The 72,089-nt window shown below is 39.5% G+C and overlaps 2 non-coding genes across 2 annotated transcripts; both read left to right on the top strand.

Annotated features, from left to right (window-relative positions):
• Window positions 1-34,982: 34,982 nt before the first annotated feature.
• Window positions 34,983-35,053, top strand: TRNAG-GCC (transfer RNA glycine (anticodon GCC)). The gene has a single exon. It is a non-coding gene; the product is annotated as a tRNA-Gly (tRNA).
• Window positions 35,054-37,175: 2,122 nt separating this feature from the next.
• On the top strand, window positions 37,176-37,248 carry TRNAK-CUU (transfer RNA lysine (anticodon CUU)). Its single transcript has one exon. It is a non-coding gene; the product is annotated as a tRNA-Lys (tRNA).
• The last annotated feature ends 34,841 nt before the right edge of the window (window positions 37,249-72,089 follow it).

The raw sequence follows: 72,089 nt of genomic DNA, 5'->3' as shown, positions 1-72,089 counted from the left end.
CATACCTGAAGTAAAAATACTGGTGGAGAGTTAAGGCGGAAAGCCAAGGATGATGAATTACAGGTGTGAGAAGCAGGATATGAAAGACGACAGTGCAAGGCAAAGATTGTAGAGAGAATGAAGTGAGGGGTAAGCAAGGGGATACATAGGGAGATCCTTCAAACCATCCTTTGGATTGGTAACCTATAATATGACGACAATGTCCGAGCGCGTAGCTTAAGGTTTGAACCCGGAACCATCTCGTCAGCAGGCCACGCTATCACATCAAAATAACCCATTAATAAGGAAACTATCTACAATGTCAAAAAAATTCGGTTTGATATAAATGCTATAGGAATGGATGATATAATTGCTAAAACTAAGCCGCCACAGATTTGTAAGTAAACACGGCGCATGGGAACTGAAATTCCTAACCCCTCCGTCGAGGTGAAAGTCCTGAAAAATAACATTTTCTGCGGATGAAAGGAAAGGGATTTGGAAACGGCACGGAGACACCTTCTTCCCGAGAGATAAAAATCACAGCGCCCGGAGAGGGAGGGCGTGGGCGGTCCCCGATCGATCATTCTTTAAGGTAGTCCCGCCGCAGTCAGTCGTGTTCCCGAGGGAGGAAGGGAGAGCGGGGGCGGTTGGGGGGACCGAGGGAAAGCAACGCATCAGGGGCGCGTCGGGGGGCGGAGAGGAAGGAAGACGACAGGGGAGGAGGCATGGGGAGGGGGATGGGCGAGGGTGAAGCTAAAGAGTCCTATGGGAGGAGGCGGAAAGGGGCGTTTGAAAGAGTCCCCTCGGCGGAACCGGAGGCTCGAAAGGCGAGGGAGAGTGGACTGAACGAGAAGATGAGGCGGGCACTTATTCCCGCGAGGATTCCGTCGGGCGAGGATGGATATATGGTGGCGGCTATCATGCACGGTGACTGGTTAACATCTTGGGGTACAGCAATTTTAGGGTCTGTGGCGACACGAAGTACGACACATATGACACCGGAGGGAGCAAACATTAAAGAGAAGAGGACTGGAAAGGTATATGTATTGGAGCGAGGACATTCTTATTCGTACAGAAAATGAGTTGATATGTTTTCCAAATTTTAAACCATTTCATTATAATTGAATAAGAATAATTGTAAAAATGTAAAATTTTGTCCATTTCCCTTATATCTATATCCACGTAAATGATTATTTGTGCACCATATGGCGGGTTTTTCGTGTTTGACTCTATGTATAAATAAACCATAAACTCATTAATACGCGAACCAAGGTAACACAATGACTCGTGGAGTGAGGTTTCAACCGCCTTTAGCGAATGAAACCTTTGCGAAGGATTTATTTTTCCCTCCTTCACTGATTTGAATGAATTAATTCTGGATACGGGCTAAGAGGGTAAGAGCCACTTCACTCCGTTGCCTGGTTAAGCGTTTGCCGCCCAAGTTCAGTCAAAACATCCTAAATGTTAAATATTTTGATATTGATTATACATTTAGATTGAATTCAGCCATCAAAACAGAGCTCCACTCTTCAGGTGAATTGTGGTATTGAGGCGGGTATATTTAATGAGATGAGTAATGTTCAATGCACACGAATATATACTGCTCAAATATCTCTCATCTCCCTAGACTACTTCCTGCATTACCGTAAATATTACATATCTCCTAAAATGTACCATTATATTGGCCAATGCACCACGCCCCTCAATGTTAAAATCAGAAAATAGAGAGCATCCTGTGGCCCATCCTCCTCATCCACCTCCCTGCCAGTCCTCAGACACGCAGCTACCCACAGAGAAACTTTCGTCGATTGCCAAAAAGTATCCATTAGTGCCATCCTCCCGCCAACAGCCAATAAGGGAGGTAGACAGTCTTAGAATTAGCTCAAAGGATAAGTTTGTGTAATATTTAGAATGTGGTTAAAGGATATTTCCTGTAATGTAATTTAGGGATTTTTTTACATTACACCTTGCAAGTCACCGCTAGGGTGTGTGGTAGGGGGTGATTACACACCGGAATACTTTTGACCCAAAATACTAGAATTAGGAGTACAGCAGTTTCAAGTGGTCTATGGCCCATTGAAAACCTACTTATGTTAACGTTCTTCTTGATAGGGATCCACTCTCATAATTTAATATTGGGCGATCCCTCGTTATAGTGAAACAAAATGACTTCTTTGTGCCATTGAGGCGACTAGTATGCTGAAGTATAACTGTGGACCAATTATTGTGTTATGCATAAATATTTCTTATATTATATTTACGATTTTATAAAAAAATAGGGTTTAAATTAAAAAAATAGGAAAATATTATTTTCGCATTTTTGTTTCGGTGAAATTCTATAAAAGTCATCGCGAGAAATTTGTGCACATAAGCTTTATAGCACATAGCTCCATCTCTTTAAATACATAAATTATGCAGAGAGTAAGAAATCTTCACCATAAATTATGAAGAAAGGTTTCAAACGGAGGAAAATATTTACTTTTGAGGTGGAATTTGTAGTCGGAGACTTTAAGGGGTCATTGAATATTAATAAACCTCTTACGGGACTGAAAAAAGTCTGCAGGACGAAAAATAATCAGGATCTATTTTAAATTAATGTACCTGTATATTAACCTTATTGAAATGTTTACTTGAGTGACGTACGTTGAACTCCTTTATGACATATGGACTGTACTCAGCAAGAAGAATATTTATCACGAAGTCTAAAAAAAACAAGTCAATTTAGTCGGCGTTTGCGTCGCTTTTGTTTGCTGTACTTCACGATAGATACAAGTAATAAATCTCATCAGTATGTACAGATTTGATTAAAAGATCTGATGGTAGACGATAGTAAAATCGATTAATTTAACCATCGAGGGGCCAAGCGCATAGGAAAAATGCATGCAATACTTATGTGGAAAATTGCACCCAATTTTATAAAATTTGCCCGTTGTTTTCAAACCATGTCCGATTTAAATTTTCAAGAGGGAGGTGCCCCTTAGTTACTCTTAATCATTCGTATCAAAAGTTGGTGACTGCATATTAAGTACTCTAATGAATGAAGCTATTTAACGTTACAAAATCCGATTCCTTGAGGGTATTTAGATTTAAAAACATCTATAAAACGCTATCTGAGCGTGCGGTTTTGAACAAAGTCTGTAGGGACATCATCTAAAATTGTGAACATTTGCAAAAGTCAGGTATAGGATCATATGAAGCTAGCCGAGAAAAATTGACCCCTAAAACTTATTAAGCTACGGAAGGACGGCGACCTAACACCTCTGTCTGCCACATGTCTCTCGGGAATCTTGCAGAGTACGGCCAGGGGTATAAATGTACCTATCGGCGCACCTCAATAGGTCGGAGTTGGGACTAAGAGGACATAGGTATAATCACTTGTATGGTAATAAATTATGGCCTACTTGTAACCAATATATCCCATGATAGACCAGGAGTTGAACTAAATCTTCCGACCCTCTTAATTGCTTGGTGGGTGAAAGTTCTCAACAGCGGAGAAATATTTAAGCTTTTTAAACGTTAACCACATTTGCCCCGAAACACACTAAGCAGAGTTTCGATCTGCCCCCAATTTAATATTATGACACCTTTTTCGCAAGTTAAGGTAATAACCCAGCTAATTACCACCGAAAGGAGTTCTCCAAAAATGTAGAACCAACCACAGAGTATGAGATACACGAATTCGTCCTGCATATCTGGAAGTGATGCTTCATTGCAGATAATATGAAATTATAAATTATGAATATGAAGTGCGCTTATAAGAGCCTACTTTTACATTTTTTTTAAATCTACAGAGCAGCGATTTATTAATTTTTTAACCTTTACATAACCGTTTTAAGCCCCTTAAACCATTCGAAGTTTTATAATGGTCGTTTTTCCAGGGACATCCTATCAGCGCTCACCATCATCTACGCCATTATTTCCGTCCGATGACAAATTACTGGATTGCATGTGAAGCCAGTGGTATCAACAATTGCTTTCAGTTTTATATTTTGCAACTTCTCTAGTCCTAGGCCTTTTGGTAATGTTTATTGAAGTATGTGCTAAGAAGTATAATAACTATTAGAATTAAGTCTAGAGTATAAAATAACGAGATTAAATTAAACGCTCCATTCCTTCGACAAACGTTTAAATTATTTGAAAAAAAAGAGAAGAAAAATGGCTATCAGTAATTTATAACTCTCCAAGGCAATTCTTAACCAGAACGGTAAAAAAAACATTATTACAAGACGATATAATCGGCGATGTTATCTTTGCTTTTTGCTTGTCTTGCGGATCCAGTTTCCACTCAGAGGACCTCTTTAACGACGGCCTTAGCTTTAGTGCTTAAGCGTTATTGCATGTCACAGTGATATAAGAAATATGAGCTCAATAAAGGTGAGGATTGAACAGGAGGCAAAGCGTACGCCAGAATTATATTTAGTTTTTCCAGAATTCAAATACATATATTTGATGCTGCAACATTCCATTCAATCAAATATTTATCAAATACGATTTAAGAGACAGTTTATTCACTCGTATCGATTTAGGAAATAGTCCAATTGATTGATAACCCTTTCAACTTCCTGGGATCTCCTACTTATGAAACTTAAGATCCCTGAGACCTTTTTATAAAGGATAAAAAAATTGATCGTTGTTTGATGAGAAAACTGCCTTTTTCACGGGCAATAACCCGAAGTAAGGAGCAAAAAAGTCGCTATTCGGAAGGCCATGCGAAAACCATATAATTGATGATTCCCCTAATACCGTGCACAGAAGGGCACGAGAGAAATAATGAAAGGCAAAGATCAGGCGCTGGGAAAATGCTCATTTTTTCGCTTGTTATATTCTAAATTGCCCATAACGCAATTTCCCTCCTGAGCGCATTTTACGAGTACGCGCAAATACGACTCCACTCTAATAATTCGTTGTGGCGCTGGGATCGCCTTATTCCGCAGAGTAAAATTTGAACAATAGGAAGGATAACGCTTTCAATGGTAGAGCGGGATGTTAGCCATCCACCCCTCTAATCACCATTAAGATAATTGGCACGCTATGAAAATTCGCGATCGCTTCCCTAACCAAATGGTTTGAACTCCACTAAAGGCTCAAAAAAAGAAAAGGTTTTGGATATATTCCGTTGTGTGCATATTTAAAATGAATGTTTAGAATGGAAAATTATTGAATAAATACGTCTCTCCCTAAGAATTACATGAAAATATCAATAATTCTACTACCACTGAGCCAAAATGAACACCATTTGAAGAATCGGATTCAGCCCTATAGATCAATTAGTAAGACTATTGTAGGGCCTTGACAGGTTCTAAAGAGTGAAATTCATATTAAGTAATGACCAGTAAAGAAAGTAACGTGATCTACAGATCTATCATGAAAAACTAGTATTCAAATCCGCACTTCATAGGTTTTTTTCTTTAAGTCCTGGGGCAAATTTTCTAAAGTTTAAAGTCAAAATGAACGTACAATTATATTTCTTAAGCATATTCCATACAGCATATACATACTGTTTCATAGTTTCTTAAGCATATAAACACTGTATAATAATAACGACAATAAGCAAATCAAAATTTCACAGGTTCACACAAAATGAAGATGTAACTTTTGAAAGGGGAACATTTGGCTGCTTCAACGTTCTCAGGCCATTCAACGCTACGAAAGCTTTATATTGCATTAACGGACGTTTCATATGGACTTCTTTTCACTACAGTTTATAGATATGGGTCCCTGGTTTCAATAACCTTCAGTTTTACGAACATATCAAATTTATTAGAATAATTGGAAACAATTTATAAATTAAGAAAATACTGTTCTTAGAAAACTATAGCTTTGTTTTTTCTTCAATAAATGTCATCACGCAGTTCTTATCATATTGAAAAACTGCATTTATTTAAGAAATTAAACAAAAAAACATCACAAGATACTTCAAGATAAATTATTCCAGTTTCAAGCGCCATTTTTTTCCATCAATATCCTATTCGGCCGGTTTTAGGAATGGCATACGATTTTATTATTATTATTATTATTAAAAATACACATGTGCTGATAGACATTGTCAGGTGGCACACAAGTCCCAAATAATTGCAAAAGATAATACATAAAACTAGACTTCAAAACACAAATCTCTTTAACAAAACAAGTGAATCCCCATCCCATTTACAACCATTAATCAGCAAGAAAAAAAAAGATAAATTAAAAAAAATTAAGCTATTACATATAATACCATATACCACACATCAATCAAATTATTAAATATATGCCTTACATCTATTCTTAAAAGTATACACTCTGTTAGGAAAGGGCTCGAATATTTTTGCAGGTAAGGTGTTCCACTCAACAATTGTTCTATTTAGAAGAGAAAATGTTTTTAATTTTTTCTCTGTGCCCGGCATTTTATCTTAAATTTGTGATCATTTCTGCCTATAAAATTTGGGTTCCCCGCCTCTTTCCTAAGATCTGCCCAAGCTTTCTCCCCCTTCAAAATTCGGAACATTCCACAAAGTCTGCTTACTTTACTTCTAGATTCTAGAGGTTCCCAGCCCAGCGTTTCTAGCATGCCAGACACACTCTCCATCCTCCTATGCTTCCCCAGGACATATCGGGCAGCCTTTCTTTGCACCTTTTCCAGTTTTTTAATATGACCTTCTTCATGAGGGTCACATACAAGAGAAGCGTACTCTAAAATTGGTTTTACTAGGGTCTGATTAAGCCTTCTCCTTGGTTGCTCTAACGCTCCCCCCGAGGTTTCTCATTACCCAATGAAGAGTTTTGAAAGCTTTCTTATAGATGTACTCCACATTTAGCCCCCACCCTAAGTCCTTAGTTAAATATACACCTAAGTATTTGACAGTATCACTTCTAGGAATGACATTTTCTGATAATTTATATTCCCTATTGTTTCCATTTACCTTATTGCTAAAAGTGATGGATTTGCATTTGTTAACATTAATATCCATCACATTTTTTGTCACCCAATCTGCCATTTTATTAATGTCCCTTTGAAGTTTGTCATGGTCTCTGTCATTTTCGACTTTCCTTTCAATTACTATTTGTTACATCTACGTACAATGATAGATTGATTGAGGCTGCGAGAGACAGAAGAATTTTACTTTTTTGTAATAACTCTCAGTGATCATCAACTGCATTCTATTTTAATCGCCAACACTAAGGCCAAGTATCTGAGGTTTACAGAAGCGGTCCCTCTTACCGTTGACCTTCTGTCCTGCCTTCACACTTGCACTTTGACCTCTATGACTCCCAATGCCTCCATCCGTGGCCCTGCCTGAAGGGCCTTTCAAGCGCGGAGTACTTATAGGCTTGGACTTAAGTCTACACGGTACGATATCTGCTGTTCAACCTTTCAAGCGGTTATATTCCTTGATCCACTTTGTATCGCATTATAGCCAAAACTCATAGCGTAGCAGTAAATTAAATATTTTCCGCCAATAGAGAATGGCAAAACTTAGCTAAGGACAGCGACATTTTAAGCAACTCTGGGACTAAAGCGTATTGGCAAATGTGTACAAAAATATGATTTCAGATAGCGCAAGAAAAACTGGCGACGTTTCGATCAGCTAAGAGTGGTAAGTAGGCACCCTTAAAGACTGTTCCTGATCGGAAGAATTGGAATAAAATGGAGAAGTTTCGTTATGAAGCTCCCCATGGAATTTCCTGGAGATATTTTTTATCTCAGGTAAAATACATTGTTTCTAGGACGTATCAACTCTTGTAAACATAACATACAAGTTGATTGATAGATAACTCATAGGAATAATTTAAAATTCGCTGACACTAAGCCAAAATATACACCCTTTGGAGTCGCTTCTTTGGAAGTAATTAGATTGTACCATACTCATCCATTTGCCAGATCACAGCTTTTTTTAAATCTTTTGGGACCTAAAGCTAAAGCCGAGCGACTTAAAGCAAATCGCAGACCTGAAGAGAAACCGAAAAGAAAAAGCAGGTAGTGATGGCATTGCTATGCTAAGGAAGAACGATGAATATTCATTGGTTGAACTAAATAAACAACGAGGACGTCCCAGGGTGAATCTTTGATGGAGGGAAAAGTTTCTGCCAGGAATTAAGCTGAAAGTCAGGGTAAGAAAGTCAGGAGGCATACCCCAAGGCATAAAAGCCCGTTGAAGGCATAATAATGCACTGACGACTTTGAATTCAATGGTTTTTGGCTCAGTTTGGAGAAAATTCATCATCATTGAATCTGGGAACTATGCATATTTTCATAATAACATTTATTGGTACAATTATGTGTTCACAGGTTACTTGTCAAAGTAATACTTTATGTACTTATTGTTATCCAAATATCATATGAAGCTTCTTTAACACATCTTAAAATATAAATTACTTTACCCTGCCACCTGAAAAATATACTAAAAATATTCTACACTTTGAAATGTAGAATATTTAACTCAGCTAAGATTATTCTTTAATCCACCAGGCTCGTGCGCTTGAGGGGTGCCAGGACAACAGTCATTCCAAATTTCGCATAAAAAAGCGTAGTAGCACTACTCTGTACCTTTTATGTTATGTTTTCCCAGACCTTGTCAGACGAAATGAAGCTTCGTTAATGCTGACTCGTTTGTTTTACTGATGTGTGTGTTTGACTCCGCATGAAAGATTTGATGCCAGTGTAATACCCAAATGTTTATATTGTTCTGAGGATCCAACTTCGATTCAATTTATTTTATAAATGACGCATTACTATCCTTTCTTTCATATTAAAACTTTAACGTTTTACAGTTTCTGATATTTTATTTTCACCCACACTCCTTACATTACTCCAATATCTGGTCTACATTGCCAGAGAGTATTCCGAAACATGCCGGCGTCCTTATAACAATTTAACACTCTGTCGTCTGAAAATTATCAAAGGCTCTTTCGAATACGAGAAAATAGATCGTTAATAGTTATCAAGAAAAGTATGGGTCTTAATGCTTCTCCTATTCAATTACCCAAAACTTACAGAATATTAAAAAATGGTCTCCATCGTTAAAATCGGGGATCAATATAAATTATGTATTTCATAATGATCGTAATAATCGTTCTTGCTCTTTGCACCTGGGGACTTGCCTCTAAGTACAATAGTTCATGTAATTCTTATAAGTTACCTCTCTCGCCGGGTAGACTCCCTTTAAGGCATAAAAATCCCCCAAACATCTCCCATCATAACCTACCACACATGAACCGTCTTTCACTTTAACTCGCATTCCTCCTTCTCACTGCCTTCCTTCACACCCATCTTTCGGCACGTCACTCCTGCTCTTGTCGCTTCAGACGGCCGTAACTTCGCTTTGAGCGTGAGTTATATGTATACTCTCTACCTAGCACGTATAGTCCGAGCATTTAAATTTTCTATTTCCTGACTAATGTATAATAAAGACTGTATTTCATTTTTGAGTATTTTCAGTACAAATATTAGTCGCTCTGTTCATAATATGACTCATTTGTATCGTATAAGTTAACTAATTCACAAAAGAAAAACTAAATTCCCTTGCTCTTAGTATGTCTCGGTGATGTCACTTGAGAAACTATGTGAACTGTGCGCGCATTTATCGGATACATTTTACCCATAATTCCTTTTTATATATCTACTCCTAACTTCCTATACATTACCCAGAACATTACCACTAGGGTGTGTGGCAGAGGGTATTTCAACACCAAGCATGCAGCATAATGAAGTTTTCCTCAATTTTTATTAACCATACATAAATATGCATATATATATTTTATATATATAGTATATATATATATATATATATATATATATATATATATATATATATATATATCTTCGAAATGGAACGCTCTTCGGCGACGCACAAATATATAAAAGCACAGATGTAGATTTTTAGACTATAGAGACACAAAGAAGGGACACTCACAATATGTTATTTGAAACCGCCGAAATTATTGCCGTCGAAACGGCAAATAACATTTTGTGAGTGTCCTTTCTTTGTGTCTCTATAGTCTGAAAATCTACATCTGTGTGTGTGTGTATATATATATATATATATATATATATATATATATATATATATATATATATATATATATATATATATATATACACGAGGGTCATCCAGAAAGTAGTACCCGTTCGTGAAATAAAGACACAAAAGTAAATATTAACAAACATAAAAAATTTTATTTGAAAGAGGATACTTTAAACTACTTCTCAACATAATCTCCAAGCAAATTAAGGCATTTGTCATAACGTGTGACAAGTTTCTGTATTCCTGCTGCATAGTCCTTCGCCGCCAGCTCATTGAGATACGCGAGGGACCCATCTTGCACAAATTTTTGCATAATGCAGATGGTGTTTAACAATTTCATGAACAATTGTTCGAGAAACATTGGGAAAATGCTCACAGATGTCATCAATTGTGACGCGCCGATCGTTCCTCACGAATTCGTCAACTGAGCTCACCAGTTGGTCTGTAATGACAGACGGTCTCTCCGAACGCTCATCGTCGTGTGTGTTCCCCCTCCCCATGTTGAAGTTGCGACACCACCGCCGAACAGACGACTCGTCCATTACATTGTCTCCATACACCTCCTTTAATTGGCGATGAATATCACATGGGCGAACGTTTCTTGCATTGAGGAATTTAATCACTGCCCTCACTTCACAACTGGCGGCGTTCTCAATTTTTTTAAACATTGTAAACAATCACAGAAACAACACAGGCAATGCTAGCGTCACGCAACTTGGCTCAGAGAAGGCAGACAAGCCACTGAAGCTATCTGACCTCGTCCAGCGGCTACTCGCGTCGTCAGCACTTCATGCGGCACGAACGGGTACTACTTTCCGGATGACCCTCGTATGTATGTATATATATATATATATATATATGTGTGTGTGTGTATATATATATACACATATATATATAACGCGTTGTTGGATGGATTTCACGCTGAATCCTGGGGTGCAATTGTTTGCTGGTTTATGATACCTGTGTTTGCATGAGTGTTGGATGAAGAGATTTTTCCATGAGTGTGTACGCCGCTTTGGGCGTATTTTTGCATGTATGCGTTGATTTTTCATGTGGTATTGTTCCTTGTTTCGGGAGGTGACCTAACATCCCCCGCCACATTCCCTTGCGGCGGCTTGCGGGGTATTATCTATTTAATACTCCGCAAGCCGGCGCAAGGGCGTGTGGCGGGGGGTGTTAGGACACCACCCGTAATTAAGAATGAGAAAAAAACCGCATGCAAAAGCCACAATTTCATACCATCAACAAACAAAACATGGCATACACTCATGCAAGAACACATACAGCACACGCAAATGCAAACACTCAAACCACCAACTAGCATAAACATACACCTACAAGTACACCTAATATCCTATACACATGCACCTACAAATATACCTAATATCCTCGCACTGTACAATTTTTTTCCGACTTTTCTTTGTTTATTCTCATGAAATTAGTTCTTAATTTTACAAGAATAGCTTTATGGTCACTGATGCCGTCCATTATTTCAATGTTTGTAATGATTTTGGACGTAGAAGTCGCGAAGATATCAAGTATGATGTGGTCCCGTGTTGGTAACTTAACAATTTATTCTAAAGAATGTTTCAGAGACACATGGAGGAGTTTTTGGCATGAAATTCTGCTTTCGGCAGATTTTCCTAGGAATTAAGAGTCCTAATAAATTTATGTTAGATTAATATCACCAGGGTTTATAATTGTACTGTTGCTATGTTTTTCGCTGAGAGTGTATATTTGGTCGTCGAGCTTGCGTAGAATATCTGTATTGCAATCTGGGGTTCTGTAAATTGAGCACACAAATAGGCTTCCGTTGTTATATTCTTTTAAGTTGCACCAAAAGCCTCCTATGTCATTTTCGTCGCATTCACAGCGTTGACTACTGAGTTGATCGGTTCAGTCCATTAAAGCTTTTAAAATCGCTATATTTTGTAAAAGGGATCATTAGTGGGGGCACCGATATCTCAAATCCATCAGATTATGCGGCTCATTACATGGAGGAAGCATTTTTAGGGAGTTAGGAATGGAAAGAGAACTCTCCCTAAAATTTTGAGAACTCTTGTACCATGGTATCTACAATTAACCTCCCCGTCCGCGAAGAAGGAAGAAGCGGACAACAGAACCAAAGCACTCTCCACAAAATAGACAGGTATGAATTGCACTTCCACTGAAAAATATGCAACTAACTGCATTCAGAATTTAAGATGTCTATGATCTCAACATGGGAACTTACCTAGGATCTTCATATGTACGTTGGGTTCCATTTCAATCCGTGTTCACTCAGTTTTTAATTGAAATTTTTTAACTAATTAATAATATTTTACAAGTGTAATAATTACATCATGAATCATTAGCATTTTCAAATGTAAGTCACTAGATACATTTGCTATCAACAACGGATAGCAAGGCATCTAACCCTTTCTGTTTAACGGTTTAAAATTAATCGGAATTCTAACTTTGCCGTAGTGAGGGAACAGAGGCCGTGAAAGATGTTACGTGAGCGCATTGTCGTTATAGTTATAAACATAAGTCATAACGGATATATTGCCACTATTATTCAAGCAGGCTTGTTCCACAGAACCCAACATGATGTGGTTCTTCATGCTACCAAGAGCCATTGGAACTGGTGCCTAAATCCCTGAACACAAACGGTGTTACAGAGGAAAATGGATAACGGTATTGAGAATGCGATATAAAAAATCAGTTTTTTTTACCTCCAAGTACACTCATTACCAGTCCAATACATTTCCTTACGGATATCTCACCCTTGCATACGTTAAGTTCATTAAGAGTATATGGTAGGCGTTAACAGAATAAAGGAAGGTGGGTGAAATTTCCATTAGGTATTTGAAGTATGTCACCGTACCTACGGGGCTATTGATGCTCTCTATATATTAATTCCTAGACAATAAAATCTAAAAAAAATGATTTTTGTGGAAAAAATGGGAACAAAATTTTGGAGTTCCCAAACGAGCGGAGAGTATGTATTCAATTTTTTTCCACTTGAAACTAAAACACTTGGTCCTTGCGCAGTTGGTTTCATGTCCATGATTCGAATGACGAACTCTGCGTATCGCTCATCCCTTTCGTAGGTGTTTGGTTTCTAAAGGCGCATTGAGTGTGTGCTTGCGTGTGTGTGAGTAGGGGTCATTCATCATCCTTTTCAATTGATATTTTTTACGACCCAAGGGGATATAAAATGCGTTTTAGTCCGTATTGGGCCACGGTCCATCGCTTCCATTCGGTCGGAGCAATTTTCGAATGAAATCAATATCGCTTTACGAGACTGGCAGGATGGATTGCGCGCTCTAGAATTTTAGGCGTCTGCATAGAATGGGCGAGTTTCAATAACATGGCGATATGATGGATCATATTTAGTGTGATACTCTTCATACATTAATTTTGCAATAACTTTTAAAAAAATCGCTTTCTAATCATCAAATGAATGATGGAATTAGACGCGATCATTTTTAAAGACTGGAATTCTTTAATATCCAAAATTACATGCCTCATCAACTGGCAATACACAGAGGAAAAAACGTAAAGGGTGCCTTCACTAAATTAAACAAATGAAAATTTAAATGAAGTTGTTGTCCTTATGAATTATACTGCAGGGGCATTCTAGGAATTCTGCCAATTAAAGGTAGGTTTTCGACGATTCCTAACGAATATTGTCTTTATATTGAGATGAGATCCTTTAGTCTGCCTTTATTTTATTTCTTTCTTCATTTCTTGGTAACTTCTGTCTAAGAAAACACTCTCCTCTTTCCTCCATCACGCTTACCCAATCTTATTCCTTCTATCATGGGCTTCAACGTACAAAAAAGCTCAATTTTTCCTGAACACACTATTTCTACCTTCTTCAGATTTCACCTATTAACATACCCTCTTTGTCCACGGAATATTTAAATGTAATTTAATAAATTGCAGCATTTAAGTTTGTTCACTATTATGGAGAGCATTCTTATGAAAGGTGGAAGAAGTTAAATATAGGTGGAAGAGCTAAGCACATATTTTCATCTTCAGTTCTTGTCGATAGGAAACACGGCAGGAGACGTACAGTTCGTGCGCAGATCCGTCTGCGTATCATCTCTACTCCTACATGGCCAAGTGCGCTTAAATATATCGTAGACCGTCTTCAGAAGATGAAGTTTCACATTTTCCCAGGACGTGGAATCATTGCAGCATCTTCTCACGTTATGGATGGCCATTTTTTCAATGGTGCTGAGGTCACCGATGGATGGTGTGCGAGGTGAGCATTTAATATAAAATGACATCTACTCCTAGGAGGTACTCTGAAAGCCGCCACTGGGATCTGCACCATTGAAATTGCAAAATATTTCATGTAATGGATGCAGTTTCAACTACGGCTTGTAAAATTAGTGATGAGTGAAAACGACAATGTGGAACGTAGCCTATTTTACCTTCGAAACTTGGTAGCTGAGACTTAGAGCGTAGACTGCGAGCCTTCGAAATGTGGCCGCGGAGAAGAAAGAATGAAAAAAAAAATTGACGGAAGGGAAAACAAACGATGAATTTGTAGTACTGGTGGAGTAAGAGAGAAGGCTGCCGGGATAAATTCGAAGAAGCCAGGTCTACTGAATTTAGGAGACATAGAGAGGCAATCGGATGATGAAGACTATAATAGAGGCAAGCTGGAAATGCGAGATCAAGGGAGGAAAAAAAAGGTACTGTTAGAAAAATAGGCCTGGTTTTTAAGTGTTGCAGTGCTCGGTCAATGAACAACTTGGCACGATCCGTTACTGGTTGAGACTACTGTTAATAATGAAACAGATAAGGAAGAGGGAGGAGTCACCAATTGCTGGTATAAGCCTGTTAGATAGGTGATGGGGTTTGTGTCTAACTAACTCCACCGGGTCCAGGAGATTGTTCTTCATAGCAGAAAGGGGAAGTGACATGGGGGATAATAGGTACGCGAGCAACGGGAGAGCGAGAGAAAAGGAATGCGTGTTGATGGTGGTGCTTAAAGAAATTGGATGAAGAAACGGTGAGGATGATGTGGCTACAAATGCAAGAGGAGAGATGCAACTTTCCAGCGAGACGAATGAGTAATCCACCGCGAAATATTTCCCGCATTTGCAGTGATTAACTGTCTTACGCTTACATCTGACGGTAAAAAAAAGTATGTTTTTTTCTGCTAGCATCTTTTCGCCAAAAAAAGATCTTTATTTCTCGAGTAACCGAAGGGGTATATTTGTACTATAATTTAAAAAATAACAAAAATAACAATAACATACACGGTGGGAAATACAATATAACTTAAATAGCCATCACAGAAATGCAATATCGTAGCTTCCGAGGCGCTCAACGAGGGAGGAGAATAATATGCATTATGACCCCATTGGCGATGGATTCTTTGAAACATCAGCGGCCAACGAAAAATAGCAACAGTTGAAATCGCCAAACGGTAACTCTTTATTCCGTTCTATACATTCATTCCGTAAATTGACAAGGAAACATTTATGAAACTGAGGCAAGGCACAAAATACGGGACAATGGAAAGGCAGAGTAAAAGAACGGTGGATACTGAATTGGTTTCCAACCCTAGTAACTACCAAGATCAATGGATTTTCATAGTTTTGAAAACTGCAAATATTCGACTGAATGTAACACCGCTAAATAATGATAAGAATTATTATAACTAATATCAGCGAATGTTTCGCCGAACCTTATGTGGCATCAAACATCACGTACTCCGCAGAAATTATTCACCTCACATAAATGGCTACTTCCTTCTAATTAACAATCAGACATTTCAAGCCGTATGACAAAAAAAACGGGAAATCTCCACATAAACCTGCTCGTTTCAAATACGAATGCGGACATCATACATGAACAAAAAAATAATTTGTGTGCCCACTAGGACGATGGGCATTGCTTTACTTACCATTCAGAGTCGAGATGATAATTTTATCTCAAATATTTGAAGACTAAAAGAGAACTCCATCATATTTCCGTAAAATACCAATTAATAGAATATCAATCCCGTTCAATTGCTAAAGTATTTCCACGGTAGATCGCAGGATGCTCTCTAGTGATTTAGGCAAAATATCGGAATGGGGATTAGACTTGAACATATACAATTGCACAGTTGTGAAAATTTGGAGCAAAAGTAGAGACAAGCAGGGCATAAATTATAAAATAGAGGGTTTAGTGTTTACTACTGCAGATCAAATTATATATTTGGGATTAATACCAACATCACACCTTTCTCGGGGCGCACACAACAGGAAAATATACGAATCCACCTGAAAAAACACGGCTTCATTAAACGGGTGGCGGGAAAATTCAATGTGAAAGTTTAAGATAGGTGCTTTTTCGCTTTAGATAAGCTTCATTTGGAGAGCACCGCAAGTATTTGGGATCATTGGGAGACATTATCGATAAAAGAATTAGATAAGTTAAGAGGAAAGTAATGCGATAGTTAGAACTTTTAGAGGAATTGCACTGGAAGCCGCTTCGCGCGAAGAGAACAAGCAAGACTTAGCCTTTAAGCCAGTTTAGGATCATACGAGGTTAACTACGATACAAAAGGAATAATTATGGTCCCAAATAATGTGTCGTAATTGAGATAACAAAAATAAGATAAGAGAGATAGAATCCAGTACAGATAGACATAAATAGTGATTGGCCTTTCCTCAGGCAATCAGGAATCATAATTGTAACGAAGTCAATGTTGGTCCACGCGAGAAACTGCTAAATGCTGAGAAGACATATAGAGCTTTCGTAAGGGAATGTGCTTGTGCGTATTAGCAGGTTGCATAAAAAGTTTATGTTAAAAGTTAAACTGAAAATAATGTTTGCATAAATATAAATATATATATATATATATTATACATATGCACATTATATTATATATATATATATATATATATATATATATATATACAAAGATGTTTGTATTTTTGTCTTTGTTCGTTGGTGCTAACTTCATATACATTATTATTCACAACCGTAATTCTTTCTGAAGGACATTACTTCTATATCTTCAGATGAAGACGGATTGTTTCCGTCGGAATATCAAGAAATAACGTGTGAGTATTCTTCTTTTTTTGTGTTTCTATATTGTGTGTTACTATGTATTGTACTTTGTACTATATATATATATATATATATATATATATATATATATATATATATATATATATAACTTTTTGTCAAATGTGTCTCCTTTGACGCTGGTCACTTCCCGCATCGTGAGTATATTAATACGAAAGGACTACATCTTGGCAAGGTAAGTACCCCTGAAGCATAAGTAAGCAAGGCTTAAAACTAAAATAACTTCACCGCGCTACAGGTTGAGGCATCTATTTTAAGTCACAAACCCATGTGCTCGTTCCCTCGAGTGTTTCGCGAATATCGTAAAGTCTATGAATACTTTGTTGCACAGCTGAAAGTTGGTTCGTTTGGGGAGTATCCCAACCTTTCGCGGTTTTCCCCTCAGTAATTTAGGCAGTGCTGGCTATCTGCTTTTCCGTTAGCACCAAACAGAGGCAAGCACAGGATCCAAAGCATACAGCGGATAAAAACTGTCCAAGAAGTGATGAAAATTTTTTATGTTTAAATTATAAATATTAAAATTTCCTAAAATTAAATATATAAATAAATCGGTCGATGATAGATTTAATGATGAAACCTGTAGTTCGGATAAACTTGTGGAAATTTTGCACCAAAAATCATTTGCTTGAACTCAATCCAGGCAGGTCAAACTATTTTTTCACAGCGAGTTTCCACGCGTTAGTGAATAATAATGTATCTCGTTAGTACATATAAACGTTTATATTATCGTTAGATCGGCAAAATTTAATCGCATTATTAAAATAATGTGACCTCCAATATTCTTGCTCGAATTTTCCCGAATAATGTTTAGAAAATCTTGAATTTAAAGAATGACTGCCAGAATACATCAAAAACAAGAGAAATATTGATAAAATGTTCGAAAGATTAGCGATAACTATTATTTTGGACTTTTAAGTAAAACTGAATTTTTTTAAATGATCGGAAATGAGCATAAACGTCCACCATATTTCTTTGCAAGGCAAAAAACATTAAGGACGCCGCGCATCAGCGAAAAAGTAAATTTTAAAACCCGAGGAGGCACTTCCAGTCACTTATAAGTCTTCTCCCTTGCCTCGGCAGTAATGGAGGCTTTTTTATTTGAATTCACTACCAGACCTGTTATCGGATATCCCTCACCGACCGGCCACGGACCGACCTCTCATTTCAATTGAAATTCTCCGCAGGCAAGGTTCCTGGCGAGCATTTCCTGTCTTTTATCATGATCCTTTGTCCTTTCGGACGTCGGAAGCAGGGAATAAGATGAGTTGGGAGACAGGGGTGGCAGAGTAGAACAGGAAAAAGTCACCCTGGATAAGGAAACGACTCAAAATGCCCTAATTCATATAAGACGCATGAGCTTAGTGGTCCAGTGCAAATGGCGAAACTTGAGTTTCTCACACATAAAACACATTTTCTAATACAATACACGAATAAAAAATACTTATACAATATTTCTAATATGAAAATAGTTTCTAAGAAATTTCTCATTCATAAAATACTATCTATTAAATTTCTAACAGATTAATTCTTTTTTTCTCATAAATTTCTAATATATAAGAACAGCGAGTAAAAAAAGGGAAAAGGCCAAGAGAAAATCCTCTAGAAATTTTAAAAATTTAAACAAAAAGAGAGTAAGCGTGACGGCCATGTTAGAGAAATCAGGCTGGGAGCTACTTGGTTCACCAAGGACAGCAGATTCTTCTTGTGAAACCAAGGAAATCACGACGACACCCATTTATACTCGTAGATTCGACCACCAATATAAAATATGTGAGACAGGCGCCGTAACAGACTTTCAGATACTCATGCTCACGTAGCACGATATGCAATCATAACAAAAATCGAGGCCAAACGCCCGCATATATTAGCTTATAGACCAAAATTTAAGGATTCATCTAACATAAATTTAAGCATGAAGGCATTTATGAGTATATGTGCATGAGTATTTTTTATATTAGCTAGTATACAATACGTGTATTTTATTATATGGGATCGTACTGAGTCCGTACAACAAGTATCGTGACTGGTTCGCTGTAGTCTCAGCGGAGCAGTGCATGGGGGTCCGACCGGTCGGCTCGGTAGAGGGGTCACCCACCACTCAGGCACACTTTAGTTCAGTCGCCTCCGGGCATGCGTTGAGACAGGAGGTAAATTTTTGTGATGGGTGATTGTTTGTGGTGTCGTCATGCCAGCATGGACGGCACCGTCGAGCAACGCTACGATGTGAAGTTTTGCGTTAAACTCGGGAAATCCGCGTCGGAGACCCTTGAACTCATTACACAAGCTTATGGGGATGATGTCTTAAGCCGCACAAGAGTTTTTGAATGGCACAAATTGTTTAAGGAAGGCTGGGACTCTGAAAGGCGAAGTTTTGGACTCTGACAGGCGTTTAACCATCGCTCTTATCAGTGAGGAGACCGGCTTCTCAGTCGGAACTGTCCACACCATTGTAACAGAGGATCTTGCGATGAGGGAAGTGTGCGCGAAGCTGGTGCCGAAAGTCTTGAGCGAGGATCAACAACTGTCGCGGGTGGACATTTTGCAAGAAATTTTGGACTGCGTCCAGGAAGACGAAGATTTTCTCGACAATGTCATTACCTCAAAGGATAGCTCAAAGGATAGCTCAAAGGAGCTCAATGGATATCGGTTCGACTCAATCGAGGCGGTTCAAGCGGCGACCACAAAGGATCTCAACAGTATTTCGGAAACCGACTTCCAGCGGGCTTTTGACGAGTGGCAGACGCGTCGAACTAAGTGTATCGATGCAGGATGAATGTATTTTGAGGATTATTAAGTAATTGTAATGATAACTGCAATAAATTTTGATTTTCGGAACCAGTCCTGATACTTATTGTACGGACCCTGGTATTATCAAATGGATGTATAGTTGGTGCCCTAACACACCCTGCCACACGCCCTTGTGTTGGCTTGTGGGGTATTATGTATATGCAAAAGTTAAAGTAGGGAAACATTCGGTAAGCAATGGTTGGCTTGCATTATACTAATTTTAATGCAATGCGATATCGTACTTCTCCACATTTAAATATCCTGCGCGTCAACGACATACAATGATGACTAGGTTAAATTTTTAGGTGAACACGACTGATTCACCACATTGCACTCACTGGAATAATTAGTATTTACGGCGCTGGTTGACATTATGGAAACAAAAGAGTTGGCCAGAGGTGTAAGAGTGGATGACAAACATTATCTTATGCCGTAAAAATAGAAGAGGGGAAAATATGTTGTTAACTTTCTAAATGTTGAGTGCACATTTTGGCGACATTATTTAGCTGGCCATTTTGCTAGTGGAAATGGTATTATTTTTCTCTAGTACCAGTGCAAAAGGTGCAGCAAGAGAAATCTTATCGGGTGATTAATTGAAAAGAAACTCATTACCAGAGCCAACCATAAACGTACGAAATCATATCAAAGCGTGCGGTTCCTCACAGTGATATGACGCAGAGACATTTCCACCGACTTTTGTTACAAATAAACACAATGACTGGTACTTTTGACACAAAATACTTTTCCCCTCTAGCGCGGTCGGACAGCGCTTTTCTAATCCCTTATCTTACATGATCATTTACTGTATTCTACACTTAATCTCTCTAATTTTATTTACATGATCTCTCCTACTGTAGTACGATGGGGCCATTATATACATTTTCAACACCATCGCTAAGGTGACATCCTTTCAATTTATGCCAGAGATCTGTAATTTAGCCTTCGCTCTTCGCTCTGAGTTATTCTCAACTAAGCTTCTCTCATAATTTTGTTACGCTAATAAGTTTATCATAATAAAGTTTTACTAATCTAACTCCTCTACGCTGCATGTGATCTAATTCGGAAATCAACCCTACTTCATGTGTAGTATACTCTAAATGAAACCTAATCAGTGAAGGCTAACATTACTCTCTAACCTTTTCGTCGCATTTCCCCAGTACTCTTATCATAAATCATAATTTTATTTTGGCTTGTCTGCATATTCCCCGGATGTTTTTCACCAAGGAGAGGTCGTGTGGAAGTGTTTAACGCCGCGTTAGGCGAGGATTGTAAGTTCATCAATGCCTAATACCTAAGCCCATAGAAACCCAAATTGACCGGTATACTTTAATAACAACAATCAACTGATTATTACATTATCCTTGGAGGAGCGAGGGATAGTCTATGGAAAAAAATACGAAAAACGAAAGGGTTGGACACCCCGGGAAAGAGTTTCCAGGGTGCGCGACCAAGGATGAGGAGAGTTCGGAGAGTTAATTAGCTGTTGGCAGGTTGATGTGTGAGGGGGCGAAAAAACATATTAGGGGCGGCATTTCCTAAGGGGAAGATGCGAGCACCACTCCCCTTCGACCCTCCCATGGTTGAAGAAGGGGAGGGATACTCGCATTAGGAGGAGGGAGAGAATATCTGGGATTGAAGGAGTGGAAAGCAAGGGGTGAGAGCGAGATAGTGAGAGAGAGAGAAGGTGGGCGGAGGACGGTGATTGCAGCGCTGGCGTCAGATCCGGTAGGGCAGAGGGTTGTATTGATGACGTCCAGAGAAGGGTGTGGGCGAGAGAGAGAGAAAGAATATCCTGGTCAAGGGGATAATGGACGAAGGCGGAACTTCAGGAGAGGACAAAAGGAAAGAAGATACGCCCGAGGAGTGCCTAGAATGGGGAGGGGTTTTTCCTGTGAAGGGGGAGGTGGTAAGGAGTGGGGTGGAGGATTGAAGGAGTGGTCGGGTTGACTCACGTCTTAATCGCTCTTGCGTGGAAGCGCGCCCCTCGAGGCGGGGAGAGGGGGAGAAAGAGAGAGAGAGAGACGGGAGTGGTTTGGATAAGTGCACGCGAGGATTCCGGGGACAGAAGAGGGGAAAGGGGGTGTACGTTCGCGTGTGAGGAGGGGCTGTGGGAGGGGATACGGGGGTAGACAGTTGATTCCTCCGGGCATTAACCTATCTCCGGATCGAGTCGAGCGGAATGGAACAACACTTCATCGCTTCGACGCATATTTTTCTTTTTTTAAACGTAGAACATGCTAGGTGCATCTATAACCTACCATACTAGCAACTACGAGGGTTGGTGGCAGAGGGTGTTTGAGCACCACATTAGAATAGGGGATTATGAGCGTTGGACATCATTTCGTTGCAATGAACGAGGGAGTGCTAAGTATAGTTATGGAGGATGAGAGGATTGTTGGAAGATATCCAAAGATGAGAGAAAAGACGAATGCAGCGTATTTTGTTTGGCGATGGAATGCTGAAGGCTGTGATAGAGGTTAGGACGTTGGGCAAGCGAAGAAGAGGAAGGAAAAGGATAATCATGACCGACAACATTTAGTGAGACAGAAGGTGTTCGGAACTGAAGAATATATTGTGGGATGTTGGGTACTGTTTTTATTAAAAATAAACAATGATAATATTAATAATAATTTTATTTTCCAGTTGCGGTACGCGAACTTTGTGAGGGCAGAAGGATTCTCCATATTGATCTGTCCAGCTGTCAATTTCCCTCAACCTCTCGTTGTGGTTTCGTATCGCACATTGCATTGTGGTCAGAGTAAAGCGGGGCTGCTAAAATTATTACCTCTATGGAGACATTTAATTCGTCCAATTTGTATTTACCTATCGGCTACAATCGAGCATGCAGTCTTAGGGCTTTATCATTGAAGATGCCTCTAGGAGAGAGGGCGTATGATACCTGTACAACTCAATTTGCAGTTGACCATAGAACTTTGCTAATGGATACATTTCAGCAAATATTATAAGAGTTGCAGCCCTCACGCACTACTATTGGTACATTTCGTAATTATAATCTGCGCGTATGCGTTTTGTTTAACTTCTTCGAAAATTTGGTCGAATTTTTTTCAACAAATTTTTGTAAGTTAGTCATGACTCCATGATGTGCGCTCCCCCCCCCCCCCACAACCCACCATCGCCTAAAAGGACAATCACACTATTAGGACATGTGTTGACACATTCAGGAATAAGGAGCCATCAGCGGGTAAAGGAAATAGAATGGAATAGGTAAGAATAGTCGGCTGCCATCGATGTAGAATGTGGAAGAATTAACGGATGCTGTGATTTACATTCAAGTCAAAATACGAAAAAATGGTAGTTAATTAGATATGTACGGTGGAAAATTGGTTAATTCCTCTATTAAATGACATTCAATACCTAAGAGGGATTTCCTTGGAAATTGTTGATATAGGAATGGTATTCAGAGATGAATGAGGACAGAAAATAGCACTTTGAACATTTCAAAAGTTTAGTCACGTTCCCGAATCCCTAAAGACATCAAGGAGAATAATCGGAAGCGGGAAGAAACTTAGCCTTGACGAAGCATTTACGTACACTCACTTCCGTGCCCCCATAAATATGTTACTCTCATTTTAAATGGATAATTCAATTACTACGAACATCATTCTGGAGTAGCGAATCGTCATGCCATCTAATCCCCTCTGGCTTGCTTAGTCGAAAGATGGAAGGAGAGTTGGAAAGGCGAGAGAAATTATTTACTTCCTTCAGGGACGAATATCCATTACGTTCACCACGGACGACTGACTAGGCTGGAATGCAAGAAATGCCGCGACGATCTTCATGGAGCCTGACGTCACGAACCAGCTTTTACGACCCATCAAGCGACGGAGTTTTGGAAGAAGAGAGCGAATCTCTTCAGAAGACCCATATGACGTGACTGACATCCAAAAATTAACTCTACGCGTTCCATATCTTTTTATATTTACTCAATTCACTTGCTCGATTTCAGTTTTAAATGGGTCAAACTCGCTTCATTGAGATCGAATGTCGAGTAAAAAACTCATCGTTAACTGAAAACTTGGGGATACGAGAACGCCAGAGTTGTGGAGTCACACATTATTATTATTTTTCCGCCCAGTAGAGAAGGGTCTGGCCAACGAGTGATGCAACTGGTAGCAGTGAAATTTCGGCAATCTGCCCTTGAATTCTTTGATCGGATAAATGCCCTCTTTGACGCCTAGATGACCTATGCCTTACTATAAAATAGTATTTATGTATACATTTCTCAATATTTCAGCAGATTTGCTTATTAAATCATAGAGGCACTACTGTTTGGAATTGCGTCAACGTTTTTAGCTGTCATGTTTATCGTCGTCCATCCAAAGTAGTCCACCATATTTTCTTATTAGTTTCAAAGTGTTTCGTTTTTTATACTTTCATATACTTGTCCGACTTCTGTAATTTAATGCGCGCGGCTATTCTAACACGAATAATTAGTCGCAACGCGTACACAAGTGCTCTGACAAACGCGTTAAATGGCAAATAAAAAAACTGTTACTGATATTTAAACCCAAATTTCCGTTGGTATGTACAAAATTCACGGAATATAATATAAGGCTCTAAATCAGGTCTACAATAATTTAAAAGTTGATGTTTAGAAAATGTTACGAATGGCGAAAACTAGATAATAGTTATCATAGTGAAATTTCACCTTATTTCAGCTCAATGTTCGGGATTATCGTGACAAAGTGACCACAAACCTTGATATCATATTAAATTTATTGAAAAAATTGTTTCTCGGCATCGGGCTTTAATGGGAGAAGTACAGTTCACCGCACAAGTGACCTGATAGCATTCATCTTCACCTTATAGGAAGCGCGGTGGTTATGGGGGAGCATTTTAAAAGAAAATAATGTAGAAAACTCCTTTTCGGGACTATTTTCACCTAATTATTTCTCTGCGAAAGAAAATGAAATACACAAAACACGGCAGTTCCACGCGTACGCTTTATTAAGCACGAATATCGCTTCACTGCGCCGTAGCAACATCAGACAATGATGATGATAATGATCGCAGCGAAACTCGGATCGTGATTATTTAAGTGAAGGCGTGTAGCTACTGCCTTGTGCAATGTCCTTACGCTTCGCAATGAAATAATGCACATAAAAATCCGTGAAATGGAGTAATAATCGAATAACACGTTTTTTTAAGGGAAGTCATCCCGGAGCAGCGAGCGGCCATACCTTATTTTCGCCTTCCCCCTTGGATCCCCTCGCCCTCGATTGCGCAATCGACGGAAGTAAGCAAGGACGGGCGCGGGAAATCATTCATTTCCAACGCGACGGATATCCGACAGTGCCCGCCCACCACGGCAGACGGCTTAGCAGGACCGGATCCTCTGCGAAGATCTTGATGGCCCACGACGTCACAGCACTTCTACTGTCCTCCTCCAGTAAGACCTAGAGAGAGAGGAAGGGAGAGATAGGGAGAGAATATATGACTTGAGTAGCACTGGATAACGGCTTTAAATCCGAAAAAATTCCCAACCTGCCGAATATAAGCTGAAAGAAATCTCACAGATCAGCTATCTAAAAATTACTAACCAGTTCAATGAAATTACTTTGGCATGTCATACCCTAGCTGAAATTTTAGCCATACACAAAATTTGGGTATAGGACAATTTAGCCTATTCGGCCAATTGGATTACCCCCCCCCCCTCCAATACGATATCGAAGCCAACTGATCTTAGACTCAGTAACACGTAAAACGATGGAGCACTGATTAATACATTTTTGTCGCTAACCTGTATCGTCGACCAGTGCGCTTGGAGAACATTGGGCAAAGCATTACGGTGTATCGAGGAGGATTCGCCCAAGGACAAGAAATCATGTACAGGACGCGTTGCTTTAACTCCATTTTAGGTTTTTCAAAAGGGGTTTCTCGGTTGAACTCTGCCTTACGTTATCCTATCCCCTCAAAACTCTCTCCTTGCCGCTTTCTCTCGCACACCCTCCGCATTTGAATCCAAGGAAAGTTCCCAACACAACGAGGAACTTGTTAAGCTCTCTCTCTTGTTGGCGAAAGGATATCTAATGTTGTCAAATAATTCCTTGACGTCACTCTCAACTTGGAGGGAGCAGAGCATTTCAAGACCACAGATGGTTCTCGGAAGGAAGTTGAGACTTTATTCTTTGAACAGCCCCTTGGAGAAGCACACTCAGTTGGACTGAGACTGTCATCCAGAGCCATCCCAACGGAAAAAGGGCATAGAGGATATTTTCCGCGTTGAAATTAACAAAAGCCATCTTTGTAGTGGTTTAGAGCAATCCTCATTTAAGTGCTCTATAGTCAATGATTCACACAGAGAGTAATTGGAATGAGGATCATTCGAAGGCGTATTGAATAATTTTCGACCAGGTTTTACCAACGTAAATTAATGTCTGGCCCCAAATGTAACTCTTTTGATTGCACTAGGTTGAAGATAAAAAGTAATCAAACATTACCATGTGAAGGTAATTAAGCGCTCTGAAAATATCATTCGAGTCGATGAGCAATGAATGAGCGTGAAAAGAATTTCTTATCATTTATTATAACAACAGACTGCTAAGTAGGCGGTGAATACCAATCAAATGACTGTGATTAATTGAAGAGTTGGTGCAAGTTTGACTACGGATGCTTTTATGCCATTGGTGCATCATCTAATACTCTTAGTTCATTTTGCACATTATTTTGAACATAATACGTTTATTAAGTTACATATTTGATGAAAGCTCTTCCCCCAGGCCAAATGTTTCAAATTACTAAGGCTGCCGTTGACGCAATCCTAGAGTCATCCCAATTAATTTATAACCACCATTACACTGCACATTAAGCTGAAAAAAATGACAAAACTCAATTTTTGCACAATCAAGTATGCGAATAAAAATTTGAATAATGTTCATTGAACCCGTCTTGAATATAAGCACGCAGTCGTTACCACATTCTTAACCTAAAGGTTGGCGAATTCAGGTCGGGACCTAGGTCGCGAATGAATAATTTTACTGGTGGAGAATTGCATATAATTATTTTTTGTAAATATGTTTATTTTCTCCCTCCGCAAAGGGTACCTACGTCTCGTATCGGTGAGCTGTTTCACTCACCCTGGGTCGTGGATGTGTTATTGTAAGTCCCACCAAAGATTTATGAAATATTTTAGACCCTTTGTCATGGAAGATCCCGGGTACCCATGGAGGTATTATGCATGCCCGTGAAGTGAAAAGGAAGTGTGCACAAGGAGATTTAAAGCGTGACGAAACCGCCGTCTTCGCCTGAGGGATGTGATGGAGATGCAGGAGGCGGGGGCGAGGGATTTCTGAGGGTTGGTGGAACGAAGAGCAGACAAGGCGAGGTCTTCGGGAGGGAAGATTTGGGACAGCGGGGGTAGGAGGTTTGGAAGGGGGACCGAGGATGGAAGGGGGCGCGTAAAAGGGATATTTCTGGGAGAGAGAGAGGGAGAGGAAATGGGGCGAGAAGGGAAGGGTCTAGGAGTGATTCCTGGAGGTAACACCACGCCCCGTCCCGCTGACGGGAGGGGAAGGGAGATGCGACGGCGGCCCCTGGAGACTTCAGGGGCGGCACGGGGGTGGGGAGAGAAGGAAGGAGAAAAAAGGAGGAATTTGGGAAGCAACGAAATCCGAGGGACCGAAAAGAGAGGGAGAGAGATCCATTGTACCCTGGAAGCCACCGTTGTGACGTGAGGGCGAAGGTGCTTCCACAACAGGCGTGAGAGGCAACACTTTTGCATTTCATACTTTTACTTAAGGGTAAGAGGTGATTGAGAGGTGAAAAAATACAAAAGATGGGTAGGAATGCAAACAGAATGTCATGTGTTACAATACGATCGGCAGAAAGTTACCGTTACGCCCGAAGATGCCACAGTTACGCTGAAACCGGGTAGTGAAGTAAGTAGTTTTTGATGAAATGGATAGAGTATTATACCGAACAGGGGTTCTTATATTCAAGTTTCAAGTATTGCGTTACTCATGCAATAATTTTTCCTAGAGGTGGTGATGAAATTCAATCTATTCCTTCTAAATCAAATTTGATTGCTACTTATTAAATGGCCACAATTGACGTTAAAATTAAAATAACATTAAGCCATTAAGTATGTTATAGGCACTTTATTTGCGCTTTGATGGGTGGGCGATTTATTGTGAAGCGATCGTCAGGGATTACAGCTTGCGTCAGAGACTTTATTCCTGGTTGGAGGTGCGTAGGTTAGTGAAAGGTGAAAAGGGATCGATGTTATTTTAACACTCAGACAAATAGCCATCTCAAAGATAAAACTAAAGAGAAGAGAATGAAGGAATTACAACAGTACAGTAATCATTCATTGATAAATCACAGTTGAGGCGAACGGAATTTACCCTTAGTGCAAGAATTTTATGGAGTAAAAAATTATTTGTCATGACTGGGAATTATATGAACGATTATGTCAGTGGCAAAGTCCTGTAGCTGGTGTATAGCAGCGGATGACACCTTTAAACTAACTGACAACGATTCTCCGGAAGTATTTGAATTTTTAAAGAGAACAGAATCAATTCGCCAATGAAGTTATTATTTTGTTATGATTGAACGCTAAATAAGCGTTCTTGCATGAATGCATGCCATGTTTTGTTTGTGGATGATATAAATTTGTGGCTTTTGCATGCGGTTTTTTTTCTTTCTTATTTACGGGTGGTGTCCTAACACCCCTCGCCACACGCCCTTGCGGCGGCTTGCGGGGTATAAGTAGATGTAAATGTAGATCCATTAATATTGACCCTCATAATGAGAGCTGTTATGAATTCGTAGCTTATAATTTGCCTTTACATAAATTTTAAAAAATAAAAAATTCAATAAACATAGTAATTAGTGGATGCAAAAGAAAAAAATAGAAAACTTAAATGGAAATAAAAGCAGCTTCAGAAATGTTAAAGTCAAATGCTCCACATTCATCCTCTGGTATTGACAAAGCTCTACAAAATCGTTCCATCAAACACTTTAATATTGATAAATCAATAATGATAACATTTCAAGATTTCATAATTTTAAAAGTAATTATCAAATCAATGCAAGAAATTATAAACAGTTTAATCAACATAAATATATAAAATGTTAAAAACTTTTAAAAATATTAAGATTATGAGAAAAATAATTCATTTTCGAGTATATGCAAAATGCCACATGAAAAACGGAAAGAAATATGAAACTCAAAATACTAAGGTAGGATAGGCCATTACGATGGAATTACAGAGATCGAGGGTAGAAACGTAAGGTTTAGGATGTCATCTTCCAATGAACGATAAGAGATCAGAGTAACTGTAAAGGGCTTAGCTAGAGGGAAAACTATTTTAAAGGAGCCTTATATATCGTCATTATTTTACGAAACCTTAGTTTATTTTTCTTCATTTTACTAGCAGCTCATCTTCTGTGCGTAGAGAAGTATTTCACGCTTAGATAATGCAGTGCACAAACCTAAAGTCACCATTATCTCCACTAATTCAACTATATTTATAGTTATTGATGACCAGCAACAAGGTAAAAATGATGTCGCATTTCTGGTGTTGAATCATCCCCTACCACGCACCCCAGCGATGGCTTTTAGGGAACACGCAGATCTATAAATAGAGTGGGAGGGTGGAAATGAGAAACAAAGGATTTTATGGCAAATTGCCGGATGACAAAATCATCAAAAAGTCTTTGTGGCCGCATTTAATAATACCTAGTTTCAATTCTTTAGGAGGATACGTATTTGAACCTCCCACATCACAAAAGATAACCGGAATAGGTCCCGCATTCCCAGGGCATTTCCGGTTGCCCCTAGCGGGCGGTGCATACCAGACAGACAGCCACCGGGTGAAGGACGACTACCGGTGGATAGAGGAGGAATGGGCCGGTGCGAGAGACGGTTGGAAGGATGGGGTCAGGGGACAAGAAGTCGGGATGATACCCGACCCCGGGGGGTAGGTGACCCGGTAGTGGTCGTAAGGGACGGAAGTGCTTTGAGGCGGGAGGGTGAGGGGAAAGAGACTTAGGACCAACAACAGGGTCAGAGGAATCAATTGCGTGCGTGATGGACTCTTCTACCGCAGTGGACCGCCAGATCTAAGGGACAACCATTAATCGAAAGATGGGCAACGTTAGCAGGTACTCGAGTGTTTTTGTATATAAGCTAACATATTTCAAATGAATCAATCAACTAATTTTTCTCCTCGTATGGCTGGTGCCTTAACACCCCCCGCCACACGTCCTAACGGCGACTCGGAGGGGCATGATATAGTTATAGAGTTCGTAATATACCAACATATTGAGTTTGTTTGATGGTGCCATAACTCAAACACGTGTAATTGATGAAACTCCATAAATACAGTTTAGAATAATTATTTACAAGTTGGGAACACATAAAGGTGGTTTTTCGTGACAGAAAACTTTCACGGAAAACAACAAGCACAGAGGAGGGCTTGGAAAACGAAACATTAGGACGCATAGGTACCTTACGTAAAGTAAGAGACTACTTACGATAAATAAATGAAAAATGTTGTCATTATTACATTTCCTCCTTCTAAACATCTTGAAATGTATATACTAAAAATCGTTACCTTTCTTTTGCCTTTAAGGATATCTGAGTGCTATCGATATTATGTGGACTTTCTGTGAGACATTCACTGTCTTATTTGACAATTCCATTTGATTTAATTGACATGACTCCGCGGTGTAATCTAATACTACATGCAAAAACATCTTGAAACATTTCCGAGGAGTATTTTCTCTTCAAAATGTCATTATCGTGAACGACAAGAGGTGGGAGTGGCAATAATCAAGTCAAATATTCACATTTAGTACTAACTGTAAAGGCTTATCCCCCCCTCCCCGAGAAAATTGGCCCGATGACCCGCGGATCCATTCCCTTCAATTTTGATCTGACTTTTTTATTCTAGCTCGAGGCGCCTCCAACGTGAGCGCTGATGTAATCCCCATCTGGCGAATGGCGATAAGAAACCGTGCATTTACAATTGGGCCTCTCCTTCGGGCTTCCAGGAGCGGGAGCCAAGCGGCGGCTTCGCTGCTGCAGATGATCCCATCGGTCGGAACCACGATGGGAATGGGGAGATTTGACTTGGAAAGGAACTCCAGAATCGAGAGCGTGTAAATCGCCTTAAACGTTAAGTACATCTGCTATGGGTTAGCGGCGGAGCCTTGACATTCCGGCCTGGCACCACGCGGCACCACCAGGAAGTCGTTTGTAGGAAAAATGGGAAAGGTGAAAGTGGGGCAAAGGAAACGAGAGATGAGAATCAAAACCGCTGCCAACCAACGACGCCGCTGGAGCAATTGGGAGGAGAAGTTGTGAAAATGGAGTAAACCGCTGGGGTCTAAGTTGTATTTAATTTCCTTTTAACCAGCAGTTATTAGAGCATTGGTCAGGTGTCGGAGAGGGAATGTAGTTTTCTAATAAATTATATGATGGAATAGTGAACAACGGGTTGATTATGCTGTTTGGACGGAATGTTCATCGCCGTCTTAAGAGGTAAACAGGTGCAACAGTAAGCAATTTCCAAGACAAATTTTTGTCTCAATAAAAGATCACTCACAACATTCAGGCATTAGAAAATGGCTCATAAGGAACAATGTAAGTAACTAAAAACATTTTTCACCTACTTAAGAATTTTTCCTTTCCTGATGTCTTAAAATAAGCCACAACTGTCACTGTTGTCCCGAGAAAATTTACCAAGTCACTATTTAGAAATCCAGCAAGAATGTGCTATGAGACCAAGGAAATTAATGATCGCCCATCAAGCTTGGGAGTAGTCCAGGTCAGCATCGAAATTAAATTTTGGACCTACCCATAGAAATGTAAGACTTAAGATTCTTGAGGACTTTTCCAATATAAAATCAAGATAGTTGATAGGGACTGAAACCAATAACAAAGTACGGCATTGCTCTTCAACAACGAAGATTATAAGTATCACCATATAAGGACTTAAAATCTCCCTACGCACCATTTAAGTTTTTAACGCAGGAGAAGGGATGACTATCATTTGGTTAACTCACAAGGAAGAATCAAAATAACTTTGCGATTCCACAGGATAGAAGTTTTACTATCAGCTACATAAACGGGAAAAATTCTATCCTGTAGACAATCAAAGTTATCCTTCTATGTGCATTACAAATGGAATTCCACCAAATATCGGCCTCGAATATCATTTGGATATTTATTCTTTATAAGGGTACGAATTGACACTACGAAGAAAATGGATACAATGATACCATTTATGTCTCATCATCCTCTCTTTATTGTAAATACGAGTATATTCCATGTACATTACACGCCTTGAGAAGTGTAACCTGATTTCCAATAATGAGTCGAACACACACAGATTTCACTTCAAACTTTATGTCAACTTAAAAGACTAATTTCTCAGACGAAAGAGAACATTCTATTTTAGATTAGTACCAATACGAGGACAAAGAGTATACAAGAAGGATTTCATTTCAAAGTCCTTCTAACTTATATTGCAAAATGGAGCAATTCATCAGGTTCGTATTAACTAAGTTTTTAATTGAGAAATGAAAAAATAATTACCATAAGTAAGCACAAAAGCAAAATATTTTTGTTAAATTATCTTCAGGATAAAATTCAGAGTTATGTTTGATTCAAATTAATTTTATCACCCTTTCACGGTTAACTCAGCTGTATATAGTTACGTATTATACGAGGGTCATCCGGAAAGTAGTACCCGTTCGTGCCGCATGAAGTGCTGACGACGCGAGTAGCCGCTGGACGAGGTCAGATAGCTTCAGTGGCTTGTCTGCCTTCTCTGAGCCAAGTTGCGTGACGCTAGCATTGCCTGTGTTGTTTCTGTGATTGTTTACAATGTTTAAAAAAATTGAGAACGCCGCCAGTTGTGAAGTGAGGGCAGTGATTAAATTCCTCAATGCAAGAAACGTTCGCCCATGTGATATTCATCGCCAATTAAAGGAGGTGTATGGAGACAATGTAATGGACGAGTCGTCTGTTCGGCGGTGGTGTCGCAACTTCAAAATGGGGAGGGGGAACACACACGACGATGAGCGTTCGGGAAGACCGTCTGTCATTACAGACCAACTGGTGAGCTCAGTTGACGAATTCGTGAGGAACGATCGGCGCGTCACAATTGATGACATCTGTGAGCATTTTCCCAATGTTTCTCGAACAATTGTTCATGAAATTGTAAAACACCATCTGCATTATGCAAAAATTTGGCAAGATGGGTCCCTCGCGTATCTCAATGAGCTGGCGGCGAAGGACTATGCAGCAGGAATACAGAAACTTGTCACACGTTATGACAAATGCCTTAATTTGCTTGGAGATTATGTTGAGAAGTAGTTTAAAGTATCCTCTTTCAAATAAAATTTTTTATGTTTGTTAATATTTACTTTTGTCTTTATTTCACGAACGGGTACTACTTTCCGGATGACCCTCGTATCTACCTATACATATCTGGTATTTGAATCAACAGAGTACAATTTTAATACAAATTGACCAGTTTCTGCTTGGGCACCTTTGGTTTATGGACTTTAGATATTTAATTAGCGTAAGGAACTAGAAATCAGGATAGAGGATAGCTGGAAGCAGTGTCAATTTCTCAGCTCAATTATGGAATTACTGACATCGATATATGGAATTGCTGACATCGATATTGAGATAGAGCTGAAAGAATATAACGTGTTAACAGTGACGTAAATACGTGACCCGCCAACACTGACATTCGCTCCCATTAACGTGGAATATAATTCAGTCACACATGGCTGATTTAAATCTCGATCGGACTCATAACCGCCATCTTCAAATCATAAGCACACGGAATTTCTGCAGATCTTGATGAATCATATTATTCCAGGTAGTATTCAGCTAAGGCCAGATCCGGTTTACAAATCGAGTTCTACAATTTAAAGTAGGTAAAAGGTCATTATGAGAATAAAAACATGTGCCCTTTTCCACAGATTTATCTGAAAGGCACAACGCGTTTTAGTTCATCGAACCATCTTCAGGTACAAGGCAAGATTCAACATGTAATACATCATATTTAAACCTGTTTGAGGAAGGGAGGGGGGATGGGAGAAAAGAGTGAGGAGTAAAGTAAGCGGGGAAAAAGAGGGGAAATATGGAAAACCCAAAGAAACAGGGAAATTAAAGAAATGTAGAGGTAGAAAAAAATGACACAACTGACACACTCATTATTTGAGTGAACGGCGGCAGGTAGCTGGTATCCTGGCGGTAGGAAGGAGGGAGGAATAAAGAAGGGTTTAGCGGGAAGGAGACATCGAAGGGATAGAGGTAGGTTAAGGGATGAGGCATAAGTGATTCTAAGAAGGACATTATCAGGGAAGGGTTATTCGACACATACTGAGAGTGGAGGGTAGGGGTGGTTAGATGGGAAATACGCGAAGGGTTGTGTCAATACGAGAGAGGGAGTTTCACGTTTTGCTGTGGAAACGGGATTATGAGGAGAGGAGAGTAGTTTTACAAAAATTTCAAGTTGCTCTAAAATGTCGTCTTTAGCCCTTGTTTTCGTAGTGTAGAATTTACGGATTAAATTTACATGAGTGGTATAATTGCAGTAGATGCTGAGTTAGGAGTGATGTTTCAACAAAAGTCCCCCAGCATCTTTCATGTTCTATTATTCGAGTTTGGAAACTTATTCCGGTCTGGCCTATGTAGCACATATCACAGGAGTCACCCTTCACCTTGTAAATGCCGGATCGTAAGAGGGGTTCTAACTTGTCTTTGTTGCGGCAAAGGATTTTTTCTAGAGTATGCGGATTATTTCAACCACCCCCCTCTACCTCAAACATGTATAAATATGATGTATCACATGTTGAATGAATCTTGTCTTGTACCTGACAATGCTTCGATGAACTGAAACGCGTTGTACTTAACAAAAAACCTGAGGAAAAGTGCAAATTTTGTTTTCCTCATTTTGATGAACTGCCACTACATCTCGCCTGGATCTGTTGAATATATTAGGTAAAAGCTCGCCGGTCAAGCGATCGGCCTTAACTTTCAGGCTAATGAGTGGTTTATTATTATTATTGAAGACAACGATTTCTCAAGGCTTAGGGTTGATTGTGTAGGCATTTCTAATATTTAAATAAAATTTTTATCACAGTTTAAATGCATCGGTGGTTCAGTGGTAGAATGCTCGCCTGCCACGCGGGCGGCCCGGGTTCGATTCCCGGCCGATGCATTAATTTTTTAGGGTTCAGAGCCACATGTTTCTGGAGTAATACTTATTTTTCCTAAAACTCTTGTTAAGCTTTTCAAAAAGTAAATTTCATCCAGCGGAAAATTAATAGCATTTTTCTAACTCTTATCATGAAATGTTTCTCATCTTCATGTATTATATCTTTCTTACCTCCATGTTAGTAGTTATAGATATAGTTAAGGCTAAACTGAGATCTCGTATCGGCAGAGTACGTGAAAAAATTGCCAAACAAATCATAGGGTGTTTGAATGGGAAAAATCTAGGGAAGTGTGAATACTTGTACGCAAAAATACATATATTTCGAGTGAAGATTTTCTGACCAAATCTGAATAAAAAATAATGTTATATACGGTCGGGTTACTCCCGAATTCAAAATTCAAACAACAACATGGATGGTGTGACGGCATCTGCCACTGGTAATCCATAAAGATGAACAGGATATACGAACGAGGTGGATAACCTAAAGAAAGACTCGGGGAGTTTGTTAAAGAGGATAAAACTAGGCATAAAATATACAGAAAATAAAAGTAAATAAAGGAAAAGTAGGGAAAAGTACCATTCAATAAAATAAGAAAATGTTCATAAAAGATATTAAAAAATTGTAAAAACCAATAAAATGTCCCATATGTATGTTTATGCCTATGTGTATATGCATCATATGTATGTATAATTTTACTTAAGTAAAATATAGGTATATGATTGAGCATATATGGATACATATATATAAATATATATATATATATATATATATATATATATATATATATATATATATATATACATATATGTATACATATATTTCTTCAGGCTTAGATGACGAATTACGCGATTTGATTAATCACCGACCTTCGGTTAAGCAATCGATATCATTTTTCAATTGTTTCCCGATCGAGTCAAAGCATGTGCAACTAATTTATCGAATATAGCCACACGAAATTTCTTGATCAAAAAATTACCTCCGAGAGTGTGAAGTTTTACCGCCGAGCTAATTTTAGTTCATAGGTCATCAGGGTTTTTCTGGATGAGTGGTCACATTGAATACGAAGCCCACACTTAAATTTTCATGAAAGTCACTGGAAATGAAAAACACTTCGAAATTTTAGGAGCTCTGGAAGGTGAAGTGGCGTGGTCTTGCGGCGGAGCTAAAAGACGTGTATTGAAAATAAATCGATGACGGAACCAGTGGAAGTGATGCGTGAAACTCGATAGACCCTGGCCGAAGAAATTCAACGGCGAGCTAAACAAAGAATGAAATGAGAGTAGGCGAGCGAGCGGAAATTCCACGAGAACAATAAAGCGATTATTTCGCCCGATATAATATTACTGACCTTATCGCCTTAGGGCAAACATATTAATCATAATCTATTATCGCGAATTTCCAAAAATAAAAACCATCAAACAAAAACGTACCCACAAAAGAGGGTGTGTTATGCACTGAAAAATTTCAATACAAAAACCTGAAGGAATGGTTATCCAATATGGATTAATTTACGAATTTTGTTTTGGATTATGGAGAGGTTGGAAGAAAATTTATTTTCAACGTTGGGAGATCATTCCAGGGGTTTTCATGACGTGTTAATGAAAAATTAATCTCCTCTCCATAGTTTTTATTCTTTGTTTCAGCCGCCTCTTCTCGCTTCTCCATTATCTTTCCACTCCCCTCATTTTGCAAGGTTTCAATGCGCAAGTTGGTTGACAACATCATTCTATTTTTCACTACCCTGTTTTATAGTTGTCAGACAGACCGGAAAACTCTACTGTATCACATCCAAATTCACTTTTTCCTCGAATTAGTCCATCGGCCTTCCTTGTGGAGCATTTCCAATGCTCCTAAACAATCTATTAGGCATCCTAGTATATCCGGCTGTCCTTTACCTCATAATGCTTTGAAATTGGCTTTGCTTTTCCTATTACTTTAAATGCTTCCTCGTTTCGCGCTTCATTTATGCTGTTTCTCTGCAGCATCCGCCTCCCGCACCGGATTTCAGGGTCATATTATTCCTCGATCTGCTCTTCCAATTCTCCATGCCTATAAATAGCCCATCTCCGGGAGAAGGGATTGTCTTTCTGAACTTCTTTCTCAAATAACTTCTACCCTACTCCAGCCCGGCTAGCTCAGTCGGTAGAGCACGAGACTCTTAATCTCGGGGTCGTGGGTTCGAGCCCCACGTTGGGCGTTTATTTTTTAGTTCAGTTGTATAGTCGTGACTTTTCTTCTTTATTACAAGTTTGAAAACTAACTAGTAAAGAAAGGTTTCGATTTGAGGAATACTTTGCTTCAAGAGGAATAATTTGCATTATTACCTAACCCTCTTACCATGATATAAGTATGTGTCTTCTAACAATGCCCTCAAACTCCTCGAGGTGTCCATCCTTTTATTTCATAATCTGTTACGGTCCTAATCAATTCACAGTGCCCGTTATATATCCCTACTAATCAATAATAAACCCCTACTGCCTACCTATGGTATAGGTGCCAACTTTGGAAAGCACGTAATGCCAAATTAAATGGAAACGGAATGCACTAAAATAGCATGCTTATGCAACTAAGTGTTACATTACATTGTATATTTACATTTAAAAAATAATAAATTTTTGCTGCAGATTTTTTTTACATTTTTAATAAACAATCATTAAATAGCAATGGTAATTTTGCCCGCACATACACCATTCATGATCCGAATACTAAATCAACCATAAGGTTTAATTAATGTGCAATCAAAACGGGAATGAATAAGTAAGAACGGCAAAAGTCAATGTATAACTAACATAATATTATTTTTCTTTGAGCTACTTTTTCTGGTGCTAAAGTTGCCCCGTACAATACAGTTATATTACAATTCATTAACTTAATTAATATGCATCAGAAACTTAACGCTTGAGGCCTATTACAGATTCAATCTCAATACACGGTCGTTCGGTTTAATCTACTATGCTGATAAGAGAAATGTATTTTATAGAGATACTGCTATTGCTATCACAAAGAGCAATGCCTTAAATGGGGTTATTTACTGTTATTGTAAGCCATATTCTAGGCATATTCGAGAAGAAGGGGCCGTTTGGTCATTTAAAAAAATACATTGGGTAAAAAACGTTTTCGCCGGCGGTTTTAGTTTGATACTAGCCTACTTCACTTTCTACATAGTCGCCGTTCACTTCTAAATTACTTTTCGTAACGTTGCAACAGCTCCTTAAATCCTTCAGCATGGAAGTTCTCCGCCTGGGAATTGAGGCAGTTGACAACAGAAGTTCCTCGACGTCTTAAAACCGTCGTCGAAGTTTCAAGAGCAAGAACAGGACAGTCGTTACGTGAAAGGTCGACACTGTAGGGTGGGTGATCAAAAAGATCGATGGTGGCTCCAAAAGGCTCATCCACTCAACATTCTTTGCTGTCTGTGTTGTTTGGTAAACATTTTCGGTCTTTTACTGTAGGTCCATTAAGTATGCACAACTTCCGATGAAGTAGGGCAGCTGACAATCAATTGGACACAAAAATGGAGTCAAAACACGCGCTTTGCAACTGGTGGGAGCAACCTTTTTCGCAGACATTGCTATCTGCATTCACCGATAGGCAATCGCAACTGAATCAAAACAATGACTTCAGTGGCTTCGGATAGAATCAATAGATGGCACTGCATACATATAACTTTGTTCTGACCTTTCGATATTTAAATATAAGAAAACGGGCCTTCCTTTTCGAATTTGTCTCGTATTATGAGAACTTATTTCGTGGTACGCATTCCACGAAACTCAACTTGCAGCACGATACGTATGCCTTCATGGCTTCCGGTGGCGGTTGGATCATAAACTTCGGGATCTCACGGGTTTACTAAATTCCTCATAATATTTCTTTGCATGTTAATTAGAAGAGATTATCCAAACAAGTGGTCATTTTTTGTAGTTAAATCAGAAACCGTGTCTTTAGTTTAAGTTACATTTAAATGTGCCAGGCCTTTCTAGAATGATGAAAAAAATCAATTTTGCCTTTAGCACAGATTATAGGACAATCTTCTGAAAACCTTGTTAGTATTTTTGTTTTTCGGCGGTATATCCAACACACCTGACAAAGATAAAGAGACGCCCTTTGCGGAAATCATGATCACCTAACACTATTATTATTAGGCAATAGACCGGTTAAGATAGGTTTTTGGATGGGCACAGCTCCTAAATAAATATTTTGTGACTCCTAGCAAAAAACAACATCCTACTCTACAACAGGTTCCTCTTCATCTTTGAGTACCTTCTTCCTCCCTTCATCCCGTCCAACATCCCTATCCTGTTATTTCCCTTTCCTCGTTTGCTTAACATTCTCCCCTCGATCACAGTCTTCAACATCCCACTGCCGTTCAAAACCTCCTTCATCCACTTTTCCTGCCTCCATAGGATTGCTCCCAACAAACCCCTCTCTTCGCCCACCATACCAAGTACTTCCTCATTTGTTTTCTTCTCGGTCCATTTCCCCTAACACTATAGCCAATGTGAAAGTGGACATATTTTTTTATTACGTTAATGCTTTATCCTCATGAATATCATGATAATAGGCTATTACTTGAATAAAAAACAAATCATCTGTCATTAATTCATTCTTCATAATATCAACTTCCACCGAGTTTCGTCGCACTTTTCTGAGAGGCCCTAATCTTACTCACTAAACCGAAAGGCAAAAAACAAGGGAACAACCAGAAATATCGAGTTTATAGTGTGACATATTATGACCGTGTTGCAACTGAACCTTGAGCCTAAAATTTGAAAATGAAAAATGTGTTATCTTTTTGGACCTCGACATTGTATGCTTCGACTCAAATTCGTGCTAATAAACCGTTATTCATAACGCGCGAATACGTGAATAGCATTAATTGAGCATTACTGTTGCAGAGACCCACTTCGAATTTTTTAAAGGGATGATAACCTTAATTTATCCTTTGATCTTTGAATCTCCCAACCTAGTTCTAATAATCAAAGGACGCCACTGCGTTTGTCATAAAGTTTTACAAACTTAGCTCATTTTCGCTGCAAACGATCTAATTCGTCAATCAAACCAAATCCGTAAGTATCCCATATGCTAGCAACATATTTTAAATTAAGTCCAACTAGCGGCAGATAGCATCTACATCTATCTATTCAATACCCCGCAAGGCGCCGTAAGGGTGTGTGGCGGGGGGTGTTAGGACACCACCCGTAATGAAGAAAAAAAACCGCAAGCAATAGCCACAATTTTATACCATCTGCAAACAAAGCATGGTATACACTCATGCAAGAACACATACACCTCACGCACATGCAAAAACTCAACCCACCAACTAACATACACATGCACCTACAAGTGCAACTAATACCCTATACACCTGCACCGACAAATACACCTAATATCCTTGCAATGTCTAATTTTTTTCCGACTTATAAATTCAATGTTTTCAATATTTCTGAAGGGACATCGGTTTCTTACGATAATGATATCTAATTGCTCGGGGATGGAATAAGTATTTGTACCTATCTGTCCTGGAATCTATCTCCTTTATTTTATCTTTGTGATCTGATCTACCTAAGTAGTGTGGGACCATTATGATTCCTTTAGTGTCATCGTTAAACTCGTTTGTTGTGAACCTTTCTAAGTGTCTAAGTCTCGCTTGTTCTCTTCGTACTTCAAGTGGCTACCAGCCTAAATCCCATAAGAGACCTGTCACACTTGTGTTCTTGTCATAAAAATTTTGAACAAATCTGGCGGATTTTCTCTGCACTTCTTCTAATTCTTTTTGCCAAATTTTCTCCCAAGGATCCCAAATACTTGCGGCATATTCCAAATGAGGTCTAACTAGAGCAAAATAACACCTCTCTTTAGCTTTCTCATTACATTTCCCCAACACCCGTTTTACGAATCACATAAATTATTTCGTCACTTTTTAAACTCTTTTTAAAATTTGACTGCAGCCTTCTTTGCCTTCTTAACGCCGATCTGACTTCCCCGTTGTACCATTCAGGTTCCTTACTCTCGCATTTGAGTTTGGATCGGATGTAAGTCTTCATTTCTTCGCATAAAATATTTACAAAATATTTCCAAGTTTTCTCTGTGTCGGTTGCCAGTGTTTTTGTCTTGTATTCTGGTAATTCTCTTGTTAAATATTCTCGTAGTCCGTTAAAATTTACCTTGTTGTACAGGTATATTCTACGCTTTTCTTTGTCTATTTTCATGAACTTGGGTTTTAATCAGCAAAAATAGCCTTATGGTCACCGATTCTGTCCATAATTTCAATGTTAGTGATGATTTCGGGCATAGAAGTCGCAAAGATATCTTGTATTCCAAAGAAACTGCGGGAGATGCCGCAACAGTAACTTTTAACGGAGTCATCCGCTAATGTGCATTTCAATGCAACAATTTCAGAGCGTAAAAATCATTCGCCTTGACTGGGATTTTCTGGGAAAATTTCAGAGTTTAAGAGGACGCCTCGGTAGCTTAAGTGGCTAAAGCACTCGACCGGATATTGAGGGATCTGGGTTCGTATCCCAGTCAAGGCGAATGATTTTTACGCTCTGAATTTGTTGCATATCTTGTATGCTGTGACCACGTGTTGGTGATTTAACGATTTCTTCTAAGAGGTGTTTTGTGAATATATGAAGGAGTTCTTGGCATGGATCTCTGTTTTTGGCAGATTTTCCTACGTAGTACGTGTCCCAGTCAATCGACGGTAGATTTGTATCACCAGCGATAATAATAATACTGTTGCTATTTTTGCTCCTGAGAGTGGATATTTGGTCGTCGAGCTTGTGTAGAACACCTGTATGGAAAAATCTTCCAAATGGTTCCGACAAAGACTAACAGATAGTAGGAACAACTAAATAACCACACGTGTACCTACACGTGAATAAGGCCAATGCCACCTCGTAAATGAATAACGGGTGGGTGTTTGGCAAAATCCTTTGCAAGCCCGTAAAGTTTAAGTCCGACTACTATCATAAATGTAAAATAGAGATTCAGGTGTGACGTGGTGGAATCGTTCCATAATGACAGAAAAAGAGAGAGATACTTGCTGTTTTCCACTTTATAGATTCTTCAATACCGAATAGTTTCGGTTTACTACCCCATTTTCCAGTCTTGAAAATGGTCTCTAGAGGTCCATTTTCAAGTCTTGAAAATGGTCTTGAAAATGTAAGTCTTGATAACGGTATAGTATACGGAAACTAGTCGCTATTTAAGAATATATAAAGTGCAAAATTTTAATTGTTTTTCTATGCTTTAGTCATGACTCCCACAAAGTTGATTTGAATCGGGGAAATAAATTTCACGATTTTTCCAAGAGTTTCGATATGAAATGATTCATATATGAATAACGATCTTGAAATAAAATTCAAGACTCAAGCAAAAAAGAGAATTAAGAGAGACAGCACCTTACATGAGTTGTTAATTCTAGGCTCGAACCAAAAGATATCTTCGGCTAATCGATTCTGGAGGGAAGTCCGAGACAGGAGTGCACCGAATATTTGAAGAAAGACTTCCTCCCTCCGAGGGACATTTGCTCAAGATCGGCGAACGAGGTCGTATACACTCAACCGTAACCAGGTCAATTGCCTTCATTTCACGGAAGCCTGAAGGTAGTCGAATGAATTTGAACTCTGTCGATAATATCTATTCAAAAGGAGTTAGAACCCTAATGAGTTTTCCATGCGGTTTCCACGTCTAAACAAGAGAAACGAATAGGAATTCCTTTCTTCCCCCTCTTTCTCTCACGTCACCGGTAAACCAGGGGGGGTTCGGCTGGATGGAACGATGGGAGAAATAAATGGGCATTCCCACTTAACCTCAGCGATTGATTTTTCGAGCGTGAAATGCGAGCCAGGTTAACCATCTTCGAGGGGCCTCTCATGAAAATATTCCTTTCTACGCCGTAAACTCAAATAATGCGAAAGCCTTTGAAACAATTTATTCAAAAGTATTCATGGGGGGAGAAAAAGAAGTGGTGGAAATATTTTGAGAATGGTTTTTCGTTTCTTCACCGTCGCAGTTCTCAAAAAGAAGAGCTATCAGGCCAACGATGACGAAGAAAAATGTCTCTCCCTCGATATCGACGGGTAACGCTCAATTTTGGATGGTCCCTGATCCCGAGTCTTGATCGACGAATCAATGACATGCTATTTCTCATATTTCATCTTCATTCGAGGAAGTGAAGCAATTATTCCACTTAAATTTAAAAGTAATAACAAAAATGTATTCCCTGAAAGTATTTATGAAAAAACAAAACCCGTGCCACACTGAAATATTTTTTGAAGCGGATCGGAAGCATTAGTTGGACAACAATTACGTCAGATATGCAATGTATTTAATCTCAAGTTGCCTTCACCTCTTCGCAATGAGGGTCAATATAAAGAATATTCTGATTGCAGATGCTTTCAAATAATGATTAGAGGAAATAGTTATTTATCAGAGTTCCTTTAAAAGTACCTATATTTCATCTCGAGTTTTAACTTTTCATTCTGGTCATAAATTAGGTAAATGAGACCGATTTTGGCATGGCTCATGGAAAGGAGTAGGTTTAAAGGATTGGTTTAGTTGGCAAATGAATGTTTTAGCAACAGTAGTCAGCTATATTTAATTTAAAAAACAACTGATAATTTCAATGAAAAATTAGTAAAATCTAAGCGGAGATAAAAAGACAAATTTTTCGTTTAATCATAGGCTCTACCAAGCATATAAAAGTGCAGGGGGTTACTGTGTGACGTCTAAAATTTATCCATTTGCCAAAATTTGATTCCAAAGTTTTACAGCACCAAATTACATTCAAGACCTTTTAAAAGTCATTCCACACTTGGATATTCATGTTAAACCCTTCTGTTAGCTTTCGCAGTAATGTTTTATCATTATGGATGAAACTGAAATTATTTACACCAATCTTATGTCACTTAGAAAAATATAAAATTGCATTAAAAATAGGGAAACTCGAATTTTCAACCACTCACAGATGTAATCCGTTCATGATTTTAAGGTATCCCAATGACGAGATTACCTCACACAATATAGTTACTGTAACTAGTCATGAAATCAAACAAAATCATGGGTGTTTTTGAAGCCCCTCCTCCAAAAACAGTGTCACCTATCTGACTCAGGAATAACTATATTCGACCCAGTGACGAGTAAAAATTAATAAATATCCAAATAAATAGTGAAAAATAAGTGTTCTTTTCCTTAAGCGAAAATTCATCGCCCATATTAAAGGGCGATATGCTATTATTTTCGGTCGATGCCTGTAGCTCCACTTGCAGTGCCACGGGCCCTAATTTGGAACGCTTCGATGGTTTAAAGAGCATTAGGACAATTATTTTTACCTATCTACATGCAGTATGTATTTAAATATTGGTATAATTATTTTTTATCAATTTGAGAAGCTGATGCTACCAATCATTCTCCAAATTTTACAATATTACAAATTGTTATCGCTCATTTACTAAATTATTCGCTTCGCTCTCTCTACAGTAACTACAGTCTTGAGAATAATTAGGTTTACTTAATTGGAAGCACTTTCACTAACCTCGAGCGTTTTGTTATCAAAAACCTTCCACATGACCTTAGTAGGATGCCTTCAAATAATGTAGTCCTCTTTACAGTACTGTTTGCTCTGCCTTTTATCTTTTTAAGGTTTCCCTTCCATCCCTCGTTTCTCTCCTTGGGGGGACCCTCCTACTACCTGCAGCGTTGGGTCACATTCCCCACTTGTGTCCTTGGGGAAGAGACCGTTTTTTGTTGCATGTCCATATGGTAGAGGAATTGCGCCTTCCTACTTTTCTAATTGTACGTTAATGGATACATTTCTTACTGCATCATTAGGTGCCATTATTTGTTAGATGATAGTATATGTATTTGCATGCGCGTAGAATGAAAGGATTTTTGCATGAATGTATACTACCTTGATCAAAAGGTTCCCGGAATAACCACCGTGTGGCGCTCCCATCGTTCCGATTTGAGTTCTGTTTTTTTGTTAAATTGGTACATCTGTTGTTGATATTCCCTTTAAATCTTAGTGTCATAACTTGACATTTGCAAAAGTTACGTAGCCAAGAGTACATCTATCTCTGTGTGTGTTGGCGATTTTTTACAATTGCAGAAATGGATTTAAATTTGCAACAACGAACTTGTATTAAATTTTGCGTAAAAAACGGATTTAGTGGCGCACGGACGTTGGAAATGTTGGAAAAGTGTTTCGGCAACGATTCTCTAAAAAAAACGGTCGTTTACCAGTGGCACGAGCGGTTCAGAAGTGGTCGTGAGTCAATCGAAGATGATGAACGCAGTGGCAGACCATCGACATCGAAAGTCGGTGAAAAAATTGATAAAGTAAAAGAAATGTTGGTCAATAACCGCAAATTAACCATCAGAGAAATAGCGGAGGACTTGAACATTGCCTATGGATCCGCCCAAGACATTGTGGTTAATGATTTGGGTTTCCGTCGTGTAGCAGCAAAGTTGGTGCCAAAAGACCTCAATTTCATGCAAAAAAGAGACCGTGTTGACGTCGCAAAAGACATGATTTGCGAGGCTGAATCCGATCCCACATTCATCAAAAGGATCATTACTGAAGACGAGACGTGGGTTTATGAGTACGACACGCAATCCAGACATCAGGCAAGTGAATGGCGTTCACCAAATGAGCCGAGACCAAAAAAACCACGTCGTTTTCAGTCAAAAAAGAAGGCAATGCTGACGGTTTTTATGGATTACAACGGTGTAGTGCATCATGAATTTTTGCCAGAAGGCCAGACAGTAAACAAAGAGTATTATTTGGGCGTTATGAGACGTTTGCGTGAAGCAATTCGCCGAAAGAGACCAGAAATGTGGGCAGAAAACTCACTCACAGATTTTGCACCATGATAACGCACCGTCGCACAGTGCTATCATTATTCGTAATTTTTTGACGAAAAATGCAACAAATACCATCCAACAGCCACCGAATTCACCTGATTTGGCTCCCTGTGACTTCTTTCTGTTCAATCGAGTTAAAAAACCATTACGGGGAACGCGTTTTAGCAGCCGAGAGGAAGTAATGGAAAAATCGCAGGAAGCACTGATGGACATACCGAAAACCGACCGTAACTTTTGCAAATGTCAAGTTATGACACTAAGATTTAAAGGGAATATCAACAACAGATGTATCAATTTAACAAAAAAAACAGAACTCAAATCGGAACGATGGGAGCGCCACACGGTGGTTATTCCGGGAACTTTTTGATCAAGGTAGTATGCCACTGTGGATATAGTTTTGTATGTTTGTGTTGATTTTGCAGGTGGTTGTGTTCCTTCCTTGGTGACCTAACACCCCCCCCGCCACACTCCCTTCGGCGGCTTGCGGGGTATTATGTAGATGTAGTTCAAGTGAATAAGGAATCTTCCAGCGTCCGTCCTCTATGCATTGAGTATCCTGCCCTTCCCTGTGCTTAGCATCATCACTCCCCTTTCGCCAACCGTGCAAAACCACTCCATTAGCTTCTCCTAACACATCATACAAACATGATAAGATCCACACCTCCAATCTCGCACGGAGATCCCCGCATCGACGTGTCCCGAACGTATCCCCAGCAATCCCATGAGAATAGAAAACTGGAGAACACGAAGGGGGGGGAGTGCGAGGGGGAGGAGGCGAGTAAAGGGGGAAAGCGACAAGGGAGGAAGGAATTTTTTAAACTTGGGATTGGGGTAGGGAACGGAAGAGCCGGAGGAAGCCCCGGAGAAGGGGGAACTCCGGCAAGGATGGGGGAAGGGGTTAAGGCAGGGTTTAGAAGAAAGAAATTGTGGATGGGTAGGAGAGGAGAGTCGGGCGGAAGAGGATTAGGCGGGAAGGGGGGCGGGATGAAAAAAAGAAGCGTGGGTGGGTGTTGTGAGGAGCAAAGTTTATAGCTAGAGGCGACGTTGACAAAGTAGAGTGGGAATCCGTTCAAAAACTACTTATATCGAACCACCGAAGACCAAGGCCGATCTCATGGAGGGCGCGGCCTTTCCCTCATTCCGCTGCCGACTCCAACAATAGCACGGTTCAAAAACGAAGGAGGCAGGGCCTCGTGGGGCTCAAGGCGATGCGGCGTACGGGGGGTTATCTCTACGTATCTCACCACACTGCCCCGCATCCCGGGCATCGGAACTGCTGGGGACGTTGGGGCAGAACACGAAAAATAATATTTCGCAAAAGTAATGAGAGTGAATCTTAGATGACTAAATAACAAAGATCTTAAAAATAATCGGTGTTATCAACGTTAACCATCCTATCCAGGTCGGTCAGTCCGACCAACTAGGCTTTCCACCAATTCTAGGCCGGTCTTGTTAGCGACGGGGTAGACGCCTATCTTAACAACCCATAGCCCTTGGTTTCGATTCCTAATTACGCAGATTTTCTCCTTCTAAAGTATAGACTTCTGTATTCATCCTTGTCCGTTGCTCTTGAAAACCATTATTGAATTGCACATAATTGAGTCTACATACCCTTCTTTTACCCAAAAGTGCAATGATTTTAACATCATAACTATTACTAAGAAGATCATAGAGTATCGTATAACGTAAACAGTAAGTAGCACTAATTTGTTATTGCTTCCGAATAATACCATTCAAAGCTGAATGTAAAATAACATCATACATTCATCGATCAAACCATTAAAATTATCCTCTGTGAAAGTCCAAGGCAAAGTACATTAAGGCAAAATAAAAAGGAATGTAAGAAAGAGGATCCTTAATAGGGACCTGTTTCTAAAAGCTCCAGTCATCAACAATTAAAATTGCAAGTGCTCGTAATTTACGCATAAAGTATCACCTGATAGAAATAATTATATCTTAAAGGTATTCACGTCCACTTTTCAACGAAGGTGTATTTTCGAATGCTTAAGATTGCATTAAAAATTGTTTTTGACCAGGCTGGTGAATTGTCTCGTAACTTTGAAAAATGTGCCAGAAGACGTACGAATTTCAAGACTGGGTAGAGAGGAAACCGGAATGCTTAGGACAGCCGATACACAGGCTGAAAGACCAATGAATGAATTAGGATGAGTTTTTGTCAGAATATAGTTAGGATATTAATAACTGATATTCAGCTTAAAAGGAAACTTTAACTCAACTTCACCTTGGTTATAATCATTAAAGGCCTGTCTATTTAATCTTTTTTATGTAAACACACCTGCACGCACAAAACCCACACACACAAACTCGCAAAACACATGCAGAATACTCACTCGTACAAAACAGGCGCGAAACACGCAAAACACGGACTTGAAAAAAGTTTCCCTTACCGGGAAACCCTTCTCTGCTTGGAATTCAAATCCTTCCATCTACCCCACTAAACTTGTGTTTTTCTGATAATTGTGCTTCTACCCTTCTACCCTACCCGTCTACTCCTGGGAAATATGCTTCAATAACTTCACGCACTTGTGTGTTGAGGCTTGGGGTTTGGTGAAATCTTTAATTAGCAGCTATAGGAAGATAATGATTGGTCGCATTGATTTGTATATACGTCAAATGTATTCAGAAGTAAGGCAATACACGTTTAAGGGTAATAACGCTCTTGCTGTTTGTAAGGAATTTGGGGAATCCGGTGTTATGCCCACAGATTTGAAGGGAACCGTAGTTGAGTCTGTTTTGGAACCATTGAAACCTAAATTTTCGTTGTATAGAGCCCGTTACAACGTTCAGGATTTAAAGAATGGAACCGTTGTTCCTCAATTTAAAAGGAAAGAGGATGCTTCCTTACATGCTAAGGTGTTAAATAAGATGAATGTAAAAGTGTCTGGGAAAAGTGTCTGGGAAGTAAATGGGAGTAAACAAACCGTGGCTTGCTTAAGGGATTGTAGCAATGTAATTCATACAGACAGCGAGGTTAAAGCTAACATCTTAAATTCATTCTTCCAAAGCGTTTTCTCGAATGATGTTGCCACCGCATATCTCCAAGAAACAATACATACTCCACCCATGGAAAAAATAACAGTGGACCAACAAGGAATTCTAAAATTACTTAATGAGATTAAACCCAACAAATCCCCGGGTCCCGAAAATATACCAGCTAGGGTGATTAAACATTTAGCTCCAAACATTGCCCCGTACCTTGAATTTATATTTAACAAATCCCTCACAGAGTGCAAAGTACCTAAGATTTGGAAAGCCGCGCAAATAACGCCTATTTTTAAAAGTGGTGACAGGGAGGATCCCAGTAATTACAGACCTATATCTCTCACTTCTATCTGTTGTAAAATCTTAGAGCACATAATTGTCAGTTCAATAATGAGACACCTTGACAATATTAACTTTTTAAGTGACAATCAACACGGATTCAGGAAAACCCGCTCCTGCGAGACCCAATTAGGATTATTTACACATGATTTACTTGTAGCTGGTGAGAGAGGTAGGCAAGTGGATGCCATCTTCTTAGATTTTCAAAAGGCATTTGATAAGGTCCCACATGGTAAACTCATTCATAAATTAAAGGTCGCGGGTATAAACAAGGGCGCTATAAGTTGGGTTAAAGATTTTCTTTCAGAGCGGGAACAGAGGGTAGTCCTTGATGGCGCTAGTTCCGACAGCGTTCGAGTCACGTCGGGGGTACCTCAGGGAAGTGTGATCGGGCCGTTACTTTTCTTGATTTTTGTTAACGATTTGAACCGCGAAGTGAAAAGTAACATTAGGATGTTTGCGGATGACACGGTGATCTATCGGGAGATATCTGGGGATGAGGATCGTTTTATTCTAGCGCAGGATTTAGATTGCATTACTAAATGGTGTTCTAACTGGGGATTGACTCTAAATTATAATAAATGTTCAGTGATAAATTTCTTTAAAAGATCAACGGGATTTGCTTACAAATTAGCTGGAGGTGACCTAGCAGTAGTTGATACGGTAAAATACCTAGGTGTCACATTCACTAAAGACTTAACTTGGGGGACTCACATACGTAAAGTCTGCGGTCAAGCAAATAAAAAATTGGGATTCATTAGACGCATTGTCGGCAAAAGTGACTCAAAGGTCAAGGAACGTTGTTACCACGCTCTTGTAAGGCCTCATTTAGAATACGCATGCAGCGTGTGGGACCCGAGTGAAAAAGGTCTCATTCGGGAAATTGAGAAGGTTCAACGCCGGGCAGCCCGTTTTGTAAAAAATTCCTACGATAAAACGCAAAGCGTTACCGAAATGCTCATGGATTTGGGGTGGGAATCATTAGAAGAGAGACGATTCAATGCAAGACTGAAATTATTAAATAAATTCAGATCCGCATGTTTCAGCACCGAGGTCTCGCAGATTATTCGTACTCCTACATACATTGGTCGCTTGGATCATGCATATAAAATTCGGGAAATAGATGCCAGGACTAGCCGACTCAAGGACTCCTTCTTCCCACGGACAATACGGGATAGCAACTGTAGGATTATAGATAGTAAAAATTCCACTTGCCACCCTCAGTGTCTAAAAAATAATTAGTCGTATTTAAATGCATGCTCTTCCACTAACCTTATGTGTTTTGTTATAATAACCCATTCTTTCCGCATGACATCATTCGTGTTCTGTTCATCTGTTTTTAAGTTTCCCTTTCAGTCCCTCTTCCCTCCCGGCGGGGGGAAATTCCTGCTACCTGCAACGTTGGGTCGAATTCCCTTCCTTTTACTGTCTCTTTGGGGGGTTGAGTGTTTTGTGGTGCATTTTCATGTGGTAGTGATGTTTCACATTCTTGCTTGTTGTGTCCTGGCTTGCGTGTTTTAGGATGGCTTTCGTGCTGTATCCTGGGGTGCAGTTTTTTGTTGTTTGGCGGTGTATGTGTTTGCATGAGTATTGGATGGAGGGAGTTTTGCATGAGTGTGTGCGCTGCTGGGGTGTAATTTTCCGTGTTGTTTTTTGCATGTGGTATTTTTCGTTTTTACGGTTGGTGACCTAACACCCCCCGCCACACGCCCTTGCGGCGGCTTGCGGGGTATTATGTAGATGTAGATGTAGATGTACCCCTCTTTTTTATATCGGTAATCGTAAAATATATTTTCACTGTTTGGTGGGTTTTCGTGTTTGAGTGCATGTGCAAATACACACACGCTTATATATATACCAAGACAGCACTAGCGAACAAACACAAAAACGCAGAAACACATAAAAAAGTAACGCACGTATTATGAATTTCCGGTGGAGCTACCACCTTTCTCTAGGAAAAATGAAGAACGTATTTATCGATGTTTTCCCTTGCACATTTCATTTTTCATTGCATTTTTGAAAGCAGCGTCGTAGGTAAAAACAGAATTATAATTACATTCTAATTTTTTCTTACTTGTTTGTAATGATGTCGCATCTTTGTTATGGTAAACGTGAAGGTTGTTATACTATTGGTATTTTCGTTACCGCGGAGCACTCGTCCTTCAATGAGTATTGGCTCAGAAACAGTCCCTGGGGAGCAGTGTTTCCAAAACGGTGTAACGCGGAACCCTGGAGTTCCGTCGAGTATAAATAGGTCTTCTGGGGGAAAAGTCAGACTTGAATGCAACGGCAGGGCGTTCTCAGAAAGGGAGTGCTCTATTTAATCACATGTGACATCGAGCCTCTGACATTAATAACGAAACTGCATTTGGAAATAGCTAAAAGGAAAAGGGATAGGAACACAAACGAAGGACGAACACAGGAATGGTGGGGAAGATAGACTTGAGCAGATCACAGGCATAAAAACGTTTCCTTGACAGGGACTTGAACCACGGATCTTTCGACTTGTCGAACTGATGCTCTAACCACTTTCCCTTATAGATATATCTGTATATCTATATCCATGTGAATAATAATGGATATGTATGTACATATATATAATTTCATATACACATATATATATATCCCTCCCCGGACTACAACCTTGACGTGGTGGAAGGGCTTGTGCGTTCCGATGACCCCTAGAGCTGTACTGGCGGGAGTAATAAAAATTGCTCCTGGTAGGGTCACCCATGCCAGATAGGTCGAAGGTTAGGAGCCAGACGAAAGGTAGTCCACGCAGCGTCTGTTCCTCAGTGAGGCGGCTGCAATGGCGTCTGACCCCAGTGGGGCGGCCAGTAAGTGATGGTGTCACGTTAAAAACACTATTGAGGAAGGCAACGGGAAACCACCTCAATTATCATTCCCTAGAAAAAAATGATGGACAATAGAGATATTTTGAGTCCTGGCAACCACGGGGCTCGGCCCAATCGGCCGTGTGTCGTGCCCGGCAGCGGGGGAGGCAAGGCTTCCGCGGTCGTCATCCCACGAAACCCTTGCAAGGGAAAACCAGCAGCAGCAGGACAGAAGACGCAGGAGAAGAAGACCACATTAGTTAGAATAGGAACGTGGAATGTTAGGACAATGATGAGGACAGGGAAATTGGAGAATGTTAAGCGAGAGATGGAAAGGGGAAATATAGATATTTTAGGTCTATGCGAGGTGAGATGGAAAGATAGCGGGGATTACTGGAGTGATAAGTATAGAATAATATACAGCGGTGGGGACGAGAGCCAACGAGGGGTTGCCATAGTATTAAATGAAGAGGTAGGAAGAAGCGTAGTCAACATAGAGCAGGTAACGGATAGAATACTACTAGTGGAGATAAAAGCAGAACCGACGAACTTAGTTATTATCCAGGTATACATGCCACCGAGCAACCATAAGGAAGAAGAGGTCGATAGGATATACGATCAGTTAGAGGACATGATTGCATGTGTTCCTGAAGGGAAACATTTGATAGTGATGGGGGATTGGAATGCGACAGTAGGCGAAGGAAGAGATGGTGAGGAGGTGGGGGACTACGGTTTAGGCACGAGGAATGCCCGCGGGGAGAAAGCAGTTGAGTTCTGCAGGAGACAGGGCTTAGTTATCACCAACACTTGGTTCAGACACCACAAAAGACGCAGGTATACATGGAAAATGCCAGGTGACTCGGGAAGATATAAGCTAGATTATATCCTGGTTAGACACAGGTTTAGGAATAGTGTGATAACTTCCCACAGCTTCCCGGGAGCGGATGCGGACTCAGACCACAATTTAGTTGTTATGAAATGTAGCGTACGTTTCAAAAAGATAAGGCAGGGGCGGCGAGTTAGAAAATGGAATGTAGAAGCGTTAAATGGGTTGAAAAGGAAGGAATGCAAACAGGCGGTAGAGAAAATCATGGAGGATGGTAAAGGGCTTATTACTATCGAAGAAAAATGGGAAATGATCAAAAAAGGGTTGTCTAAAGCCGCAAAAGACACTATTGGAACCGTTAACGCTAAAAGGACTAGGAAACCATGGATCACGGATGAGATGATTACAAAGATGGATGAGCGGCGAAAATGGAAGAATATAAATACAGAATTAGGCAAAATGAAGTACAAAGAATTGAACAATAAATTGAGGCGGGCAACAAATAAAGCAAAGGAAGCATGGTGGAAGACGCAGTGCGAGGATATGGAAAGTCTGCAGAGGAAGGGGGAAATCGGTGCGCTTTACAGCATAGTTAAATCTTTATCGGGAAGTAAGAAAGGGAGATCAACGATAGCAGTTAGAGATAAGGCCGGTAAGGTAATAGTTGACGCAGGAAAGATCCAAGAGAGATGGAAGGAATATGTAGAAGAACTGTATAGTAAAGAGCTTAGACCAACAAAGTTAGACATTGAAAAGGAACATGACGTAGAGGAAGATAGCTTAGGTCCAGGCATACTAGACAATGAGATAGAAAGGGCATTAAGGGAGATGAAACTAAATAAGGCCGTAGGGGTAGATAACATTCCCGTGGAACTTTTGAAATGCTTGGGAAAATGTGGGAGGAAGAGGCTATATGGGCTGATCCGTAGTATTTATGAGGAGGGAATCTGGCCGGAAGACTTTGTGAGATCAGTTTTAGTTCCTATTCCGAAAAAGGTAAAGGCCACGTCATGTGAGGACTATAGGACAATTAGTTTGATATCCCACGCAGCTAAGGTTGTTATCAGGATCATAAACAAAAGGATAGAGAGTAGGGCAAATGATTACTTAGGGGGTGATCAGTTTGGGTTTAGGAAGGGGAGAGGTACGCGTGATGCCATTGCAGTAATGAGATTATTAATCGAGAGGAATATAGAACACAACCAGGAGGTATTTGCCTGTTTCGTAGATTTCGAAAAAGCGTTTGATAGAGTAAATTGGGAAAAACTAATGAGTATATTGCAGAAAATAGGAATAGATTGGAGGGAAAGGAGGCTAATCCGCAACCTGTACATGTCTCAGACTGCTCAGGTGAGGGTGGGAAACGGGGAGTCAGGATGGGCAGTGTTAGGAAGGGGTGTAAGGCAGGGTTGCCCATTATCACCGTTGCTGTTCAACCTGTACGCAGAAGAAATGATCAAAGAGGCATGGGAAGAACTCGAGGTAGGAATGAAAGTGGGCGGGGAATTCGTAAAATCAGTTAGGTTTGCTGATGACCAAGCTTTAGTTTGTCAGTCAGCCAAGGGGCTGCAAGCATTGCTTAGTGAATTGGAAATTCAGTGCGACAAGTATGGGATGAGAATCAATATTAATAAAACAAAGGTTATGCGATTTTCTAGAAAGAAAAAGGCCAAGCTTAACATTAAAATAGGAGGGCAAAAGCTAGAGCAGGTAGAACAGTTTACGTATCTCGGTAGTGTTTTGGACCAACACGGTCAAAGTAGTAGGGACGTAAGGAGAAGAATTGCGCTAGGCAAAGAGGCTTTCACAAGGAGGAGGGAGTTGATGACAGGGACTTTGAGTAAGGATGTTAAGAAAAGACTCGTAAAAACTTTGATATGGAGCGTAGCTATGTACGGAGCGGAAACGTGGTCATTGAAGCAGGAGGATAGACGTAGATTGGAGGCTTTTGAAATGTGGGTGTGGAGAAGAATGGAGAAGGTGAAATGGACAGAGAAGAAAACAAATGAGGAAGTACTTGGTATGGTGGGCGAAGAGAGGGGTTTGTTGGGAGCAATCCTATGGAGGCAGGAAAAGTGGATGAAGGGGGTGTTGACCGGCAGTGGGATGTTGAAGACTGTGATAGAAGGTAGAATGTTGGGCAAAAGAGGAAAGGGAAGGAACAGGATAGGGTTGTTGGACGGGATGAAGGGAGGAAGGAAGTATTCAGAGATGAAGAGGGACCTGATATAGAGTAGGATGATTGATTTTGTGTTTTGTTAGGAGTAATAAAATATTTGTTTGGTAGTTGTGTCCGTCCAAAAACCTACCTTAACCGGTAGATTACTTACTTATACTTATATATATATATATATATATATATATATATATATATATATATATATGTATATATATATAATATTCGAATAATTTTCAAAGAGCTTCGTTTCAAAATTTATTCCCTCCCTAATATGTAAACTCAGATTGATGCATTTACAAGCAAATCATGTCTGCAAAAACTTTCAAAATAAATAGCCGAGATTACAACTATTTGGAATTGGACTCAAGTTTCATACAAATTATTTATATTAGCATTTTTGATCAAAACTATATGTTATTAATTAATTGGTTATGTACGGTTGCAGCTCCACCCAAGCTATGTGATATTTCGGGTACCAGATCTTCCTGGGAAACCATAACCGGCACAGGGAAAGGAACTGGCCCCCCTACCCTGATGTGTGAATTTTCACACGCCGTATAGGGCTTAGTACTGGGTGAACTCTACCATCACCTACTAAACCGACCTTCGGGTTGATTACTGTGTTTAACTTTATCCAGTTGTAATTTACGTGAACATCTATAGGTAATCGTTAAATAGGCACACTGCTTGCTCTTCCTGCTGCCATCTAGTTATTCTCGCAATAAAACATGTCTCTCATTCTCGCAATAATACAGCACAAATATATATACACATATATAATAAATACATCGTCCAAAACTTCAACCCCTTATTTTGAGTTTTTACTCAAATATCAGTTATTTTCTCATGTAATGCCTATTTCATCCAGTAAAATAGGGAGAGGGCAGAAAGAACACAGTCTTTGTACTCATTTTTCATTCATCCTGTACATAGCGATCCTGCACACCGGTCAAAATGGGGTCCCTTTGAGGTAAGACAGAAGAAAGGATACAAATTAGCATTTTGCTAAGAGTACAACGTAAATGAATTCACGCGCGTATGTAAGCTATGTAAAAAAATTGAAGCAATCTTAGTCGGCGGGGTCTGGCGGAACAAAGTTGGAGAATCCAACCAAAAGAAGGGTCTTCAATGAAGTCGATTCTCAATCAAAATATCCCATTCTCGCAGGTGGAATTGGAGGTTCGCCCCCGGGGATAGCTCAGTGGAGATTCTCTAGGGTACATATCCGAAAAATCTCGAATCTGCTTGCTGATGACCCTTGCGACACCCTTTTCAAAGGTAACCATTAGTTAATAAAGCTCTCAACAGATAAAGTTATATCTCAACACCTAAATTACATCTCACAGGTCTAATCTTTAAGGAGTTATTCAACCAAAAATAGGCGAGTAGTCAGTTTGACCCGTGGGCGACCAATCTAGAGTTAATCAAAAATGAAACATTTACCGCTACTCTTCGGACTGTAGACACCGGAGGGAGTGCTCATAGTAAAAATACCTCCTCGGAATAGGGCTCCCGCGGGGATATATATCTCTGAAGAAGAGATAAGAGGGATGGTATGGGTTAAGCCTGGAGTCAATCAGGAAAGAAAAAAAAGACATAAAAGGTCGTCTTGCCTCGCATATCCGTCTCAAACGTCTCCCTAAAATACGGTACTTCGACTCAAAGGATGCTATCCAAGAAGCTTTGAGGACCGGAAAATGGCCGGCATCAACCGAAGCTCTCTGCGAGAGAGAGAAAGAAACAAATTTGAGGGAAAACTCTGTCAAGGATGCCAGTGGATATTCTCAAGGATACGCATCCGAAATATCCTGAATCAGCTTGCTCTTGACCCTTGAGGCACCTTTCTTAAACGTAGCCATTAAGTAATAAAGCTCTTCAAAGATTAGGTATTCTCTTGGTGCCTAAATTACATCAAAGAGAGCAACTCAAGGCATTTTGTCAATGAAGCTTTGGTGTCCACCAATAAGAATTAAACTCCTTTTCCAGATAAAGCTTAAAAAAAAATAGTGATTCAATGCAAGTTGAACTGCATAGAATGGTGAAATTAGTTAATAGGAGAACGTGACTATGGACGATCATGTGAATATAGAATTTGAATCTAAGGCAATAAAAATAAAGGGGCTCTGAAGGTAAACCTACGTCGAAGAAAAAATATATTGAGACGCATACATAAAAATAAAGTTAACCTAACTAACCCACTTCCTCATTCGGGCATGAGCAACTCGGGTGAGTACATCGTTTGTCTCCAGTTTTGTGTTTGAACACACGCACTCAGGGTTTAGGGGGAGGGGAAACGTTGGGTCGACCCTTAATATAGCCAAAATTAAGCATATTCATTATTCATCATACTATTGTGCCCTGTGCGAGTCTGCGATCTCTTTATTTTTTTTACAAAGTTATTTGAACAATTTCACGAAGTTTCGCGTAGTTCGTGCACACAAATCGTGTGGTTTTTCATACAAAATAGAAGATATAATTCAGCCCCCAATTGCAAAAGCAGGACGAACAATTTTATTGTAGCAATAGAGAAAGACTGCCAGGTTTATATATATTCTAGTATTCGTTTTTTCCGCGCACTATTTGCAACTACTACTCAAGGAAACACTAAGAGGGAAATGGGTAGGCAATAGGCACTTACTAGTTACATTTATCCTCCACTCAATAAATGACTGGTATCCTTAACGACCTCCACCACGCGAACTTTGGCCGGTCGGTGGGGTTTCGTGCAAAAAAATTTGTAGATCTAATTCATACGTGGACAGCCCGACCTGCATGAGTGAATTGTTACCTGATAGTTGGTGACTTCGTTGAATTAGTCCACCTTTTATTATGGGATTCCTTATTTATGTTGTTAGTTAGTAGTCAGTGAAGTGGTTACTGACAGTATAATAGCTGTAACGTGTACAATGGATTTAACATAAATCATTCAGAGGTCTCCCACTTCCACGTACCTTTTAAATGGTTCACGGAGTGTCATGTTTTTTTTAATGTATAGGATTAAATGAAGTGTTGTTTTTTTTTGCATGTGGTATTTTTCTTTTTTACGGTTGGTGACCTAACACCCCCCGCCACACGCCCTTGCGGCGGCTTGCGGGGTATTATGTAGATGTAGATGTAGATGAAGTATGGCCGGTGACTTACCCCCTGCCACACATCCTGCAGTCGGCTTGCAGAGTTGTGTGTAGATGTATAAGTTTCGCAGAGAATTATTTGTGCTTGTTGGTATTTTCAAAACTGGAGTAATCGGTTTTATGGTATCGAATTTGCCTTATTTTTATCGATTTATTAAGCTATTGGGTTCCCCCATTTCGGGTTTTATTTGAAGGGAGTCTGCTAGTCTTCGAGATATCGCCGCGAGCCGCGGGAGTTGGGTTGGGATGGTTTTTTCCCCCCTAGGAGAAATGGATGTTGTCTGACGTCACGCGATGGTATTGTGCGTCACGCAGACCGACACGCATGGAGTGACTTCGTGGAGGCGAGGTTAAGAGGTCACCGTCTTGGAGAGCATTTAATGTTTGCGTGTGATTTTTTGTCCTTGGAGCGTGGAGGAGAAGGAAGTGATTCGAAACAGGAAGCAAGAAAGGGAAATCGAAATAGCATTAAAAAATATCGATAGAAAATTTTAAATTTGCAGCGAGCCACGATTTCTGATTAGTAAGAAGATTCAACTCCCTAATATTAAAAAAAAGACTAAGATTTAAAGCATTCCCTCGAACATAATTCGTTTAAAAATCCTTACATACTTTCACATGTGATCGTTTTTATGCTGTGGGTCTTGAAATTGGTGTTATGAAAATTATCTACCGTAAAAGCCCTTGTTCGAATTAATAGATATAAGTAATTTAACTTATCTTCATTTTCCTTTCTTCAGCACCAACCCCAACGGACAATGGGGTTCTGCAATAAATAAACCTAACGCACGGATTTGTCACTAGTATGGTGCGGTTGGTTCATGGTGCAGAAAAATGGGGAGACCGAGGTCCCTCACGCCTGAAAATGCGCTAATTGGATACTTAATTAATTAGTGGGGTTGCTGTGCTGACAAGTTCAATCACTTTGTGGATGAGAAGTTAAAACGTACAAAAACACTGGTATGATTCCACAAACAATTCAAATACACTTATCACGCTATAATTGACTAAAAATCATTATATATTTCCCTGTCAGTTAATATATTTGATGGTTAGGGTTCGTTTTCGTTATGAATGAGTATCCTGTGAGGGAAAAAATAGAAATTGGATTTGTCGGTGCCTATTTCTCTCATTTTATCTTATCGGTTGTCGAGCCTACTCATATAATTCGAATCCACAGTTTTCCCTAAGGCGTAGTAAGAAAGCTCAGCTATTCTGTACATTTCTAAAAGTTTGTTTTTCCGCGTATCTTCCTCAACCCAGGAGCTTCCAACCTTTGGCTCCCGTCGTACTTGTCACGCGTACGCTCTTCTCGTAGCAATAACAAATTTTAACATATATAGTGGATTTTTTCATTATCTTTTCCAATTTCTAAATTGATGTTTTCTGCTATGGATGCCAAAAATTGTCCGCACGTTCCAAATATGGCCCAACAGAAGCGAAGCAACACCTATATTTTGAATCTTTTCATTACGTTTTCCTACATTTCTAACAATAAAACCTAACTAACGCTGACCCATATATTCTTATGATGTGTGTTGAAGGTTAAGTTTCAGCGTAACGCCTTAGTATTTGAACTATTCCGAGATACGTAATTCGGTTCCATTTATTTTTTAATTTACATCTTATCTCATTTTGATTTCAAAACTGCAGGGTTGAAAATCTTCAGATATTTTTGATTCAAGCCCAATGTCCTAACACCACACCGATACCTGATCTAAATTACCCGAGCATGCAAGCCTTCAAATCCAGAATAGAGACATAAAGCGATGACTGTAGGAATGTGATACTACAAAAAATGACGATACTAACAACCCACAAACATAAAAAAATACTCGGGGACGCATAATTGCCGAATTTAGAAGAAAGGAGAGAGCATTTGGGGACGAAGAAGATATGGATTCCGGCCCAATATGGGAAGAAATTCAAGAGAGATAAAGACTACCGAGGGACGAACGCGGCGAAATTCAGGTCACGGAGCAAATAGATTCAGGAGGCGGGCGTAGATAATATGAAAAGGAGGGTATGGGGGAGGGGTGATGGATGAGTCGAGGATATGCGAGGTAGAGGTATTTCTCTACGGAGGGCACTATTGAGGAAGGGTGGGATAGGGAAAGAGAAGAGAGAGGCCGGAGCAAGAGGAGGAAATGATATCAAGGAGCGGCGCCATGGAATGGCCAAGCTACAGGATTAAAACGGGGGAAAGCGTGCGGGAGGTGGTGTGCCTACTGTTCGCCTACCGTGAGATTGAAAGTGGGGCTGAGTGAAAGGATGTGCGAGAAAAGGATAAGAGAGCACGATTACGCCCGACGAATGTAGCAGAATGTACGTGTCTTAAATGCGAGGACGCGAAATGGAGCGAAGGAATTTAATGGAAAGCTTTAAAGGATTCTGGGGAGTGGGAACAGTGGAGAAGGTATTCGAAGACGCGTTCGAGTATTTTGATGCGTGTAGAGAATTAACGCGGGTTGCAAACTCGAGCTTCTTTGAGTACCCGGGGAAGGGACTGAACTTTCTTCACTATTCGGTGCTATCTTACGATACAATTTCATGATAAAATGCAGTACAGGCATATATATATATACATATTTGTGTATACATATGCATAAATATGTATATACATTCACATCAATATTGGTACAAGGAAAAGGGATAGGAACACACATAAAAGACAAATACAGGAGACGTGAGGAAGGCGGAATTGAGCAGATCACAAGTGCAAAAATATTTCCTTGACTGGGACATGAACCACGGATCTTTAGACTTCGTTTTTATGTGTCTATTTTCCTATTTTATTCATTTTCCTTATATCTATATCATGTGGATGAATATTTGTTTGCCATAGGGCGGGTTTTTCGTATTTGAATATATATATATATATATATATATATATATATATATATATATATATATATATATACACATATACATACAGGGTCGTACAATAAGCAACACGACTGGTTCGCTGTAACCTCAACGGAGCGGTGGATGGGGGTCCAACCGTTCAGCTCGGTAGAGGGGTCCCCCACCACACAGACGCACTTTATTTCAGTCGCCTCGGGGCATGAGTTGAGACAGGAGGTGGATTTTTGTGACATTTGATTGTTTGCGGTGTCATCGCGCCAGCATGGAGCGTACTGTCGAGCAACGCTACGCTGTGATGTTTTGCGTGAAACTCGGGAAATCCGCGTCGGAAACCCTTGAACTCATTATACAGGCTTATGGGGATGATGCCTTAAGCCGCACAAGAGTTTTTGAGTGGCAAAGATGTTTAAGGAAGGACCTCGTCGGACGCGCGACGACCGCTTGAACTGATGCTCAGGTGGCCAATGTGAAAAACGTTTTGGATTCTGGCAGGCGTTTAACCATCACCCTTATCAGTGAGGAGACCGGCCTTTCAGTCGAAACCGTCTATACCATTGTAACAGAGAATTCTGCAATGACGAAAGTGTGCGCGAAGCTGGTGCCGAAAGTCTTGAGCGAGGGACAAAATATTTCCTGGGTAGAAATTTCGCAAGAAATTTTAGACTGCGTTCAGAAAGAAGAAGATTTTCTCTACCTAACTTTTTCTTGTTTCCGCGAATAAAAAGGGAGCTCGAAGAATATCGGATCGACTCCATCGAAGTGGTTGAAGCGGCAACGACAAAGGATCTCAACAGTATTCCCGAAATCGACTTCCATCGGGCTTTTGACGAGAGACAGATACGCCGAACTAAGTGTATCGATGCAGGTGGAATGTATTTTGAAGAATATTAAGTAATTGTAACCATGAGCGCAGTTATCAACCTGAATCTCGATTAGATAGGTGGTAGAGTTCATCCTAAGACAAACCGTGTGGCCTGATCTGTGAACTAAGAATTTCACACATCAGGCGAAATCCTTTCCCTGTGCAGCTTATAATTTCCCAGGAAGTTTTGGTATCCGAAAAATCACAAAGCTCGAGCTAAGCTGAGAGTGCTCAGAGAGGTATGCCTTGGAATCTATTTGAACCTCTTCGAGTCCTCTTTCTACTTCGCTTGGTTATTCATCCTTCTACCACAGTCTCCAGTATTATATTACAAATCAAAATGCCCTGACTACTTTTCTCGCCTCCTCTCATATACCTTCACATAATACCAAACCAAATGCGACAAGGAAATGTTGTTGGGGGTTTTAGAACTCTAGCCATATATGCAGAAATATTAGTTTATACGTGAAACCGACCATACCTGTATGTTAGTTAATACACAAAATATACATACATCCACGTATTAACCTATGAGTATAAACACGAAAAATTAATTGGCGTGTCTGACTAAATCGTAAAATCGTCGTTTTTAAGTAAATAATTTTATTTGTTTTTATTCCTTTTTGTCATGATTGCCTGTGGTTCAAGGGTAGAATGAATACATGCATCTATCAGTGACGGAGTCGATCTCTCTTATTTCATCCCTGAAGTCGAGCCTACCAATATCTATATATACCAAAAGGTATATTGGTATGTATAGGTGACTCGTAACTTGGAGTCACAATACCAGGGCTCGTAATACCCTCGGTGTCACGAGAATACTCAGCTGTCCCTAACCTTTCTACGGTCTTGCTTGCTCCTTTCGTGAATCAAGATACTCGCAACCTCATTCATCCAAAGCACTTGTCGCATTTACTTTTGTCGCAATTTTTACGAAACCTGGCGGATTTTATCCGAGCATTTTCCATTACTCGAATAACGTCTTCTACCATGGACATAAAATATTTACCGCACATCCCAATTGTGGTCTAACAAAAGCGGAGTAATACCTCTCTCTTACTTTTTCATTGCAATTTTCTACAACCCGTCCAGTAAAATCATACTTTAATGCTGATTTGTGTATTTTTTCGAAATGTGTACCCCAAAAAAGGTTTGATTTAAGTGCAACAATCACGTATTTGACCTGTTTTGAGCTGCTTAACTTCATGCCATTTATTTTGTAATTTACATCTTTTTTCTCTTCACTTTCATTCGAGAAATTCAGCGCTGTCATTCCCCGACATTTAATTCTAAAGCCCATTCCTTACACCACTCCGATATCTGGAATTAATCGCTAGGGAGTACCAAATATCCATCGGTGTCCTCATTTCTCTGTAAATCACCGTTTCATTAGCAAATAAACTATGGTTGCTGTAAAAGTCAGTAATTAGGTCGCTAATAAATATCCAGAGAGTTGGAAGTTTCAAGAGTAACACTCTTCTGCGCCATTGCTAAATTTACATCTGCCACTAATGAATTTGAATCATCAAAAATTACATTTTTTGTTTCCATTCCTCCTAATAACTCTCTTTCTTCCCCCACCATGCCGTCTACTTCCTAGTCTACTTTTAATTCGCGTGTATTTTATTATTTCCATGAATATTCACTCCTACATCTTAAAGCCTCAAATTAACGCTTTGCCACCTGCTTCAATGGATACGTTTCCAAATCACTCACAATTATTTATTATTTTACTGGGGCTATCAAAATGAAATAAAGTAAAACGCAATTAAAGTATGATTGGCACACCTGAAATCTTTTTCTTTCTCTTAAATTTTTGTTTTATGAATTTGAGTTTTTCATAAATTTTCTTTGGAATGTTTTATAAAACGTGACATTTTCAGAAGTAAACTACTGTTTTCCGCGTTAGTCGGATAATGATTATAATTTTATGTGTCAATGTACCCGAAAATGACCTAAGTATACCATGAAACTCTTAGTCTGCGGTCGATTTTCGGAAAATTTGACTGTATGCTAATTGCATATTACGTACTCCCTGATTTTGGAGCAGGATTTCCGTATGAGATGCGACGCCACTGCTTAGCGATTGTCTGAGGAGCAATTTGCAAGTGCTAATGACAGTGGTTAACAAGCGCTCATCGCAGTGCAGATAGCTGGGAAAGTTACGTTACGGTAATTACTAATAGTATTTTCAGAAAAAATTTCGTCACGACATCTTGAGTTTGCCTTTACCACTCTTTAGATTTGCGAAAAAGACTGCTTTCAGAATGCTTAACATTTACTACACCGCCCAAATCACACTGAGTTTGCAAAGTAAATTTTTCATCTGCCTGGAAGGTTGCCGTTGATTAAGTTGCGGTTGCCACAAAAATTATCGACGAGTAAACAATCGATATTGTCTACAAACAAAATAAATTGGAATGCACAGACATTTTAGAAGAGGGTGAATTAATACACGTGTCATTCAAAATCGTTCGTTTAGAGTAAAAAATCGACAATTTTTAACGGCTTTGAGACAAGCTAATCTATGCATGTCGTGCCCATGTAAAAGCATACGAAACGAAAACTAAGAGGGTTGAATATATTCATTCAAGAGGAAAAATTGCATTTTTTACTTCGGAATCAATTTTGCCTACTCCTGATTGGATCAAGGAAAAAACCCGTAGAGTCTGTTCGTCCACAGACTCACAGGCTCAGAATTTCTTGTCTCTCTGCTAGTAACTGGCATTACTAGAAACAAGAAAAGGATGTAGGTTGAATTGGGATAAGTGGGAAGTACAAATAGGGACGTCGGAGCGGGTCACGTTCAAATTAAGTCAAGCCGGATGGACCTAGAAAACTCCTCTCCCCTTGTGAATAAATAAGAGGGTGGAACAATCTGGCAGTTCCGAAGGAAAGCAAGAACCCGGACTGAATCTTTCGCAAACCTGCCGAATTTTCGTGTTTCATTTGAAAATAATATTTGCAAATTCTAATTAAGTTTTTAAGCCTCGATTCCTTATTATATCACAGTAACCAAAAGTACAAATAAACGCTAGAATTGCATATAGTTTCAAGCTTGACTGAGTAGATTTGGAAAATGTAAATGACCTGATAATAGTACTTTTCTCCAAGTTAAAAAAAATATTCCGAGCAGGTTTCAATGCACTACAATGCTCTTTCAGAGCAGAATAAGTACAAGTGCGATCTCATATACAATTTTATTCGTAAAAAAAGGAAGTCGGGTGAGATGGGTTCCTCTTCCCTTAGTGCTAGCGCCATTATTTGGTCATTAACAAATAGAATATGCAATAGCACAGAAAAGCTAGTCCGAACTAGGAGATACGTTTTTTAGTTTTTAAAGACCTCCTTCGGGTATATTATTGGAGCATATATGTGTCGTACATATTCATCGTTACGCGTAAACGGCAACACGATGGTATTCACTAATTGAATGCAATAGATTTGGCGTGAAAATAAGGTAATTATACCTAAAAGGAAACGTGTAAATAAGGCGAAGTCATTTGAAACGCATACCAAGGTAAGAAATGGTGAGTAATATATCGTGTAAATAGTTTTTTTTTATATCTTTGATATTGGAGTAGTAATTATGGAACATTTATAAAGAGCGGATGCCAATTGATGGTGTAAATTACGCTTAAAGTAAATTTGTAAAACGTTGTTACGTTAATGTTGGAAGCATATCTAAATTCTTAGAGAAACTAGGTTGGGAATCACTCATGGAACTAAAGTTAAATTACAGAAATAGAAAGTTATATATCCTGCATAAATTGGAAACCTATATCCACTGTGATAATGTTAAAAATATATTAATTGCTTAAATGTAACACAGTAGGAGATCAAGAAAATAAGAATCGACAGATCAAATGTAGAACCAACTGATTAATGATCTCATTTTACTCGCGGACGATAATAAACCAGTAGAACCTCAAATGAACATGCCAGGAAGAATAATTTATTCTTTAAATTCTAAGAAGCCTAGTATGTTGCCACTGTTTTATTTGTTCCCTTAATTTATTTTGTTATTGCGCAACTCCCCAGATGAGTTTAGAGAAGTATATCACACTCAGATAACGTAGTGTTCGTACCCTTAGTAAAAATGATCTCCATTATTTGAAACATGTTGTATATTTCTTTGTGTGTAGCAATTAAGAAGAAATTAATTTTTGATGTTACATTCCCGGCGTTGAATTACCCCCTGCCGGACTCCCTGGCGGTAGTTTGCATGGCAACGTGTAAAATTGTATAATCCAGGGAAATGGTTGAAAATTTTGTGGTAGGTGGGAAGAAGTGTTTTATTATAAAGTTAGGTAATATACGAGAATAGAGAAGGAAATAACGTTTTCCCTCATCGAATATTGCAGCAATTACATGGGCAACTTAATGAGTAATATATATTACTTCCCGTAGATGGTAATTTATAGAGATTTGAGAGAAACCCACTGTCTGCAACAGATAATTCCTACCGAGAAGCACCAACGGGTCCATAGCTTAACGACCATTTCAATTGAGAACGACGTGAAATCCTCTCCGCACGGAACCTTAATATTTATAGAAATATCCAGTAAAATATCCTTCGCCGCAAGGATTCAGCAATTCGTGGGAAGCTGTTAAACATCCCACCGCACCAACGCTGGCCCCTTCTTTCAGAATTTCGCGAAGGAAAAAGTTATTCTTTAATCCTTTTGCTCGACAAGCTGCCACTCACATTTTTCGATGAACCCAATCTATATCGATATAATGGAAGCTTACAATAATTCCCGCAGCGCCAGCCTCTTCTATATATGAGCCTATGCGAGTATATGTTCCTCTTGAACCACGCTCTAAAGGATTCCAATAAATTTCGCAAGGGAGGAGGAAACTTTTCAAATTCCCAATGCAGATGTGTCTCTCTGGAGGATTTGTCTGCGTATGACATTTTTATAGAATTTTTGAACAAACTATTGAATTTTTCCAAATGAAATACATCCTTGTCCGTCGTTTTCTTTCTTACTGACTGACAGAGGAGTTTGATCAGTACTGGTTTTACGAAATTTGTGCATTTATTTTTCTTTTCATTTTAAAAGCTGTGTTTTTGTTATCAATGTTTTTTTAAAGAAATTCGTTACATTGAAACGTTAAAAAAATGTGATCACAATGAGATATTTGTACGGTTCCCTGATTCATGCTTGGTGTGGTGGATGGAACCAATCCTGGACAATCAAATATACAATTCAAAAAGGCATTTGTGCGTCGCCGAAGAGCGTTCCATTTCGAAGATATTTCTGAGTGCATATATATATATATAAATAAATAAATATATATATATATATATATATATACACACACACACGCATAAATACATACATATAATAATAAATCATATATTCCTTTTTGTATTCATTAGAAATAATTCTAGCCACATAAAATAAAATCAAATTTTACAGCCACCATTAATTCTCACAGCCATAGTTTCTCTACCGAGGAGCCGGAAAGAAATTGCTAGCTTTTGAGTAAGTTACTACTGTCGTACAGGACAAACACTATCCTCTTGTGGTTACGAATTGTGAGAGTCACTCCTCAATAGGTCAAAATATTGAGATCATCCTAGTTTAAATCTACCTGCAGAAATTAATGTAACCATCGAGTTTGATTTTTGAAGAATTTCGAATTTATGTAAAGAGCGGCGAACGGAATTATAGATAAGCATGAATTCCCAAAACCGGATTCATTGTATTAACTCGACGGTCTATTTAAAAATACGCAAAATGATCTGAACAGATGGAGTAAATTAACATGGGGATGACTTAAATTGAAAGGGGCAGGATTATTGAGATTACTACGGCACTGCCTTCCAACGACTAGGGCCCTGGTACGAAAACCGGAGTTGTAAAATCTTTAGTGCTGATGACTGATATAAAAGCTGCTTGAGCTATGACTGACCGGGCGTTTTCTTCCGGTCAACAACAACAACTATCAAATGCCCTTAAGTAATCTCAAACTGCGGATTCTTATTTACAGCGTCATGTTTCTCCACTCTTGCATTTATTGACACAAATAACTGATATTTCATTTTTTTTTTAGTATTACAATGCTAGAATTGGTGTACTGCAGCCCTCCATTCTTTCCTATGTTATAATAGGTTTGAGTGCAGGGCTGCATCTCCTCGGGAGTTTAATGCGGTGGTTTCCCGTTGCCTTCCGCATCGCAGTACTTCGGCCGATTCCATGAACTTCACTCTCGCCCGAAGCTGTGGCAGTTGATGCCGGGCCGATCTCCTTGATCTGCGCCATCATTGCCTTTTACTGAGAGCTGCTTCCTCTCAGTAGTGGGGTCATTTTGTGCTGCGTGTAAAAGTCGTCGACTGCTGAAAAATATTCTCCGTGCAATGGTCTCGAACCGGCGACCCTCGGAATGAGAGTCGAACACGCTACCACTGGTCCACCCCGGCCTCGATATTTCATTTATTGACACATAATTATTACGAACCGTGCAAAATCTATCTTCGATCGATTGACTTTGATAAATCGAATGATCCTTTTACACATCACGAAAGATAATTCAATCGCGAATCCGACACGTGCATAACGAATCATAGAGGAAAATGTTCAAATATAAACGCTTCAATTCTTTCTATTGTTTTGCTTAACGTAATTATCAAGAATATGACTCATTGATGCCACATGCTCCATGTTATTACGAGCCATGGACAGGGAGAAATTTTGGCTGACCTATACGAGAACATTATTTGGTTTCTTAGTAACTTTAATCCTCTGTATCTTCGGCTAAAAAATCGAATGGCTGCAAATGATTAGCAGTTATATAAGAGATAGACTAACTGTTCCCATTTAATTTCAAAATATCCATATAAATTAGAGATACAAGGTCTGTCCCAAAAGTAGTATGACTTATTTTTTCCTGGATAGATAGACGGACGGGCGGTGGTTTCTCTGGCTGGGTTCGAGGGAGGGTAGTCTTAGGAAAGGTGGGAGGACAGTGATAGTTGGCTCCCAGCCTTTGCGGAGTAAGGATGATTCGTTTGCGAAACCTCTTGCGTGACCTCGTTACGCTCCGTCATGAACCGGTTATTGAAACAGCGCTAAGCCATCAAATTGCGCGCGAAACTGGGAAAAACCGGGAAAGAGGCTGATGAATTGCTCAATGCATACCCTTCATCAGAAACGCCATGGGTAGATCGACTATACTTTAAAGTAGCACGAGTTCTTTTGGGTAGTTAGAGAAGATGTTGAAGACGGCGAACGTTCAGGACGCCTTAGGGCCTCAAAAAGTGACAAAAAACTCGCAAGGATGAAGGGTTTTTTGGACAGGGACAGTAGATTAAGTGTTCGCATGGTTACTGATGCACTTGGCATCCCTGAACGTGGTGAGCATAGAATTGTGACCGAAAACGTGGGCATGAGAAAGGTGTGTGCAAAGTTAGTGTGGCGAGCGCTCTCGGGCGTACAAAAGGAAACTTGCACGCGGATCTGCCAAGAGCGTCTCGAACATGCTAGTCTGGATCCATAGGTTTTAGATAATGCCCCACCAGACTTCTTCCTCTTCCTTCACCTCAAATCTATGCTGAAAGGACGTCACTGTGGCTCGGTGGAAGCGTTACAACATGCCGTGGCGAGGGAACTTAGCAGCATTCCGGGCGCCGCCTTCCAGTAGGCGTACAAGGCATGGGGAACTCGCTGGCAGCGGAGTGTGGACGCGCAAGAGAGCTATTTCGAAGAATTTTGAGTGAATGAATCAAACCTCACAATAAATGTTTTTAAATCGACTCAGTCCTGCTGCTTTTGGGAGAGACCTTGTATGGCAAATGATTGAAATGGGAGTCATGGAATATTGTTTTCAGGATTAAATTTAGTGATTTCAGAAAATGGCTGAGCACGAACTTAGCTAACAATTGTATCTATCATGAAATCGCAAATACAGTAAAAAGGTGCGAGCTTAGAATAAAATAACTGAATTCACAAGACCTTTCATTCTTTTATCATACAGAAGTGAGGCACATGGCAATCAATAAATTTGCAACGAAAGCATCACTTTCCTTAGAGGCTATCAAAATGTTCTGTTTTCCATCAATATAAATCATAGGAGTTGACATAGGCAAGTCCGTCGCAGGTAAACTGGAAAATGGGGAAAATTAGGAGGAAATACATAAAGGAAAAGAATGGTTTAGCGTAGACGGTGCGAAATTAGGTCATGCACCGTTGAGGTAAGAATGGAAACTTGGGAGTGTGAATTGACAACTTCAGTGCGAGAGGCAATTCACGAAATAAAGTCAACAAAAAAGAATATAGAAAATAATGTCGCTAATTCAAAATTTATATGCAAGATGTAATAGAGAGAGTAAGGGAAAATACGATCGAAATTCACCATCTAATGTCAAGGTTACCGTGTCAAATTCGACAAGGCGACGCTCAACGTTGAAACAAAAATACGGTCGATTGCTGCTGATATGGATAATGTGTGGGTCTTCCCCTCACAACTGAGGGTCTTCCGAGTGACTCTGATAAAACTTTCCTAGCGTATCCTGAAGAGAATGAGAAGCGAGGTTGGATTTTCGAGGAATCCGTAAATGTTTTTCGCTATCTGTTCCCGCTCAATAATATGCTCATATTTTTTTTGCCTCGGTCTGCAGAACAATAGGGCGAAAATTTTGGGGGAATGCGGAATTCACAGTTCAATAAATGTGATATTTTTTGTTTTGTTGTTCAACCGAGAAGACGAAGGGAACTTCGGCCATCTATCACAGCGTAGCTTGAAAAAACGAGTACGTAAAAAAAGCGTTTAGTAAGCGTAAGGTTGAATGGGAAGCAGCTGTGATGAAACATGAGATGGTTCCGATAAAATTCCGCCTGGCACAACAAGTTTAATGCCGTATTCCTGGAACCATTACGATGTTGCGCGGAGAATATTTTAAGCACAAGCCCTATTTCAAGGACTGAATGAAAAGGGAAACCGATCAGTTAGAAGTTTAACTAGAGCAGAGAAAAGCTTAACTAAAGCAAAAAAAAGCTTAACTCAAGCGACCACAGTTTTAAAGCAAAAATAAAAATACAAAAAAAATAGAAATAGAGTTAATTTTTAAATAGAAGCATTGTTGAATGGGACCCTGATCAATTGCTTTAGCCCTTTCCGTCTACCGTTAGGAGATTTGAGAATTGATGTACGGTTGGGTAAAGGACTGGACAGAGGAACGGGTGAGAAACTTTGCAGTGACCGTGTGCAATATTTGTCTGTAAATGATGTGGACGGAGTGAGAAGTTGGACTGCGATAATAGAGGGATGTTTGACGGTGAGAGATTTTGGCCGGGTTGCGATATTTGAGAGTGCACGATTTGGAGCAGTGTATGATTTAGGACGGGGCGTATTGGTACTCACCGTATTTTTTCATTGATCTTGTATACAGTGGTTTAGAGGATTTATTTTTATATAGAGAATCTGTAAACACAACAGTTGCAGTCTTAACTAGGTAACATTCCTTCATGATGAGGGTGGAAGAAAACTTTGCTATTCCACACAAAAAGATTTAATATATTGCAACTTTTTATAATGTAATATATTAAATCTTTTTATGTGGAATAGTGAAGTTTTTTCTCTAGCCTCATGAGAATCTGAAGGTGAGGAGTTGGTGATTTTTTAATGATAGAAAAATATAAGATGTTTCGTATAATTGTATTAATTGTTTGTACCTAAATTCAATCATCTTTTGTGTTAAGATGGTGGATTTGAGATGTTCATGTTATTTTTCTGAGGCACGCAAAATCAATTGACATTCTAGGGACTTGTGTGGCACCTGACAACTACTATACTTACATGCATTTTAATAATCACAATAATAAACACTCGGTTTCCCTCCTTTCAGGCATACTTCTTCTAAGATTCTCCTCACTACTCCTAAATACCAATCTTTCAAAGAGCTTCGAATGCAAATATTAACCTGATGCCACGCGAAGTTGAAGGAAAGGAGATAGATAAAGAAGAATGCGGCATAAAGAGGAAATAAAATTCAGGTAGGAGCTGATGCACATACGCTATGAAAATGGAAACATGCAGGACGGCATATTTGCATCAAATTCGCAATAATTTTCTGACTTTATTTTTCATCGGCAAAAATTTATTGAGCATTGATCGGATATTACGTT

This window comes from Hetaerina americana, unplaced genomic scaffold (genome assembly GCF_022747635.1).
Source record: "Hetaerina americana unplaced genomic scaffold, ioHetAmer1.1.p SCAF_115, whole genome shotgun sequence".
Taxonomy (NCBI): Eukaryota; Metazoa; Arthropoda; class Insecta; order Odonata; family Calopterygidae; genus Hetaerina; species Hetaerina americana.
The sequence above is the reverse complement of the archived record's forward strand: the minus strand, read 5'-3'. Positions and strand labels throughout refer to the sequence as shown.